Genomic DNA, 60948 nt, shown 5'->3' on the forward strand with positions numbered 1-60948 from the left:
AGTGGCAAGCTTGGGTTTTCAGCTACATGGGAAGAGAGCTTTAGGCAATCCAGTCTCCTGCATGGCCACACCTGAATTTACAAACACACTTTGTTCATACTCAGCTTTTCTCATTTTTAGATATGCACATAAAATATATTGTATGTCACTAGCAACTGCATCATATGAGGTCCTTTTTGGTGGCATGCACTGGTTCACCTCTACTTTTACAACAGAGCCCACCAGCTCCCATCCCATGATGTAGAGTAACTTCCATCGGGGTTCCATTGTAAAAGTAGAGATGAGCCAGTACATGCCCTGCGATGCCAACACTTCCCGTGTTGAATAAAAGTCAGCAGGAGGAAGCTGGATGGCCAATGCTTCCCTCCATGAGATGGGGACTCGGGTAAGTCGGGTGATGTGGGATGTGTTCAACAGGTCCCACACGCATACATACACACACACATCCTGATGCGTGGAGATTCTGGCGGCCCATCTGATGAGGTCATTGATGGCAGTTTAGTGTAGTGGTTAGAGTGCTCTCTGTGCATCACTGATATGAAGCTTCCATTTCTTCACTTGGCTGTGAAGTCCATTGGGTAACCTTACACCAGTTCTTACTGCTGAGTCTACCTGCTTCCTAGAGCTGCTGTAAAGTAAAAATATAGGAAAGAATCCCGAACTCTTGAGATATGGAGAAGTGAGGTGTAACCCAAAGTCATATATGTCAGCCTGGCTTCACAGGTGAGGCAGGGAAATCTGAAGATTTCTCCTATACTTACAGTCTGACAGGTAAATAAAGAGACATGTTACATTCTTGAGTACAACTGTGATTTGTAGTTTGGTGAGGTACCATTGCTCTTTGGCAGAGAAGGATAAAGACTGTTTAGAACTATAACTCCCGTTATTCCATCGTATTGAGCCATGACAAAGTGGTATCAAGCAGCATTAATTTTACAATATAGATGCATCTCTTGTTTGTGTGTGTGAAAAACATATATTTCTATGTTAGCATATGGTGAGCTCTTTGAATGCAGGTGCTAATATAACTCTCTTCCTTTCTCCCTCTTTTTCACAAACACAACACTGTGGCCATGGAGAAGAGTTGTAACATCACAAGCTCAATCATCTTGATGCACCCAGGTGACAGATGAAAAAGCATTGTGGTATAGTGGTTTGAGTGCTGGACCGGGAAGCAGGGGATTTAAGTTGACATCTCTGCTCTGCAAGGAAGGTCAGTGGGTGACTTTGTATCAGCTGCTCTTTCTCAGCATAACTCGCTTCGCAGGGCTTTTGTGAAGGAGCTGCCAACAGCACTGGAATATCTGAGTCATGGCCAAATATGTGCATGATGCAGAACCTCTCAGCAAAGCATGACACAGGGAAAGTCAGAAAGAAAAACAATGGAGATAATTTCATGCCTTTCTGTCTATTGATAAATATCTTAGATTCTGGATTCTTCTGGGTTAATACTGGCAGCGGTATCTTCCAGTGGGAAATTTGTCTGTAAGACAGAACCCCCAATTTCTGAATAAATTGGCATCTGTTCTGTACAGATTTGATCTACGCCACCCTTTTTTGTTTCTGGTTTTGTTATTCTTCTACATTATTATCATTCCCCAGATGCTCCAGCTGAGATAAGGCGCATCTCGTACAAAAGGGGATGCTCAGCTCACCCTGTTAAGGACAGCCCTTGCTTCAAAGGCTCACGTCACAAGTAACCAGGGTGATGAGAAGAGGATTATCCTCTCTCAAACACAGCGAGAAGCCAAGGTGCACTGGACCAAGTGGATATGTTTGCTTATGCCATGAAACATCCAAATGAAAATATTGGCTTTTGCCATGAAACTACCATATTTACTCAAATCTAATCCTCACCCTTTTTGGCTAAATGTCCTTGCTAAAATTGGGGGGCACATTAAATTCCTGTCATACAGCAATCTTATGACCTTGTCACACAGCCATCGAAGATACTCCACTTTGTAGAGGGCTGTGGGCAATCCAGCATTCCATGCCCCGCATCTCTTGGTTTCAGCTGAGGATGATCAGATGGGGGGTGGGGGGAAGCATGAGCATACATGGAGCGCATGGCTTCCCTCCATGGATTCCAATGACAACATAAGAGCCCTCCCATGTTGACATGGTGGTAATATGCACCAGCTCCGCCCTCCTTCACTCATGGAGCCCTGCCAGCATCATTTGATGGAAGTCAAAGGGCTCTGTGGGAGACCTGGGCTAAACCAGCCATGCCGTCAATTTTAGCCCATTGAAGAGGTCCTTAGTGCTGAGCCAAAGCAAAAGGGAAGGTGCTTCAAGAGCTGCACCTGGAGCTCCTCTTTGGGTAGTGTTATCTCTAATTAAATGGTTAAGACTCGATGCTATGTGATCCTGTTATTTGGAGTTTGGTGAGGCATCAGCCTTCTTTGGCAGAGAAGGCTCAAGACCTTGTAAACCTACACCCCCCATGATTCCATAGCATTGAACCATGGCAGCTGAAATGGATTCATTCTGCAGCACAGATGCACATTTTTGTTTCTGTTGAGGTGCACATTAGTTTCAATGGCACACTAGACTTGAGTAAATATGGGTATATCTCCCAAAATTTGCCTAGTCAACATACCTTCCCTCTCTCTGCCTCTGAGGGGGAAAACACCAAATCTAAATTAGAGTAATATCTTTATATTATCATGTCATCTAAAAGGTGACATAAAAGTACGCAAGTGTTTCCTTTTCCTACAGCCCTTCTTCAGGGAAGATGGTGAACTAAGTCATTTGAATTGATGTAAGGAGAGAATAGCTGGCTTATTCTGAAGTCATGGGTCTAAAATGATGGATTGAAATGATGGGCTCTTTTAGATACTGTTGGATTACAACTCCATTAGAGAGATGGTGAGGAATGCTTGGAGTCCAACATTATCTGGAATACTGCATGTTTTCCACACTGGTCTCAATTCAGTGTCCCTAGTGTTGTGGTCCCAGTGCAACAGAGCCCACTTTCCCTCCATCTGTCAACCTTAAAGCTGTCCAGATACTGACTCCAAATATATTCCCACCCCTTCAGCGCTACTTTGTGTGTACCAGGGGAGCCCCTTCTTATTTCTAGGGTGCCCTCCCTATTTTTGTTGGATTCTTTTTTTCTGAGAGTTGAAATCCTGCACAAGGACCTTCCATAGAATCTGTATTTTGCAAAACTCTAAATATGGACCACAAGAAGAGGCCACAGGCAAATTAGACTCTGTTTTGGTTGTTTCTGGTTGTACTCGGGATTCCCTTGGGGGGCCCTGAGATCAAGAAACCAATAAAAGATGGACCATTTCCCAATTTTGTTATATAAATCTATCTCCATCCTAGGTCAAAACACACAAAATCCTTTCTTAGGTGGCAAAAAGAATAGGAAAAATGAGATAAGGTTAATACAATTGGTCTAAAGTTGGTTAACACAGTTGGCCACATGTTTTGCAACCATGGATTCAATCAAGTATCACTTTAAAATATCTGGGCAGAAGGGGGACTCCAAAAACCAAACCTTGAGATTTCCATTTTATATAAGAGATGCCGTTTTGCAAAATCAGTATATATAATGGGACATCCATGAATTTCGGTATCCACAGAGTATCCTGGAACCAAACCCTAGTGGATACCAAGAGCTCAGTGTTCTAACAGAACTGAAGATATATTTAAAGTACACTTCAATACGCATTTACCTGGGAATGATTCCTCTTGAACCCAGTGGGGATTAGTTCTGTGTAGCCAGGAATAGGATTGTGAAGTTACAGGGGAGGTCTACAGTTTAATCCAGATAATCCAAACACTGAATGAAGCCTCTGAAATATCCAAAGTTACCTGCACCTCATGCTGGCAAAACAAGAGTGGCTATTTGTTGTTGTGGTTCCCTTCTATTTTCATCTTTTTTTTCTTTCTTTTCTTTTTCATTTTACAATCCTCTCATTACAAGCAACAGGATTTATACTGGTTCCAGGGCCAACACAAATTTCATCCCATGTTGGAATTAAGGTCGCAGAGTACACTGAATCCATACCTGCAAAATAATTCACTCTAACTTCAATCCCAATCCTGTTTAAATACACAATGTTCTTCCCATTTGAAGTGAAAGACCTCAAAGGGGTTTAATGTGATTTTTGAAAACCTTTTTATTCTATAGTTTATTGGGGGAAATGGGCTTATTGAAAATGTATCATGTGCCTCAAATTGAGATTGGATAGAATTGGGAGTTAGATGCTTGGAGGACAGAACAGGTTGGTAGAAAGTGTGCTCTCACCAGGTTTTTTTTTTTTTTTTTTTTTGTTTAATGTTTGTATGTAGATTTCCATATATCTGAAGATAGAATAGCTCCAACTGTGGCTATTTAAAAGCTATTTCTCCCCGTGTTATTTATGAGGTGACAGCCCTTCAGAGGTTTGTGCAAACCAGTGCCAAGGAAGCTATCTATTCCCACAGATTTCTCTGGACCATCAGATCCTGAAAGCAAAGAAGTTAAGCCATGCAGAATATTCTGTGGAACGGAAGGTTGAAGGTCATACGTCTCTGACAGCAAACATCTCTCTCAAGCCTATGAAGAAGTGAACCTGCCTATTCTGTGGGTTCTTAACATGCACCTAGAACTATAGGATTCCAGGAATGGTCTCCTTGCACTTTGGTGGCCAAGTGTGGCCCATCAAATGTTATTGCATTGCAAATCCAATCAGCACTAGAACCACCATAAAACAATGGTGAAGGTTGATGGGAGCTGCAACCTAACAACATATGGAGGGTTGTATTTTGTCCACCACTACCTTATAATGTGGTCTATAAAAGGGCCACAAATTTTAAAGTCTGCTTTAGGAGAGTTATGGGGGTTTTTTTTCTGGGATCCAGAACTGTACCAACTGTGTGGCTCACGTGCTGTCCTATCCTGTATGGCATGGATCCCATACTGGGAAAAAGGCAAGAGAAAAATAAAATAAATACATTCAAAAAACACAGAGATATGCATACAGGTTTATTTCTTGAGCTCCTAAACACACTTTTCCATGTACAGGCAGTCCCCAAGTTCCAGACATCCAACTTTCAAACATCATGATTCATAATTAAGAACAGGGGTGAGACAGCAGGAAGAGAGAGATCTACACCTCAGAAGGGAAATTCACTCCTGGAAGAGTTATCCTGGGGAAAGGGGGTCTCCACTGAAGCTTCCTCACCAGTTATTGCTTCCACAACAATCCACATTTTCAAAATGCAACTATCACAAGTACAGAAAGTGTGGTGAAATCTTTTGAACAGGGCACAGACGGCAAAACAAATCCCACAGGGGTTTTAACCCTTTCCTATGCAATCCAAAGCTAAAACAAAATATATTTTTGGCTGTACTTACACTTAAAAATGTACCTCTTCTGACTTATAAGCAAATTCAACTTAAAAATAAACCTACAGAACCTATCTTGTTTGTAACTTGGGGACTGCCTCTATAAGGATTTGTATTTTAAATTATTATTATTATTATTATTATTATTATTATTATTATCTAATAAATCAGAAAAAAAAATCAAGATGCCCAGAAAATCTTCTCAAATTATGACATGTATATACTTGTGAATAACTTTGCAGATCTCAGTGTGACCTAAGTCAGCATGTCTGGGTATAGGCATCAATGGGGGTCTGGTCTGAAGAAATGTTCAGTGGTAGGAACAAGGTCATGATTTTCCACCTACATTAGCTTGGGCTTGTATGGCCCCTCTTTTTGCTCCTCTTCCAAGAAGCTCAATTTCTGAGTCAAGGGAAGCGAGGAGGAGAAGATGTGGTGCTCAGCTCTTTTGTGTCTCGCGAGAGACCCTAGAGCTTTCTTTCACCTTGGGGCAGCCTTCCCTTTGTGGCCATCCTCCTGCCCTGGTTTGATTTTAATGTGCCCTGATAGAAATGGCTGAATCCTTCTCATGTTTATATCATGATTATTAACTGAGTCACAGCTGGGGTGCTGTTAATTAAATGTATTTCTTAATTAACAAGATCACAGAGAAAGCACGCCAGCCAGATTTGGTTTTCAATCACTGTAGACAAAGGCAGCTGCTCCCAGGGTGGGGTGGGGTGGGGTGCGGAGTGGAAATGCAGAGGCCCTGCCACTGGAAATGCCAGGCTGGCCCAACTGGCACAAGCACCACTGAGTGGCTCTCTCAAAAGTTCAGCACAACAGTGTTCTTACACCCAACTCAGCACACATTGATAGGACTATGGGTTAACACTCTCCTGGCTATGCTGTTTAGGATAACAGTATCTTGGGTTTACCTCCACTGGATTTATGCTGCCTGCTTTTGGAGCTTTCCGTAAGGTGAACTTTTCAAGCATGAAATGTGCTTCTTAGGTAACAGTAAAGGTTTTCCCCTAACATTAAGTTCAGTCGTGTCCGACTCTGGGGATTGGTGCTCATCTCCATTTCTAAGCCAAAGAGCCAGTGTTGTCCATAGACACCTCCAAGGTCATGTGGCCAACATGACTGCATGGAGTGCCATTACCTTCCCATCGGAGCGGTACCTATTGATCTACTCATATTTGCATGTTTTTGAACATGCTTCTTATACCACCCAAATAAGACAGGATTGTAATGGTGCAACAGATTATCTATTCATGCCCCACAATTAAGGTACTATATACATTTTAACTGCCTTGGCAACATCCAGTATCATCCTGGGGTTTATAGTTGGTGAACACTAGAGCTCTTTGAAACATCTATGGAAGTTGTGATGCCACCACAGAAAAGGTCAATACCTGCCTCACCCTAGAATATAGAAACAATGTGAAGGATTTTAGAAAACAAACTTAACATTTCAGCAAATTTAAGGATTTCACATATTTGTTCTTGGAAAGTCTTCCACTGATTTCCAAGTCTCTTTATTTGCTTCTCAAGAGAACGTCTCCCCACACCCTTCCCAGACTGCATCAAAGCAGAGCTCCGGAAATAATTCACCATGGAGACAGCCAGGTAAGAAGGTACCAGCTGTGGCCCAAGCCAACCCCAAGGGTGACTTCCCTGAAGCAGATTGCTGCCTCCTTGGTGCTTAAGACTATTGCAAGCAGACAACCCTCCCCCACCATTTTAAGTTTTGCAAGACAATGAGATTACGGCTGCAGCTGTGGGTGCAGCTCATTCCTCAGTACGTGCTATTCTGGTGCCATTTTGGCATTAAACCCCATACAAAGTGGGAGACAATAGACAAGAAGAAAGGAAAGGCTCTGAAGTGGCTGGTTGGGTTTTTTTCTCATTGCTGTGCATCTTCACTACTTCCTCCTCCTGATATTAAAACTGGAGTAAGCGACACGCATGCCAACCCCAGCGCCTGGGGCTGTCACTGTAATATTCATGTTGCGTGCAGTGCCCAGACTAACCCTTCCCATCTGTTGACATGAGGGAAGGGATTAGCACAGTCCGGAGTTTAGAGGGTATTTCCCTTTTGCCTGATTGCCTCAGTGGGAGATGCTTGTCATTTTTACAGGCAGAGCTGCCACGGCAGAGTGGGATTAGCCGGTTTTGCCGCTCGGCTCTAATTTGATTCTGTTAGTTCCCTGGCCATGGTAGCTGGCATGATATGCTGGAGCGTCTCCACTGGCAGCCGGCATCACAGCAAGCCCCCGCCTTTGAATTCTTCCTCACTGCCCAGCTCTGCGTTCACCAGTATTTGAAGCAAGACATCTTCTCCACAGTCTTCTACTCTTCTCCAAGAAGAACCGACACATCCCCACCCTCTGTTCACACAGGCCTGCTATCAGCACTTGTTACCAGTCAACCAAAACTAGAGAAGAGAACTGAGTACTACCTTATTTAGATGCCTCTTGTGATTCTGGGTAATGGAATTCTGATTTAGGACAGACAAGAAGCACCTTTTCAAACATCAGCCAAGGAAGCAACTGTTACCCATTCCTCCTACTGGCTTGTGTGTGTGTGTGTTCCTTCAATCTGCTTGTTGTCCTATGGCAACACTATCAATTTCAAAGGGTTTTCTTAAGCAAAGAATGCACAGAGATGCTTTTGCCATTTTTTCTTATGAATATAATCTCCAGTTCTTGGTATTTGTAGTTGGTCTCCCACCCAAGTACTAACCTGAGTCTCACCTTGCTTAGCTTCCAAGAGGAGAGGGGATCTGGTGCTTTTGAAGTATTTAGGCCTACTGGTCCAGTGTGATGCTTCTACTGACTGCAGCAACTTTCTGACTGAAAGAGCTTGTCCAGATCTCTCTAAAGCAGTAGTTCTTAACCTGTGGGCTGCGGACCACCAGTGGGCCACAAGGACAAAAATCTGGTCCACAAGCCTCCTTCCCCTTTATTTATTTATTTATTTATTTATTTATTTATGCTCCTTTTACACTGCCTGCCACTCCTTTCCTATCGCTGACCATGGTATATGTTCTGTATCAGAAACTAGAGCTGATGTGGTCTATCCATTGCAAATTTCTAAATTAGCAACCCAAATTGAATATAAAAGCTGATTCTTTTGGTACTAATATTGGAGAGTGGTTCCTGGCCAAAGTGGTCCCTGGTCAAGTGATCCCTGGTCAAAAAAAGATTGGGAATCACTGGTCTAAAGAATAGTATCCCCCAAGTATAGCTCCTTGTTTTTTGCCAATCTTCCAGTCGTGGTTGACTCTATATCCATATATTACATTATGGGGGGGATGTTTATACATAGAATCAGTGGAATTTACGTAAGTGCTAATTTGCTAAATTGCTTGATTATAATTCCTAATTCATGTTAGCATACCTAACAGTTTGCAGTGCTGAAAGTGGTGGCTCAACTGTATCTGGAAAACTGAAGTGATTTCAGCCATGGGGACTTTAAGAATGAGGGTGAATCCACACCATAGAATTAATGCAGTTTTACACCACTTTAACTGGCACTGTTTGGCAGATAGGGCTGTTTTCAGTGGCACACTCTCGTTCCACTGTAGTTTAACCACAGAGCCCACTGGATCTCATCCCATGACCTACAGCTATTTCTGGCAGGACTCCATGGCTAAACTACAGTGGAACCAGCATATGCTGCCATGGCAGCAATGCTAGAAACTTTCCATATTGCACCAGAAACAATGAGGGGGAAGCCAGGTGGCAAACGCCGTGGGATTGTGTTTTTGGTAAGTTGGATGACGCGGGTTGTAGGACGACGGGTTCCCCATGGCCCCCAATGAGCACTGCCAGATTTGTCACAATCTTGGTGATTCCAGTAGCCAATATGATGAGGTACCTTGTAACATTACAATTCATAGGATTCCATAGTCTTGATCCATGGCAGCTGAGCTGCATTAATTCTACAGTGTAGATGCAGCCTGAGTCAGCTTTTTGTTGTCGTTGGTCCTTTTTTTTTTTTTTTTTTTGGCAGTTTCTCCCTGCCTTTTGCAATTGAAGAAAGCTCTAAACACAGGGAGAAAATATTGCTGCAAATACTGAGATCCAGAAATCTTAAAAGCTTGCATGCAATTTTGTTCTTTTTTAATTTAAGTGCTTGAGATATTGCCTTTATACAGAGTTGTGATCATTTTGAATGTTCTTTTGCTCCCCAGTATCCATAAAAGGTAGGGGGTGAAGCAAAGGGTGAAACAGACCAAGCCCCATGGTCATCCAAACAACCTGTCTGCTGGGAAGAACCCCATGCAGGAGCCAGACCTTGATTCAGAAGATTGCCTCTGAAGACTGGCTCCCTGTCTGAGCATTTCCCCCTCTCCTGCTTCTGTTCTCTGATTCAAGGCTGATGAGTTTTGTCTGGTTCTCTCATTTTAGCTCAAAACCACATTAGTGGGGGCTATTTCTTTCCAACGTGTGCAGTGTTTTCCTTCCACTATTGCTCATTCTTCCCAGCTCTCCCCCTGCTCCTTCTCCTCCTACGCAGTTTTCCCTGTAAGTACTGCTAATGTGAAAGCAGACTGCAGCAATGCTGGGATTTCTCCCCAAACTTGGCAGTCTAATCATGTCCTACCTAAACAGTGGCAGGAGTGAGTCACGTTCTAGCCACAGCAGTGACTCACGCTTCAGGATCCCAGAGAGTAACAAGCACATTTCAGAGATTCCTGGATGAAAGCAAGCATGCGCGCACACAAGCACACGCTACTGCATCTAGAAATCACCCTGCTGCCTTCTTATTTACCTTAGAAATCATATGGATTAGTTTTCTTTCCACATGAGCATCTTGCCTTCATAATATGGAACACGAAGGTCAGATCTTCTGTTGATACTGACATTCCTTTATCCTACTTTGGGAGTCGTGTGGAGTGGAGGTTAGAGGTCTCTTTTGGGAGTGGCTGTCTTTGGCAAGGGTGCAGCAGACACAACAAAGCTCCCAGTCAGTATCAGTCGTGTGGCTGAGTGCAAATTGGTTGGCAGCTCAGCTTAGAGAGGCCTCACATGTGTACCCATTGATGCCTTTTAGGAGTGGCTTATGGCAACCCTGCTACCCAAAGCATTGCTGTATCTGAACTTCCTTTTATAAAATCACATCAACTTCATGTGATGAAAAGACTATCTTTGGGCATGAACAGAGAGCCTGCCTTCTGAGTAAGCCCAACCACACTAAGGGGAGCACTGATATTTTGAAAGGATTTCACATTGAAGAGGGGGCAAACTTGTTTTCTGCTTCTCTAGAGATTTAGACACAGAGCAATGGATTCAAATGGCAGGGAACAAGATTCCTTCTAGACATTAGGAAGAACTTCCTAGCAGTAAGTGCTATTTGGCAGTTGAATATACTGCCTCGATGCATGGTGGAGCCTCCTTCTCTAGAAGTTTTAAAGTATCTTTTGGAGTCCTTTGAATGTATTTTCCTTCATGGCAGGGGGTTGGACTGGATGGCCTTTGTGGTCTCTTCCAACTCTATGCTTCTAGACATTTTGGTAATTATGCAGACTATTTTAATAGTACAACAGCATGCCAGAAAAGATTCATACATACGTCTCTTATCCAAACTTACCAACCCACCCCCTCCACTTTTATATACACCATTCCTTCCTCAACATAGTGATTGCCTGTCATATAGAAATAAAGGGGGGATTGGGGTGGCAGAGAAGGTAAACATAAAAGTTTTCCCTTGACGTTAAGTCTAGTTGAATCCAACTCTAGGGGGTGGTGCTCATCTCTATTTCTATGCCAAAGAGCTGCCGTTGTCCATAGACACCTCCTAGGCCATGTGGACAGCATGACTGCATGGAGCGCTGTTACCTTCCTGCAGAAGCGGTACTGGTTGATCTACTCACATTTGTATTTTTTTAACTGTTAGGTTGGCATAAGCTGGGCCTAACAGCAGGAGCTCATCCCATCCCATGGACTCGAACCGCCAATCTATAGCTGGAATCACTAAAATGACACCATCAACAGGGATTTGCAGAGGACAGCCCCATGCCCTCCAACTGTCCTAATTTGACAGGGACAATCCTGATTAATCCTCTATCGTTCTTATTGTTCTTTTTCAACAGTTTTGAAAATATTCCAGTTTCTCTTGTGTCTCTAGCATGCCTAAATGGCTGCAAACTAAGTTCAAAGTGCAAAAAAATTGTTTGCACTCAACTCATTCAGGGAGAGGAAAAAAGAGGGTCGAATCATGTGCCTCCCAGTTGGTTTAGGCAAAAATAAAGTGCTCCAACCTCTCCTAGCTTGTGTGTTCTTCTTCATTGATATCTTTAGTCAGGTTTACCATAACATGATGCTGCTTGGCCACCCAAGTCCTGATTTTCATGTATGAAACATTAGGATGGTAGTAGGGGGGTATGCATCTACTACCACTCCACTACCTGTAGTCAAAAAGATATGAAGGGTCAAACATTTTTTTCAAACTAAAGTGGATGGCACAGAATGGTAATCTGCCTGGTGTCACCAGAATGTCTTGCTTCAAACTAACATACTACAGAGACAGTGTACAAAAGGGAAGTGGGTAAATGAAGGCACCATCTCCGAGCCTCAAATCTGGCACCGACTACTGAGTACCCCAGACAGAGTTAAGCATTATAAAAACATGTGCTGCTAGAGCTAATCAGAGAGCTGTCTCTGAGGCTGGTATCTTGACCCCCCAGAGCTGGGGCAGGTGGAACAGAAGGCGAAATGGCACCAAGTGTACGTTCATTATTTACAAGGCACAGCATGAGAAGCAGACCATGAGCAAAAAGCTCCCCTGGGCAACACAATTGTTGGAAGCAGTGAGCACATTTTGCTGCCTTTGCAGTTTACCCTTTGTCTGCACTTTGCTGGCGCCCTCGCCATCCCTCAGTGTTGCTTCTCCTTCCCCAGGAAGGCCGCTGAGCTAATAAAGTAGGGAAAGAGTGGTTTGTGAAATGAGGTGGCCAGTCAGTGGGGAAGATGGAGCCAGTGCTGATTTGCTCCTGTGTGGATTTCTTATCTCTAAGCTTCTTTCCTCCTGTGTCCTTTTTTAGAGCTTCTTCCGAGCATTGAAAGCAGCTGCTCCTCAGGTCTGATTTCACTGAATGCTCACCTGGCAAAAGGAGTTAAGAAAGGCCCCCTCCATCCTCAATATTGTACTACTATCCCAGATGTCTTGTCGAAGTAAAAAAAATTCTTCCGAGAACAGATGATCGAACACATAGAAAGAAGAAAGGTTATATTAATGGGAGATTTCAAGTATTCTGCTATATGTTGAAAGTCAGATATGGTCCAACATATTCCCCATTTATCTTGCATACAATTCCTTCATCCAGAAGGTAGAAGAGACAACAAGGGGATCAACTATTTTAGTTTAGATCCTAATCAACAGTGATGATCTTGTCAGTGGGGTTGAAGTTGCTGGTTCCTTAGGAGAGAACGATTGTGTTCTCCAGGAGTTTGTATTTCAACATGTACAGAAATGGAACAATGGTGAAATCACCAAAGAGGCATTAAAATGAATAGCCAGCATCTGTAAGGAGAAAGAAAAGCTAAAGCTCAGAATGAACTTTGTTGGTAATGTTCATAGCAAAAGGAAGAACAAGGAAATGGTAGGGACAATGCATGAATAAGATTGCAATATAATAAAAGGGAACCAAGAAAAGGCAGAAATACTCAACAGTTTCTTTGCTTCTGTCTTCTCCCCAAAGAAAATTGATGATCAACTTGGGCTAGATGATGCAGTAGGGGGAATCCAGCACATACGAGGTAAAGAGGCAGTACATCAATACCTGGCCATTCTAAATTAATTCTCTTAAGGCCAGATGAAATACAACCAAGAATATTACAAGAGCTGGCAGAGAAGTAATTTCAGAATTCCTGGAGAACAGTAGAAGTCCCCGCAGACTGGAAAAAGGAAAATATTGTCCCTATATTTAAAAGGGGAACAGGGGGAGAGGATCCAAGCAATTACTGCCCATTAAATCTGACATCAGTACCTGGAAAGATTCTTCAGCAGATCATTAAACAGATATTCTGTAAGTACTTAGAAAGGAATGCTGTGATCACTAGTTCTTCCACTGACATGGAGCCAAACATGTATTTCCAAGATTTTACTACGCAATTTCTCATTTGTTCAATAGACTTCCTTAGATCTGATATGCACCTGGTGTACATCTGGTCAACACAATCTGTACTGTTCTGCAAATCTGTTTCATATCCTTTTGTACGGTATAGAGAGCAAATGTGTTATTGAAAACAGAAGTCCAAACTTTTTGTCTATAAATACCGAACAAGTTCCAGGCCTATTTTTCACGATACATATCCATTTCTACTCTGTTAGAACATAAGGACATATCAGCTTCCTTCTTGGGGTAGTATCACTGTTGTATTTGAGAAGTGGGTCTCATGTTCCTGGAAAATCTGGAAATCCTGAATAATTGGAGAGTTATGTTTGTTTGACAATGAAAATAAAACAATTTTAAAATTATAATATTTTAAAATGAGGAAAGTTTGAAAGGAAAATAAATGCATTAATAGATAAATATGAGATTAATATTTCATAATTTAATGGTTGGTGGTGGTGGATAAATATGAAGTTAATATTTCATAAGTATACACACAGCACAACTGCAGTAAGAAATTTCCACCACTTACACACATACACAATGAATGCAACTTCTATATTTTCCATTGCTCAATGCCATAATTTTGTTTCCCCAAGTACCAGGCAGTTCAAGGAACAAACTTCTCTAACCTCATCATACTTCTGAGGAAACAGTGTTAAGACACATATAAATTAAACATACAACAAAGTATTAGGCATTGAGTACCTCCAACCAGCCAGTCAATTAGCCATGCCCCTTTCCAGGATACTCCATTTTATTCCTTCTGCATGCCTTACTCATAACCAGATACCCAGAAATGTTTTCAAGGCAAAGTTGCTAAACACTGTTGGCAAGGTTGCTGTTGATTTTGCATACTTGCAAGGGGAGAACAAATCAGTTTTCCCATGTATTATCATTCCAGCATCCTGAAATAACTCTTTTAAATACAAAATGTACGTAGATTTCTCCTTCTTGTGTTTGGTGCAGTTTAGTCCCAAGTAAGTGTGCTGCAAATTAAGATTAAAGTGCAAAAGTAATTAATATTCAATTAACCTAACAGGAGGGAGAGGGCAGGAGCAGGCAGAATCTTGCTCTTCCCTGTAGACTCAGGCAAAAACCAACCGCTGAAGACTCTCCTAGCCTATTCATTAACAATATTTTGATTGCACCCTGATCTCTTGGCCACATTGGTGAAGTGTTGGAGGGCATGCAACAGGAACACTGAGAATTGAGTCCCAGGGTAATTGTATGTAAGAATGAAATGAGGAAGTCCTATTATGCAACTTCAGGGCAGAGCTCAGTGTACATATAAATAAATGTCCGGGAACTTGACTGTTCCTGTCTTTTTAGTAGATTAATGAATGACAGTTAGGCCTTCCTGCCTTGCACCATGGGCAGTGTTGGTACAGAGGTGAGGTCTCCCATCCCACTAAGACTCTGCCTTCCTTGGCAACGGCATGCAAGCTTTGGCAGCAGTTCACATATTCCCCTATAGAGGCTGGCTGAATTAAGCTGTCAATCTCCCTGGTAGCAATGCACCTCACATGAATGGAAGACTCCATTACAACCAAGGCTGGCAAGAGTTGGGCATTATAATGATTCCAGGGCAAACTCACTAGCTGCCTTTGGTGCGGTGGGTTGTGGTGCGCTTGAACATGAATGACCGGGATCTTTGATACATTAGGGACAAAACTTGAGCAGAGCCCCATTCAGTTCACTAACACAAAAGGCCTTGGAGCCCCATTGGGTTTCCAGAGAAAATCCCCTCCGCTCGTCTCCATAGCACACTGCCAAGTGGTGACGTTATTGCAGGAAGAGAGGGGTCAAGAGAAAGCATCTCCTTCTGAATAGGATCCAAGCTTTCTTGTGTGCTACAATGGCCCAGAGAGCTGAAACAAGATAGAATGGCCACACAATGCCAGCTGGGAGTTAGAGAATCAAAATCAGTGTATTTGTTCGGAACCAGTAGCATGAAATAACATTTTAGAATGATGTGCTAAGTCTCTCCTCTCTTCTTTCTCCATCTCCCATCTTGTTTCCCCATGGGTCTACCTCCAAAATCTCCCTGAAAAATATCTTGCATTTTAAAGCCATCAATAGGCCAGAATTATCCCTATCTGTAGCCCAGCAACTAGGGGGATTTTTTTATTTTTGTTTTGGCTACAAAGTCCCAAAATTCTCCCTGATCATGCTCGTTGCAGGATTTGCCCAGTTGGGTGTAAAATGGTGCACTCTGTAACGTGAATTTTTGCTTGTTATATATGACAGGGAGCTCACAACTGCTTTTAAGTTGTAAGGTGATCCACATTGGCAGAGATAGGTATTAGTTGTGTCTACCTGCATGGACTTATAAGTGGAAGTTAAATTACTTTTGCCATCCATTATCATTGAAACATTCTTAAATATCAAGACTCTTACTAGCACAGTGTGTATGTAGGTGTTCCCTCCATGTGTTCCGCATGGTTTACTCCTGAGGAAGAGCACATAGGACAGATTGGTGGTAGCCTTTATTATTTCAGGACTGCTCAATGACAATAGCTTTCTTAATGTTTTGTACTGCTTATTAATTTAGTACGTTTCTATTTAATAATTACTCAGAAGGTGTCCAGATCATTTCAGGGGCTCAGCCCCTTTAACCTACTGTATTTTCTGGCATATAAGACTACTTTTTAGCCCAGCAGGAAAATCTTCTCAAAAGCTGGGGGTCATCTTATACACTGGGTGGCGTCTTATATGGTGGGTGCTGAAACCTCCGAGCCAGACGGAGACTCTGTGGTCGCCGCATATAGTGGGGGCAGCTCAAAAACAGCCACAGCTGCATCCCTGCCATATGTGGTTACTGTATGAAAGCAACAAGTGTGGCGCTGTACAAGAATGGTAGAAGAAAATCCACTCACCAGGATTTGTGGAAAGAAGTGACTTAACGCTGTCCCAATGATGGGGTGAGGGGGTGCCACATCAGGAAAGTGTAAGTGAAGGGCAGAGCAAGCTGCAGGTGTCCGGAGTGCCCAGGGTATGAAAAAAGAGATAGAGCAGCGCTGTGCCCAGAAAAACACGCCTCTTCCACCTCTCTGGCCCACCCTTGTATCCTATTGCCATATCTCCTTCTCTGCCTCTCAGATCTCGCTCCTGAGGACTGCAGTGAAGCGGCACAGGCGGGCATGTGCGAGACCTGAGAGGCAGAGAAGGAGCTACAGCAATAGGAAAATTACCATATTGAAATCAAATCTGATGGTTTTTTTTACAAAAAAATTATTTGATGTGCATTGGAAGAGGTGTAGTCTTATATGGTGAGTATATCCCAAACTTATACACCCAGTCATCTTATACACTGGAAAATATGGGTAGTTTCAGTAGGTTTAAGGCCCTTTCCACTACCTCTGCTATTCCAGGGTCTGTGACATCTGTAGTCTTTTCATCTCCACATAAGTTGTCTTTATATTTTCCTATCTTGTTTTTTTCCCCTTCAGCACTCTGTGGAGCCGAGTCTGTTTGTGGAAAACAAATAAAACAATAAAATTGCTATGAAAATGCCAATGATCCATAAAGCACCATAAAAATCAGCACATTAAAATTCCATCTTGCAATGCTTCTTAAGCTACCTGAAAGGGAAAGAAAGACTAAGCATTGTTGCCATTCTCAAGAAACCTCTAAGTGACTGAGCAAGGTAAGCCTCATGCTGGAGGGAATTCCTCAAATCTAGCAACAGCTAGAGCAGTAAGCCTTAGTGGGAAATGTAGCATCCTTTTATTTCTGAGTTTTAAAATCTTGCTTCTTTAGACCACAAGTCCTACTGTTCCCCACTGACTACAGGTTATAAGAGTTGTAATAATTGATAGCTGATGGTTTCCATATCAGAAGGGAAGGCAGATTGTTCTTAGTCCTAGTCCAAACTTTAAAGAAACTGTCCAAGGTGCTGAGCGCATTTGGGGAATGGGATTCTTAACCTCAGATAGCTCCTTCGAAGTTTGGACTAAAACCTAGCACATATTTGCCACCCAAGTGACATGGAAGTTACCAGCTGCCATGAATTGTGTTCCAAAGAAGTAACTAAACTCATTCTTGACTGGAAACTGTAGTCCAAAAAAGTATATTTTTCCCTCTAAGATTTGCTACATTCCCTTTGCATCCTGCCACCCCATCCCAACTGTAAGAGGCCTGTAAAAATACCTCACTGATGTTGCAAAATGTTTCACCATGTCCAACATACTAAACAACTGCCAGGAGCAATGGCCTTATAGGTATGTGGATAAAGGGTAACGGAGAAGGCAATCAAGGCAATAAGGAAACTAGGTGATGGACCCATGAAGTGGGTACTTCCCCATGGTAGGTTAGAGTGTCATTTATATATAATATGCTTGGCAGTCTTCCAAGTCTTGGAGGAAGGACAAAGTGAAGCTGTCAGTTTATGGAGGAAACTAAGCATAAGTACTATCTTGAGTAAGAAGGAAATTGGAGAAAATGTAAAGGTCACTAGCTGTCCTTTCCAGTAAGTGCTCGTGATCTTGGCCATGAAAGGAGAAGAAGAACATTTTCTCAAGCAATCAAAGTGACTAGTAAAGTGGCTGCATGGAAGGAATGCACCTATGTTATGCCCAACCAATGCTCTAAATGTAAAGCTGTCTTGGTGTTATATGTTATATGCTGCACCATGGAGTGTCATCTTGAGTCTCTTCAGAGAGATGGTGGTGGGATATAAATAAATTTATTATTTGTTGTTATTATTGGTCCAGCTGTGTGTGTGCCATACTACAATCAAATATATCATGCACTTGACACAGACTTTAATATTTGCATGAATGTTTATAGTTTAATTCACATTCATTTGACTTGAGGAAAGGCCAAGAACTATGACCACAATAAATTCCACATCCCACTGATCAATGGAAATCCCATTGAAGCTGCAACCCTGTTCCAACCTGGAAGCTAATCCCATTGCATTCAGTGAGGTTTGTTATTGAGAAGGCATGTATAGGGTTCCACTGGCAGCTCACTACTGAGCCTCCCACCAAGTACATTGCCCTATATGTTATAATTAGAGTCTAAGAAAGTTTGCAGCATTCTCTAGCCATTGACTGCACTTCTTTGGCAGTTTGGTGAGTTGTAGTCTTAAAAGGTTACAGTCAGCAATCCACATTTGCAGGATTAACTTTTGCAGATTTGAATACACAGACCAACAAAAAAAGTTTTCCTTGGTGTCTTGGTTTCTCGGCCTGTTTCTGGGTTAGTTGGGAAGCTGAATCAGAAAATTGCATTGGATAATCCAAATCATCCCGAGATATAGTTATCATGGTTTTCTATGGGTGAGCAGATGGCAACTGGTATATGGCATATGTTCTATATCTCAAAAATTAGAGCTGATGTGGGAAAACTGGTGTAATTTTTGGAATCAGTAGGTCAAATATACCTGGAAACACATCTAACATTTGAAACATTAAAATGTGCATTGGTGAGTATTAATAAAGTTCTGTCTGGAATCTCTTGGTGCTCCAGTGTGTTTCTATGAACAGCCCCCAATGGAAGTTAACTATAGAGCAGTGGTTCCCAACTTTTGGTTCTCCAGATTCTTTGGATGTTACCTCCCACAATGCCTAACAGCTGGTAAAATGCCTGGTATTTCTGAGAGTTGAAGTCCAAAACACCTGGAAGACCAAAGGCTGGAAACCATTGCTAAAGAGTCATGCTAGAGGACCTAGAGATTCCTAGAGAGGTGTTCTGTCAAATAAAAAGATATCACTTTTGCGACTTTTCGCTGTGAAGAACTGACTGTACTTTCAAAGCCTCTGAATATGTGGTTAATGTCACAGAGGTTTTTTAAAAAAAAAAAAAATCAGGAACTGGGGCTGGGTGGAAGAAGAGAGCCAGGATGCTCAACCTGTCAATATTTTGCATCCAAAATGTGTTTAGTAGTGTGGGTTGTACAGATGATGATAATTGTTTAAGACAGAATTCTGTTAGTTGTAGTAGTCTAGTTCTATACATCAAGAAAAACAAATTATTTTTGTTCTGTTTCAGTGAGGGGAGTTATTGTATTTGCTTTTTGTAACTCCGTTTTTTGCTGTATTTGTTTCTCTTTGTTTGTATGTTTGTATTTCTGCCCTCTTGAAAAAAATAATGTTTAAGAATATTTTGCATCTGGTACTCATTTGTATTTTTATTTGCTTGTACATTACAGTAGTGCATCTTTCCCAAATAAGGCGCGCCATTGCCCCCAATCCTTCCCTAGATAGATCTAAGACTGCATCAGCCCTCCTGCCAAATTTGACCCATTTCTTTGCCTCTTCCTTTAAATGCCTTGTACGTGGCTTGTTCTCTCATCCCTTTCATTAAAAAAGCAACCACACTGAAGCTATGTATAGATCACAGCATCCTCTCCCCTAAAAAAGGAAGAGAAGAAACCAACAAACCTCTCTTCCAATTTAAACCTCCCTTCCTCCCTCTCTTTCTTTCTTTGCCTCCCTTCCCTGTTGAAAGCACCCTTGAATAAGGCGTGCCTTGCAGCTCCCTGCTTGTGGATGGGGCTGGCATCCCTCTAGGTCTGCTGGAATGAGCTGCAGCCAGCCAGCAGCAGCACCTGATAATGCAGCAGCAAAAGCAGCAGCAGCGGCGGAGGCAAAGGGGAGAGGGAGGAGGAGGAGGAGGCAGGGAACATTCTTCCTGTCCTTGGATGAACTCCTCTGCTGGCTCGCTCATTAGAGATGCTGCCATGCGGCTGCCGCCTCCTTGGGAAGCTTCTTGCACACAGGGATATTTTTAGTGTCTGCTTTATACTCCGAGCAGGAACTTCTGCATTACTCTTGCTGTGTAAAACAGGCTGTCAAAGGAGCTGCCAAGGCAACTAGCTGCAGTTCGGCCAGTTTCCTCCAGCTGGGACTCAAAAGACATGTACCGCAGTCAGGGCTGGGAGTCATGGGGTGGTGGCATATCACCCATCTTGCTAGCATTCCCTCATCCGCCCACGCCATGGGGATTTCTCAAGCCCACGCACAGGCAGCAAGGCTTCTCCAACACTCACCACACAGAGGATGGAGAAGCAGCCTTGGCAGAGAAAGGTGGGCAAGGAGAGGCTGGAAACCTAAACAGTGTGGATGGGAGAGGTGGAGAGAGAGAAAGAGATGGCGAGATAGCACCACTCCACAGCCAAAGACAGAGGGAGCTGGCACCTCTACTGCACCATCATAATTGATGACTTTCTGGTGGTATTGTGCTTGATATCGGCTCCATCGGCTCAGCTGCTTTTATATTTGCTGGCAAGGCTGTACAAACCCCCAAAGTCCCATCTTGGCATCTCTTTGCCCTCATGCTCCCCAGCAGTATAGCTACAAACCATGAGTGCAAGCCAGAGGAGGGGGGGACTTGGGGGGCTTCAGTCCCACTCCCCACCCCCGAAATTTTCATGGTGGTCCGCGAGAAGGCCTTACTGGTACATTTTTTAAACTGTTATGTTTATTCATATCATGATCTGATCGCCATGCTCAATATATCCCATATGCATGGGAGTATTGGGGTAACAATATAAAAGGTTTGCTAAGGTAGACCCTCTTTCACTCATACTCAGCCCCCCCCCCCCCCCCCCAAATCAAATTCAGCTCCCTCTGAAGCAAAATCCTGGCTATGGGCCTGGCTGAGGCATTTCTGTTTCTGGAAAGCAAAAGGTGGAATTATTAAGAAGCTGTACTCAGCATCATCTCCCACTCCTCCCTGAAAGCATACACTGTTAGAGCAAGCTCTGGTTGTATAAAACTGGATGTGACATTTTCGGCACTCTGAATAAAGATAGACAGAGTCCGGGTATGTTTTGGCCCTGGGGGATTATGGGAGCGATGGTCAAAAAAAGTCTGGTATGGGACCAAAAGAAGAACTGTGACTTCTTTCCCCAATTTATCAGCATACCTTTCAATATTTCATTGAAGCAAACCAGGACACATGTGATCAAGCAACATTAGAGTGTGGACAAGATGGCAAAAGTTATTAATGAGGGAACACACACAAGCTAGCTGAGGCTGCAGCACTTCGCCTTTTTCCGATACTACTAGGAAGAACAAGGTTCAACCTTCTCTTCTTCGTTCTGCTGAATTTAGTGAATTAATACAAACTGCTTTTGCATTTTGAACTCAGTTTGCAGCAACTGAAGTAGGCTGAGAACAAAGGGGAAGTGGAAAGAGGAGAGAGAAAGTGAGATATTTTAAAGCACCTGAAAAAGTTGGATGCGAGAGGAATATTTGGGATTGTTCCTGTAATATCAGAAGAGGTAGAGGTTATTCTCTCTGGATTTTTTTCAGGAGTAATTCTGACTTCTTTATTTTTTAAAAAAACATGCAAGCAAGGGGCAAAAGCAGCAATAGGGATTACAAGGCAATGTGTTTTTTACCCCTGATCAAGAGGACTATGTGACTAGTTGCTTCTGGTAATGGGAGAGTGGAGAGATCTGCTTATTAACCAGGAAGACTTTTCCACTGAAGGTTCTGAATCGCAGGAAGGTTCTCGGAATTTATTTGAGACATTGACCAATAGGTAATCTTGCTAGCATACAAGCATTATGTGTCTGTTTCTTGAGACGGAAGGCATCTGCAGGAGCAATAGGGATGTTGATATATGGTACTTTTACATAGCTATACAAGTGTGCTTTTTTCATGTCAGGAGTGACTGGAGAAACTGCAAGTCACTTCTGGTGTGAGATAATTGTCCATCTGCAAGGACGTTGCCCAGGGGACAGCTGGATGTTTTGATGTTTTACCATCCTTGTGGGAGGCTTCTCTCATATCCCTTAATGGGGAGAGCTGACTGAGGGAGCTCATCCACACAGTCCCCAGATTTGAATTTCCAACCTGTCAGTCTTCAGTCCTGCCAGCAGAAGGGTTTAACCCATTGCACTACCAGGATCTCCTACAAGTTTGCTAATCTATAATGATGACGAAAAATCACAACCAACCATTCCTATCAGTACAGGGTAGTAGTTAGAACAGGCATCCTCAAACTACGGCCCTCCAACTGTTTGGGCCTTCAACTCCCAGAATTCCTTACAATTGAACAAGCTTGTTAGGGCTTCTGGAAGTTAGAGGCCCAAACATTTGGAGGGCCGCAGTTTGAGGATGCCTGTGTTAGAATTTCCTATTTAGATCCAGGAGCCACAAATTCAAATCTCCATTCCACCATGAAGGCTAACTGCATGTGCAGACTTGGGCCACTCTCTCCCTCACATGCTTACCTCAGAGGGTTATTGTGACAGTAAACTAGGGTAGGTAGAGAAGCATGTGTTTTGTATTGAGCAAATTTTGGACAGAGAAAGCATGAACAGAGGATATAATATAGCAATTGCTTTATTAGAAAGAAAAAGCAACTATATGACATGTTTAATTGCATGTTACCAGTGCACTGTAATAGAAAAAGAGGCCAATTTGCAGTTGTTGCCAGAGATCTTTCACACAGTGAAACTCAGGTAGCTATTAAGAAAGCTGGGGCAGAAGTGATGTAATGCCATTCACATCAAGGATTATATTGTCAAAGGTTTTCATGACTGGAATAACTGGGCTGTTATAGGTTTTTCAGGCTGTATGGCCATGTTCTAGATGCATTCTCTCCTGGCGTTTCACCTGCAATAGATGCAGGCAAAATGTCAGGAGAGAATGCTTCTAGAATATGGCCATACAGCCCAAAAAACCTACAACAACACATCAAGGATTCATAACATTTCAAACTCCTCCTTTCAACAAAAGTCATCTCATAGAATATAAATCACATGTTTCACACAGAAGCATGTAATGTGAAAACATTCCATGCAAGATCTTCTAAGGTCCTTTTCTAGTACACATTGTCTTAAGTTTTCTCACCAGACCCCCTTTTGGATTGATGCTATGTGATGGCATACAGTTGTTCCCATGGGCATTATGTGAAACAAAATGCCAGCTGTCCAACACCAGAGAAGTATCAACTTCAACAGGAAGAAGGCTGCTGTGAAACTGGATGGCAGAAGAAAAAGACGGACAGCTGTGGTGACCCCACCTCAATTCAATCTACAGAACTTTTGATTCAGCATCAAGTACTGGCTGGCAGAAAGGACATAAATTGCTTACCATGGATGTCAGATCGTTTTGAGAAAAGGATGGACTGGGCCTGTAGAGCAAACCATTGTAATCAGATTCAATGTTTATGACCATGCAGACTGGAGTCCCTGAGTGGTTCATATAGCCAGCTAGAACAGGCATGGGCAAACTTTGGCCCTCTAGGTGTTTTGGACTGCAACTCCCACAATTCCTTACAGCCTTCTGGCTGTTAGGAATTGTGGGAGTTGAAGTCCAAAACACCTGGAGGGCCAAAGTTTGCCCATGCCTGAGCTAGAATATCATCACCTAGGCTTTATTGAACTTGCTGGTTGTGCCCATCAAAAAACTCCCATATTTATAACAGGGAGTTGCTTAAGAGAATTGACATAACATTCACCAGTGAACCCTCATTTTACTTGCTGCCAGCTGGGATATATACAGAGAGAAGTTGCTTCCCCTTCTTTGCTTAAAAACTTATGTTCGTGAGCCTAGGGTCTCTTTGTGCCCAGTCTTTTCCTGGAGGCTGCCAACAACAACACAGGTTCTGGTTCTCAAAACCTGGACTGAGGATTTGCAATAAGTGTTTCTTCTGTTTACAGCAGTAATTGCTCCCTGGGTTACTGTGATGGAAGGAAGAAATGCTCACTAATCTGGAGCACTACTGTAGCCCAAGGGCTTGCCCCATATCCCAGAGGTACTGAAACAAACAGAATAGCACCACCGCCTGGTGTGAGGAAATAGCAAGAGAAAGACAAATATTATATCACTATATGAAATGCAGATGTAGGTACTGAAAAAAATGTAACAAAAATGGCATATGCATGAATAATACAAAGCAGATATATAGAAAGGAACATGGATGTATTAGGAGTATACAGAATTGCAAAGGAGCTGGGCATGTTTAGCCTGAAGAAGATAAGGCTGAGAGGAGATATGAGAGCCATGTATAAATATGTGAGAGGAAGTCACAGGGAGGGGCGGAGCAAGCTTGTTTTCTGCTTCCTTGGAGACTAGGACGCGGAACAATGGCTTCAAACTACAAGAGAGGAGATTCCATCTGAACATGAGGAAAAACTTCCTGACTGTGAGAGCCGTTCAGCAGTGGAACTCTCTGCCCCGGAGTGTGGTGGAGGCTCCTTCTTTGGAAGCTTTTAAACAGAGACTGGATGGCCATCTGTCAGGGGTGATTTGAATGTAATATTCCTGCTTCTTGGCAGGGGGTTGGACTGGATGGCCCATGAGGTCTCTTCCAACTCTTTGATTCTATGATTCTATGAAGTTCTTCAGATATGTAGGGATTTGGGAGCCACAGTTCAGATCTCATACAGATTCACTCTTTTAGGACCAAAGCCTGTACTAGTCATCTCATCACTGAATTTGATCCACAAAGGCCTCCATTGCCTCAGCAGAGTCATATAAAACACTAACAGAGTATTTGCGTTATGTAACCCCTAAATTGAGTATCGCTGTAGCAAAACTTATGTGATTTGGTGCTAAAGGCACACACTGACACCCCTTACACAATTGCAATTCATAATGTGACATATTTTGATACATGTCCTTGCATTGGGCCTCTCTCTCTCAATCCCGTTGCATCAAGAACAAAGGTTCATTATGGGATGGCATACACTCTACCTGACATGCATCTGTACCTGTTCCACCTTCACTTCTATCTCAAGGCCCTTTCAGACAGGCTTTAATTCTGGGAGGAACTGGGTTATATAAATCCAGTTCCTCATGGGATTAAAGCCCCACACCCTCCCACAATGCTGAGATTTCCCTCAGGGTGTGGCTACATGCCCTTCCAGGTCAACTAAGGGGGCAACCAATCCAGCCACCCTCCAGCCCCCCATTTCCCCCCAAAAAAACTTATCCGAGGGGTCTGCTGGCAGCCTAGGCCCCTCCAGATGCATGAAAATGGCATGTTAGGAGGTGAAGGGGGGTAAATTATTTCCTCCCCCCCCCCCCCCCCCACATACACACACCTGAATGTCATTTTTGCACATCATAAGAGCTCTCCAGAGGGCCTGCACTATTGATTTGGAGGGGTAAGTGGGGCTGGGAAGGGAGAGTGGGGGAGCCATTTTGCTCCTTCGGGCTTCAGAAGCCTGAAGAATCGGGATCGCTGTAGGGATTGAACCCTGGGATTGAGGAAGCAGTCTCGGTAGTCAATCCCTACAGGGCCATCACCTGTAAAAATTCAGACTTTAGCTTAAGGTCTGGATCTTTCCAAATGTCAACTTAATCTGGAGCAAACTGAGATATCCCAATTGTCTCTAGATTAATTCAGTTTTACCTTATGAATCATTTGGACACTTTGTGTAAAACCAAGAGAGGTCCTGCATTTTGGGCCTGCCTGGAAGGGCCCTTGGTTATTTGGATAAAACTGTTGTGCTATATCCCAGAAAAGCACTCTGCATGTGTAATGTACCTAACAGGATCATGGCCATGCCCTTTTTGTTTTCAGTCTAGGAGAATCCTCAGGTGTTAAAAAGGCTCTTCTGAACAAACATTTGCAGATTTAACACAGGCAGATAGCAATGTATAAAAAGATATAAAAGGCTTTTGAGACTGACTGGGAAGATGGAATTTCCAGCATAACCTTTTGTGGACACAGTTCTCTTCACTAGTTACATCAGTCCATGCAAACATGATAGATTTTCCCCATTTGTGGACAGAATGTCCACATGATAAGTTTGTTGCTTGTTCTGATGTGGCAATTTTATGTGGATGTTGCACAGCTCACCATAGGTATATTGACAGTTTGGATCGAAATGGAAGTGAGGACTCTGTCAATTCAACTCAGCACAGTTTGTTCTGATAACCCCTTTCCTTTCTTGGATTAGGTCTACCTTTTCTGGCAATGTTGTAATAACTATGATTGGAAACCAAGGGTATATCTATTGAGATGTGGGGTGGGGAGTGAAAGCATTGCTCTGCAAAATGAGTCAAATGTCACCTCTAAATGAAATTTTCTTTCAGCTCACGGATTTCTAGTATTGCACTAACTGAAAACTGCCATCAAACATTCAAAAAGACAGTTAAGGCACTGAAAGAAAAACGCTGGCAAAGTTACCAAGGGGATGTAAACACAACAAATAGAAGCATTCTAGGTGTGAATGATTTTCAGTGTTTGGCTGTCTGCAATGCTAGAAACATGTGAACTAAGGGAACAGTTTCATGGGGACCAAAACTCTTATAGGGTGGGCAACTGCCTCTATTGAGCAACACCCCTGCTGGGAATGTTAAGAGAGCTATTATTATTCCCGCAGTGGCTGTTCTTTTTACAGTGACAGTGTGGAAATCCTCCCAAGCAGTGTTGGTTTGAAGTGGAAACGAAAGATCAAGGTCATCTGCTTGCAGAAGTGGCAAGGCAACCTGCTGACTCCCTCCCACCCTGGATTTATCAATGGAGGAGGCTGGCCCCACTTCCCCATTCTGAACGTGCCTCACAAGGCAGGTTTCACAATATGTTTTGGTCACATTTACAAGAAAAGGGCAGGGAGGGGTGAAGAGGGAAGGAGAGGAGGGTTTCCAGTAAATTGCCTCTAGTGCTTCTTCATTCTTAAGAATAGGAAGTTGTTGGACTTCTCCTTGGGGATTTCAGTTTCTGCTTTACAAGGGAAGAGGCTTTTCATCTGTTATGGTTGCTTAATGTCAGCTCCTCCTGGTAGCTGCCAACTATTTATGCTTCTCTCTCCACTGAGACTATTGCTTTAGGTTTTTGTGACTTCTAGGGGTCATGGCCTCCCCTCAGATTCCCGAGAAGGAGAAAGGAATTTCTTCTCTTTGAAAAAAACAAAACACTGGGAGTGGGGGTGCTTATTCCTGAGAATTATCTTCTTTACCAATCTGGTCTTGATATCTTTGAAGGCAAACAGAACTTGTTCACCTCAGAGAGTAATGCCCTGAAAGCACTATGATTAACTATGGCTACATCTTCGGGAATCCTGGGATTTGCAGTTCAACAAAAGTACTTAGAATTTTCACCCAAATAGCCCATTATCTATCAATTTCAGTATTTAATGGCAGTTTATGTGGCATCAATAGGAATCCATAGCACTGAGGCATGACAATTAAAGTAATATTAAACTGCATCTATTCTACAGTGCATATGCACCCATAGTTGAATAAGGCTGGAAGCAGTTGAAACAAAACAATTACTTTGTTATAATTATTTAGTGTAAAAGGGCCCTTAGCATCCTCAGTTTCCAAACAAACAGCATTTGCTATTGGTTTTCCTTTCTAGGGAGGAACCTGTTTTCCCTGCTTGTACAAAACCCAGGGCTTGTAAACATTCCTTTCTGGGACTGTAATTCTCAGGATCCCCCAACTGCATTTCCCAAACTCTCACTGAACCCACCTGAAGCTGTATGCAGCTTCAGGTGGGCAAAACCAAAAGATGCACAGTTAACCTCCCTTCTACCTCCAGCTGCCCCCAGTTGCAAAAGTCAGAGTTCATGCCTCGTTCTCACAGGGGCAAGTTGCAGCATCTGCTGAACAGCCTGGCAGCGTGAGGCTGAGTGTTCTTGGAAGCAATGACTTGGAGTTCAGTGAGAGATCAAGATGACTCAAGAGCCTTGCCCTAGATGCATCATACATTCCTGCCCTTTCACCTAGTACTCACTCTACTTCTCAGTTCTAACATCCCATGACAAAACATGGTTGGGAATTCCCCAGCCCCAAGTAATAAATATATACATATCAGAATTCAGAAGTTTGTTTGTTTTCCTAACCAGACCTTCATCAGAATTACTGTACCAACATGAATCCTAAACAGCGCTTTGGAAGTTATTATTATGGGCAGCAATTATTAGAATACCCTAGAAGTAGGGTCACATCGGCTTGAAGATTCTGGAAATTGGTGTCAACCCCCCCCTGCCTCCCCCCCCAAAGTTCTGTTCTTAAAGTTAATGAGATTATGTTCCATAGACCTCTTCTATAGTCTTTATTCCAAGGATGGAGAACATGTGGGCTGGCATCTTGTTAGTGAATTATATTGGTATAGGCTGGATTTTGCAGTGACCAAAATCCCTCCCCAAACCCAAACTGGAAGTAAGGAAAATGGAATTGCAGCAATTGAGTTCAAGGCAAAACAGTAGGTTGCATTCAAAAAACTCTTCAGGGAGGAGTGGAGGAGTGGACTTTGGTCCCTTCCAATAGGTTCAGGCAAAAGTGAACAGCTGCAGCCTGCCTTAGAACTTTCTCCCACACTGACTTGAGACCATCTTCTCTCTGTTTCCCTGTGTTACCACCACAGAGTTCCACAGAGGCCATCACATGACACAAGGCCACTTCTGGTGGGACTCCAGGGGAGTCTGTGGCGGCAGCGCAGGGAAACAGAGGGAAGACTCCCAACTGTAGAAGCCGTAGAGAAGGCAGGGAAAGGCACAGAAAAGACGGGAGGGAATGGGGTAAGAAGGTTCCCTCCACTTTTCTGCTACTCATGGAAAGAGATCCTCAGCTTATCTATTTTAACCAATGAATAACATTCGTAATATTAAGCATACTCTATTGTTGCTTGGCCATATGTATCCTGGTTTTCACTTGTGAACTTATGGGGGGTATGAAAATGCTCCAATTCCATTGCCTCCTCCCTGAGCAATTGTGTTTTAAATTCAGCATCACAAATGTCCAAAAGGGAATTTATTTATTCAGTTTCGATCCAAATTCAAATCCTATTTATATCTGTTTTAATCCTTGCCCTGTCTCATGCTGCAGTTTGAATGCTCCTACTGCTTCCCATCTCTGGGAAATGGTGGGAATGTGGGTGTAAGCTCTCTCTGTGAAAGGACCAAGGCAGAGACATCTCCAGCTCATCCCCTGTTTGGGTATCAGCCAGCACGTCAACGACTTAAATCAAGACATAGTTTTCTTAGATCTACAGAGACACTCGCTGGAACACCCCAGCAAGCGAGAGTCCAAAAGTGGCAGGCCCAAACCCAGCACCTCAATTCATGGGTGATACCAGATGAGAGACTCCCCCCTGGGCACTCAGAAGACTGGGCGACTTGGAAGGCGCTGAACAGATTGCGCTCTGGCACCACGAGATGCAGAGCCAATCTTAAGAAATGGGGCTACAGGGTGGAATCCTCGGCATGCGAGTGCGGAGAAGAACAGACCACTGACCACCTGCTGCAATGCACCCTGAGCCCTGCAACATGCACGATGGAGGACCTTCTTGCGGCAACCCCAGAAGCACTCCAAGTGGCCAGATACTGGTCAAAGGACATTTAACCAAATACCAAATTTACAAAATCTGTGTGGGGTTTTTTTTTCTCTTTTTTTCCCTTTTTCTTTTTAATCTCTGTGTTTGTTTTGCTCTGTTAGAATTGTAATACAATGGTTGCTGATGACACGATAAATAAATAAATAAATAGCTCTCTCTGTGTCTTTAAGGTTTATTAATTTTTATTATTTTTTAATATCATAAGACATTCCACAAATACTTCTGTATTCATCTCCTCTTTCCAATTTGACAATAAGGCTTCTGTGTAAGACAGCTTGTGGTGAGGAATCAGACTATAATATGAGGACTCAGGATGGTAATAAAAATAGAAGCAGAGTGACCTTTGACTGGGAAGCAATTGCTCAAGTTTATTACCCTGAGGAAAGCAGGAAGTCTGTTATTAGGATCAGAGGCCTCTTGGTGACTCGGATAATGACAGCTTGGTTATGACATGGCCTTGTTTTGTTCTTCTCTGAAATGCAGGATGGTGCTCAGCAATAAGAACCATTAGAAAGATGCTCCAAGCTTGGAGCTTGGGGATGTGTGTCTTTCCACAGTAGTCATTTTTTTAATGAGCAGAGCAGAATTTAGAAAGTTATTGTTGGATAATATATCCTGGAACACCCCACATACCTCCCCCTCCCCCACACACACACCCTACTAAAATTGACTTTTGCTAATTTAGCAGGATAAGACTAAGAACGTCATCACATTGATGAGAGGCAGTGGGGGGATTTGCCACACAATGTGGTGAATCTGTGGGACAGTGGGAGGAAACCATTGCCTTGTGTCCCACATCACCTGCTGCACCTCTTACTTCATCCCACAGAAGGATCACCACACAGCTTTCCTCCATTCTTCTTTATGGAGCACAGGAAGCCTCCCATGTTCCCAGGAGAGCCTCCTAGCATGCTGCCAGGACACTTCCTCTACAGAACCCTGCTGGAAGTTGGCTTACATTGTGTGATAGCGTTCAGTGGGCTCTAAGGAAGAAGTATCCTGGCAGTGTGCTAGGACACTCATTTTCCTCCATGTGATGAAATCGTAGAAGAAGTTGAAACAAAGTAACAGAGTTTGAAGGAAGTTTACAGCAATGAAGATGTAAAGTAAGGCACATCCTGCTGTTGTGAACTTCCCCTATCCTGTAGCCATGCTGCTAGGGGATTATGAGAGTTATAATCATGGTAACTTCTCCAAACCTAGTTTAGGAAGCACTCAATCTCTGTAGCAAAGTTTTGCAGCCACTTGGAAATGTTATCTTTCAGGCTCGCAAATAATCCCAACTAGCTTTACCAGTGGAGGCATCACACGTTTTACAAATTTAATTGGGCATAACTAGAAGTCATTGAAGCAAAGTAATAAATAGTCTGAAGTGTCTTCTCAGTCTAGAAGATGCATAGTAGGGTAGCCTTTTCAATAGAGTCAATGCTTCCACGCTGCAAATTCTGTCAGAGAGTTCTAGTTCTGCCCAGATTGCAAACCTGAGGATTCCATAGGATGCAGTTATAGCAATGACATCTCTGTGCTAGGCTTCTGCAATGTGAAAGAGAGCCAGCAAATGTTTCACAAGTTAAATGGTTTCCATCCATGCCCTTAAATCACAAAATACCCCCTTCTTCTAAATTACTAACTTCATAAAGCACTGTCCAAGAAACAATTTTTCTTCAAAGTACCAAAGGCAAAGGCTTGGTTTGAGAATCTTATATTATTTACTGGTAATTGGATTAAATATATTCAACAGATAATACCAAAATGCACATGCCCAAGCAACCATACTTTCACCTGTGGCTCTCATGCAAAGGTGAAGGGAATCACTTGTGTGTGGTCTCAGCAGGAGATTATCTCCCAATGCCTCAACATGCAAGCAGATCTAGCAGTGATAAAACATTGAAACAGAGAAAGAGAAGCCATGCTTAAGATGGATTTCAGACCCCACTAACAATGCTCTGATTGTCTATATTTAAGGTAAAGGAACTAGAAAACCACCTCTAAGTATTCCTTACCTTAAAAAACTGTGAACTTCATGTGGTCACCATGTTGAAAGACAACTTGAAGGCGTGCACACACACACACACACACACACACACACACACATCCTTTGACTATATCTGAGAATTAATTCATTTCAGAGCACATGAATGAGAAAAACCAGAAGACGAACATTACTGGGCAAAATCAGAGGTGGGCAACTGGTGTTCTTCTAAACATGATTAGGCAGCAATTCCCATCAGCCCTGTCATGCTGAACTTTTACCCTCTCTACTGGATTACTTGGGTATCTTTCTCAAATCCTTGGTGCAATGTCGGCAGCCACAGGGTGCATTTACACTGCAGAATTAATACAGCTTGGCACCACTTTAACTGCCATGGCTCAAGGCTATGAGACTGTAAACATTGGCCCAAGAATTTGAGGAAGAGGTCAAAAAAAGGGAAACAGGAGAAAACATAAGCCTCCTTTGCTAGGTTCTCTTTATTTTGGGTCTTATACTGCTCTCTGGTGTGCAAGTTTTGAATTACAGAACTATATCACTAGAATGGGAACTGGAAAAGGAGTAAAACCTAATGGTAACTAGCACTATGTGTGGTACTGCATGTTTTCTTTTAAAAATATTGTTGTATTTTAATGCTGCCAATGTGCCGTTTGAAATAGTGGTGAAAAATTAAAACAATGACAGTAATAAAAAAAGGTGTGCCAAATAGTTATAGGATTGTGCAATCACTGCATCACTGTAATGCCAGAAATACAGCTTAATGGTGTAATGTTTGAAAATGACCGTTTCCACTACCTTGGTAGCCACCTCTCTACGAAAGTCAACATCAACACTGAAATACAACAGCGTCTGAGCGCTGAGAGTGCAGTTTTTTTCCGAATGAAGGAGTGTTTGAGGACCGGGACATTCATAGGAATACCAAAATTCTTGTTTATAAAGTTATTATCCTCCCAACCCTGTTATATGCTTGCATGTGGATCATCTACAAATGTCATTCTCAACTTCTGGATTGATTCCATCAGTGTTGCTTTTGAGAAATCCTGCAAATCTCTTGGGAAGACAGGCAGGCAAATGTCAGAGTTCTGGAAGAAGCAAAGACCACCAGCACTGAAGCTATAATCCTCCACCATCAACTTCGCTGAACTGGACACATTATCCAAATGCCCAATCACCATCTCCCAAAGCAGTTTTTTCTACTCTCAATTCAAGAATAGAAAACGGAATGTTGGTGGACAGGAAAAGAGATTTAAATATGAGCTTAAAGCTAACTTTAAAAACTGTGGCTTAGACACCAAGAACTGGGAAACCTGGCCATCAAACGTTTTAACTGGAGGTCAGCTGTTACCAATGGTGCTGTGGAATTCAAAGAGGCATGAATGGAGGGTGAAAGGGAGAAATGTGTCAGGAGGAAGGCGCATCAAACCAACCCTTGTTGGGACCACCTTCCTCCTGGAAACTGATGTCTTCAGTGGGAATAGGTCTCTATAGTCACCTACAGACCCACCACCAAATCTTTACACTTGGAAGGCATTAATATTCAGCCATGAGTGATAGCCTATGATGATGATGATGATGATGCATCACTGCATGTCTCAAAAGATGAAAGACTCATGATTTTTTAAAAACCCTGGATTTTCTGCAGTTACTCAAGAAATTAAAAACAGAAGGGAAACATTAAAATTCAAATTGATAGTGCCATTGTGTAAATACACTGCAGTAAATGTGTGGATGACACATACCAATTTCACAGTCAATACAGCTATGTGCAATGCATCACATAGGCTGATATGTTGTCATCACACACAAAAATCACAAAGCAATTCAAACAATTCTTGTGAAAGGACTCCGATATGCCTGGTTCTCATTATTATTGCTGTTACAAGTTGAGTATCCTAAATCTGAAATTCCAGAATCAACACTTATATTTTGCCTTTCCTCCATTGAATTTGGTTCTCTTCCTCCCCATATTATCTTCATAGCAAATCTGTGACGCAGGTCAGGCTGAGAGACTATGGCCCCATTGACACTGCCACTGAATGCAGTTATATGGTTAGTCTAGGTTCACATACTGCAGTTCAGTGTGGTTAATCTGTATGAGTCTACACTTACCATACAATGGTGACATTGTAGCTGAAGCCCATGACTGACTTATAGCAGCCCAGCCACTGCATCGGTTGACTCTCCATTTCTTAGTTCAGTTTGGGGCAAGCACCGATTTTTCGGTGCTTGATCCTTTCTGCTGTAAAAAGCATTAATCACATCTGCATTTAGAGAACTGTATTAGTTATAATACTATTGAGCAACAGACAGAAGTGTTCTGTGATCAAACGGGCACCAACATTTCATTGGATGCTTGGAAATTTGGGGATAGTGGATATGTGTTAAATTTAATATATAAATCTATTTTTTTCAGTTAAAAATTGTATTGGAACTTTTATTGTGAGTATATTTGCAATAATCATACATATTTGGACCCATGGAACCCAGAAAGATGAAGCTGGATCTACACTGCCATTTAATCTAGCTTCTGAATCAAAATCTGGATTGTATGAGTCTACTCTGCCATATAATACAGTTTAAAGCAGGCAACCTGAATTAAAAAACTAGATTATATGGCAGTGTAAATGAGGCCTGAGAATGTGGAAGGATTTTTTTCTATTGCTAGTTTATAAAGGAAAGGATTGAGAGAATGAGTTGCATGCAAATGGGTTTGGAAGGTGGCTGCTTCTAACTACATCTACTGCAGACATTGTTTTATTTCTTTCCATAGGTACTAGTTACTCAACACTGTCATCTGTTAACTCCTGGTAATAATGAAAGCTAAATTTATGAAGAGTTTTAAGATCTACATGATATTTCTATCTACATCATGTTTTCAACACAATAAGAGAGAGAAAAGATTAATGAAAGGGGGGAAAGACTCACAAATGAAGTTGAAAAAAGAATAAACCATATGCTTTCCCAAAATACCCTCATGTACTTCTCTCAGGTCTCACCTAGGACCCTTCCAAATGACACCTCAGGTAAAACTGAATTAATCCAGAGAAAACTGGGATATCCCAGTTTTATCTGGGTTAATTCAAAATCTGGAAAGATCCTGACCTTAAGCTAAGGTCCAGATCTTTTCAGGTGAGAGTCCTGTGGAGATCACCTTCTCTCATACAATCCACCCTGCACACTTAGGTATGCTGGGGGGGGGGGGTGTCTGCTCCAGCCTTCCAGAACCGAACTGACACCCCTAGAGTGTGGAATGGCCTGCCAGAAGAACTTCGACAGCTAAATGAGCTGTCGGAATTTAAATACCTTATAAAGACCTATCTCTTCCAACAGGCCTACCCAAATCAGTTGAAAACTCACAAACAGGATTGGGTTTCTAGAGAAATTCAGAGATATCTAAAGCGCTATCTACAGTGCCATACAAAATCCATACTATCTGCTTTGAACTAGATTATATTAGTCTGCACTGCCATATATTCCTGTTCAAAGCAGATAATCTGAATATTTTATGGCAGTGAAAATTCGGCCTAAGAAAGAGAACTATGGCTTCACAAAGGACAAAGATAACATGGATCCCAAGCAAAGTTATTTTATTGCTGTGAAAGAAGTTTAAATTTTACTGTCCTTTATCTCAGGGCCAAGGCAACAATAGAAACAACATCTGACAATGTAGCTCTATGGCTCTGATATTGGCTCTTTTCTTCTTTTGTATTTTTTTAAAAAAATATTTTGTTTAACAAAGAAGTCAGTGGAGCTTCAAAAGCTTGCTGGATATATTTTGTGCATTTGGTTGGCCCACAAAGTTATCACTCTTTTGTGGGTTTTGTTGTTGAGCGCTTGACACTGATAGCCCTCTTCTGCTGCTTTTCTGTTTTGGCTCCATATAGTTCTCATAGCATATGGTAAATCTAACTTCCATGAATGTGTTGGAACCTTTTAAAAAGCCATCTAAACTGGTGGTCATCACAGGAACTGGTATATACAGATATCTCTCTTGGCTCATCAGATAGCTTGGCCCTATGTTGGATGAGCAAATAAATCCCTCACCAACATTATAATAATGTTGGGCATATGCTTGCCAATTGCCATAACTTTTCCTCACTGAATTCCACTAGCAAACCCACAAAGTAATGGGAATTTTCCCAGGATCATTGTAGGTACCACTTACTCCTTTCATGAAAAGAGCATCTGGATTCTGCAGCACAAGAGGTTGATTTTACTAATCAAAATAGTGGGAATCTTTGTACATACAGGAAGTGCTGTTGGTATTATTATACAGGATATGTCTGAGTGTATATGTGAATGGGTAAACAAGTATATCAGCAAATATAGGTCTCAACAACAAAGCACCATGATTTGATTAATGCATTTGATCCAACTTCCACATGATAAGCTCAAAAGCAAACTAGAGAACTCGGCACTAGGGCAAATACACTATGACATGCAAAAATGACTGAACAGTTATACAGATTGAGTATCCTTTTTCCAAAATGCTTGAGACCAGAAATACTTTGGAATACTTGTATTTGCATATACGATACATACATAATGTGATATCCTGGAGATGGGACTCAAGTCTAAATGCAGGATTCATTTTTGTTTCATATATATCTTCTACACATAGACTGAAGTTAATTGTATGCCATTATGTAAAATAATTTTTGTGCATGAAACAAAGATAGCCAAGGTTTCATTATCTCAGTCACTCATATGGACAATTTCAGATTTTGGAATATTTTGGGTTTTAGAATTCTACATAAGGAATGCTCAACCTGTAACTGGAAAATATTATTACAGGAAAAAATCCAACAATGTTTTACTTGTACACATGTGCTTCAGTGATTCACAGTAGGCATTTATTTCACAACAAGGCTCTGATTATTCCATTTCATCAAATGAGTCTTCCTCTTCTTCGCCGCAGGCAGAGTGCGCTATGGCTTTCATCCACCGCTGTTTCAAGTCCTCTGTCTCTGCAGCCAATGTATACACCTGTTTGGACTGCACCAACTGGAACATGTGACGGGCATCACTTGGAGGCAACTCTTTGACTTGGTAGCCCAGAAGGGGGATGGAGGTGTGCGCTTTGACATCCTGAAAGGTTGGAGGGAAGGAGTATAAGAGATTCAGACACAGGATTCCTCTCCATTGGTGCCTCACAACTGGCTTCATAAAACTCAAACCCATGTTTAGAAATAGTGTTGCCAACCAGGTCTAACTTAACTCTCTTTTCAAATTTTTAGTTATTTTTACAGTTATAACAGTATGTTTCGATTTAATTGCCATGACTGCATCCGGTGGATCCTAGGGTTTGTAGGTTTGTGAGGCCCAAAAGAATTCTCTGAGAATTCTGAAGGCCCCTCACAGAACATCTGATCCCAAGAGGAAGAAGGAATGTTGCCATAGCCATTAAAATTGAATAAAATGCCATAATTCAGTGGTTCCTCCCAGACTCCCTGTAATGACAGAGTGGATTTTAGGGATGTGTGAGTGGGATTTTGGTGTGTATATAGAATTTTAATGCAAGAATTATTATTCTCCTTCAAAGCAAGGAGCAGATCCCTGCTGCACCTTGTTTTCCCCAAAGACTCCTTCCATCACAAAAAGGGTTTTTAGGAACTAGTGTCAACTGTTTGGCCATGTCAGATTTATTTTGGCATTTGGTCCCAGAATCCCTGGACCTTCTTCTTTCCTGATCTAAGTATTTTGAGAATCCATTCTAAAAAGTTTTAAAATCAAATTAAGCTAAAACATACCTGAGGTGCAGCATAAATATACAACACAAGAGGGTCATCTCGTGCGATCACAAACCAGCCCTTCTTGCTCCCTTTTCCATTCTTGTCCAGAAGCTGAAGGAAACTGCACATCAGACTCTGTCCTGATATTTCTGCAGATCCTTTCTGCCAATGAAACAAAACAACCAAATTGTTCTGTTAATGCTCCTTAGCTTAGCAACTTCCTCAATATGACTTATATAAATCTGTATCTAGTCCTATAGCATCCAGCCAAACAGACAGGAGCAGCATAAAAGTCATAGTCCCTCTCTAGCTTGAGGAGGTTTTTCTGTGATGCAACTGTAGAGTGACATTGTAATTCCATGAGGTTTAAGATAGGTTGATTATTGTTCTCCTATGATTAGATCTAATTGTTACACAAGAACCTGCCCTTTGTTAAGTAAAATTATTCATCCAACCATAACTGGCAGTGGCTGTCCAGGGCTTCAGACAGAATTCTTTCCTAGCCTTGCCTGGCTACCTATTCTGCCTTCATTAGACCACATCTGGAATACCGTGTCCAATTCTGGGCACCACAACTGAAGAGAGATATTGACAAGCTGGAATATGTCCAGAGGAGGATGACTAAAATGATCAAGGGTCTGGAGAACAAGCCCTATGAGGAGCAGCTTAAAGAGCTGGGCATGTTTAGCCTGCAGAAGAGAAGACTAAGATGAGACATGATGGTCATGTGTAAATACATGAGATGAAGTCATAGGGAGGAGGAAGAAAACTTGTTTTCTGCTGCCCTGGAGACTAGGACATGGAGCAATGGTTTCAAACTATAAGAAAGGAGATTCCACCTGAACATTAGGAAGAACTTCCTGACTGTGAGAGCAGTGGAACTCTCTGCCCCGGAGTGTGATAGAGGCTCCTTCTTTGGAGGCTTTTGAACAGAAGCTGGATGGCCATCTGTTGGGGGTGCTTTGAATGTGATTTTCCTGCTTCTTGGCAGGGGGTTGGACTGGATGGCTCACAAGGTCTCTTCCAACTCTACAATTCTGAGTCTATCTCCTATCGAGCTCTGACCTTACTTAGCTTTAGAGATTCAAGGAAATCAAGTGAGGTCAGAGTGGTATGATGATTGTTAGTTCCAATCGAGGTAGGCCTTCTGACTCAGTCAAATGTAAATAAGTACACCCAATTTCCATTGATTTAACAGATCTACAATATTCTAGTTGAGACTACATATGGGCTGCCGGCCTTAATCTTCAGTACCATGAACAGAGCCCTTTCTCCTTTCCAGAGCTCAAGTCAAGCAATCATCCACCAACCATGCTCCATAAACATTTCTTGCAAGAACATTCAAATTGTAGGTGCACATTTAAATTGCACATTCAAATTGTAGGTGCTTATTAAAAAAAACACCAGGTACGTTCCAGAGTTCCATTGTTTCTTATGATTCTCTAATGTATTTCATACTTTTTATATATCTCCATCATACTTTGCTATTCACAGAATAACATTTGTTGTCTGTTGAACTTGACTGCCAGATAAACAGCTCTTAGTATTAGAGTAAAGAAGCAGCAATAAGGAAATCCCAGAGCAGACCCACAAGGGTCATGTTATGACTAAAGCATAAACATTGGGGGGGGGGGGGCAGGGGGAAGACTAGGGCAATTTCCTGACTGAGAAGAAGGAAAAAACATTATGGCTTGGCTTTTTCTCTCACCTCCAAAATCCCTTTGTGCTTCCCACATGGCTTATCATGCAGCAAATGTCCCGTCAGAAAGGTGTAGCATTCCACACAGACACGTTTGGGTCCATTCTTGTCATACTGCAACTCAATCTTGTAATTGGAACAGCGGCCACACACCACCTGCCTCCAAGTAGGGAACCAAAGGATAGCTCCAAGAGAAGATAAAAACACATCCCCTGCTCCCATATGCTGTTAATAAGACCATAGGTCATTACTGGCAAAGATTAGGTGTTTGGAGCTCTGCACTTGGGAGAGCTCAAGAGGCTATGGAAGCCATATATCGCCTTTAGCAAAGCTGGAGGGACACTGGAAGAGTTGGGCCAATATCTCCACTGCCCAAGTATATATGGATCATCATTGTGACCAATTCTCAGAAGTAACTTTTCAGATCACTGTAACTCTCTATGCAACTTCCATTACCATCTTATCCAAAAGAATTACTCACATAGCCACAGGCCCGGCAGTGATGCCTTCTGCGTGTGATAGCATTGAACGGGTCCTTGCAACGCATGCACATGGTTACCAGCTTGTCTCTTACCCACTGAGGAGCCCTATTGCCCAGTTCCTCAGGCTGGTATTTCTGGGAGAGAAGAGAACCCGAATCAAACTAACTTTGTCGTGGACTCTCTGGCAATTCCTGGAGTTAAACATTGAATATTTCATAACAAATGTAATTTTGAAGCCTCTCTCCAGCTTCTGACCTGTACTGTCCAGCCTCTTGGCACAAACCTAGAAGCCCTTATTTTTCTGCAGATCCCACCCCCATTTCTTTAACATCATGTCATCACAGTATTTTTAGTTCTCAGCATGATCTGTCAGTCTGTTAAGTTATAAGTTCTGAAAGAACTATACACGGCATTCAATTAGAAAACAAATAAAAAGAGCTTCAAGGGTGAAGTTAGGCACAGGTAAGAGAACTGCTGCAGGGTGTCAGGAGGATTACATTCAAGTCTTGAGTCTCTGCTTCTGGCCTTTGGATGGCTGCCTTGAAGGACTCATTCCTTTTCTCCTTCTTGTCAATGGCAGACTGAAATGCCTAGAAATGGAGGGGAGGAGTGAAATGGAAAAGAAGCTTAGATTCAAGTTATGAGTGAAAGCCACATCGTCCTCAATCACATACAAAGCCTATAGGGCAAGAAAGGATTTTAAGTGTAAAAGGAGTAGTCCACCAGGAAGTTATTCCAGAAGCATCTGATGAAATGATTTGCAGCTCCACTGAAGTTTGTGCCAAATAATCTTTAAGTGAGCAGTTCACAGCCATAGGTCTTCAAGAAGTTTTAGACTTCACCTCCCAGGAACCACAGCTTGTTTGGCCAAAGACCAGGGAGCTTGGTAGCTAAAGCCTGGAATATCTGGAGCACCAAAGAATGAGGAATTCTGCTTTAAGCTATGTCTAGACATTTTCTTGTTGCTTTTAACAAGATACAAGGTTTAGACTAGTGCAGATACCTATGTGGTCTACAGAATATTTTGAAAGAGAACTAACGAAACCATTGAGGATGCTTTTGTTCAGCAGGGCTCCATCCAGTCTTCAAAAGATTATAGCAAAAGTTACCTTTATCCAGGCATCCATCTCATCCTGGGATCTGCAACAGAAGTAAAACCACCTGTTGGAGAATGTTACTTCTATGTTTCTTGGCTAGAATTTTTAAAAAATACTGTTCAGTTACCTGGCTTGTAATTCTAGAGTTCGCTGTTTTCCAGACACAAGGAAAGCATGAGGAAACTCCACATCATTTAGTTCTCGAACCTAAAAGTTCACAGAAGGAAAAGCATTAGCATTCATGGTAGAGAACAAATCTTAGATGCCCCACAGATATCATATTCGAAAGATGTCATTTGACTTTGTGAGCCCATTGCAGAAATGCAAGTCATTGTGCTTTGGACTGAGATGCAGTCTTCTCCCTAGGAGTGAACTTAACTGAAATTGTTTCTTCCTATTAGGAGTCTCAAAGACTGTACAGTGCAAAGATGAACTGGTCTTTCAGACAGTCAAGAAGCTCATAACCTTCACCATCACTGCTAGCCTGCCTTCTTCTCTGGGACAGTTTTTAAAGTTTAAACGATAACAAAAACATTGAGAACATTTTGGAAATGATATTTCTTCTGGTTTTGATACTCTAGTTTTATATTATAATGCTGCTGGAGAAAGGTTACTATTCTTGTTTCTTTTGCCACTCTTGTATTGTAATTTTATTTATTTGAAGTAATGTTTTATTTGTATTTGGTTATGCTGTTAAAAGGGGAGTAAATGTGCTATCACTGAGTAAAAATAAGAATGAACAAACAAATGAACACTGGAAGAAAGGATGCAGAAAACATTTGAGCAGATATACATGAAGAATTTTGGGTTTTTAAAAAAGATTTCACCATAGAATGACATGGATCTCCCCTTCTCTAAGCCTTTTCCTTATAGGTACAGAAACCTTCAGAGTTCTTGCCAACATGAGGACAGAACCTACTGTTTCTTTAAACAGATCCCCAGAATATGTTCATGGACAGAATATGTTATACATGGAGGAAGTGTACAGGCATTTCCTCTCATATTCAAGGAGTTAAAGACCAGGCCACTAACTGTGAAAATGGCCAAAAAGCAGAACCCAGTATTTTTTAGCTTGCAAATGCAAAATATACAGACACACACACTGAGAGAACTGTGTTTTGAGAGAGAAAGAAAAATAAGCAGGGGTCAAATGAGCAGACAGGGTAGAACAGTGGTTCCCAACCTTTTTTTGTCCAGGGACCACTATGACCAGGGACCACTCTCCAACATTAGTACAAAAAGGGTTACAAATTATTATTATTATTATTATTATTATTATTATTATTATTATTATTATCATCTCCCCGATGGGACTCAGGGCGGCTTACATGAGTCCAAGCCCAACAACACAATACAATAAATGAAATCAAAAAACACACAATAACATGATAAATTACATGAAACATAAAAAATTACAGCAGACAATATAAAATTAAAAACAATCATAACACAGTAAATGTGACAGTGACAGTGAGCGGGCCACATGTACAGGATAAAATACTAAAGCTAAAAACTAAAAACACGGAGTGAGATAGGGATGGAGCACATTATTAGTGAAGGAGAAACTCTTTGGAAGTGAGGTCAAAAAGGGTCTTCGTACAGGGGAGGAGGAGGTATACTCTAAGGGCAAACGTTGAGGGGTAGCAGCAATATCAGATTGTATGGTTAATCACCAAAAGCGCAACGGAAGAGCCAGGTTTTGAGATTTTTCTTAAAACTTTCTAAATCAATTTTTGGTCAACTTTAGATTCGGTTTGGTTATTTGGGGTGCTGATTGAGAAAATGGCATTGGATAGCCCACATCAGCATATTTAATAATCTAGAGCCAACGATCTTATTTTGGGTCTCACGGCCCACCACAGCCCACGGGTTGGGATCCACTAGGGTAGAAAGAGCAGGATGTAGATATAATTTTTATTTATCAAAACAGCAAAAACACTGAAAAAGGCCATGGATAAGCAAAGATGCCTGTATATATTTTCTCTACAACCACTACCTTCCTGCCTTCTGCCTTTCCGATATGAGCCAGAGGAGTTTAGGTGCCTCTCTATCATAGATGTCTTCTTGGGATAGTTCTTTCCAATTGCAATCCTATGTACTTTGGCACGAGGAGGAATCTGCACTAAATGCAGAGTCTTACTTCTGATTAGATATACAGAACTGAACTGCCAGTGAAGATAACAATAAAATGTTCTGACCTTCATTCCCTCCACATCAATCCGGCTTCGCACCTGAAACTCCGCACCCACTTGAATGACTTTGGGCACACAGTAAAGCAGCAGGTTATTAAACTTGAAGGAAGCAAAACAACAAAAACAACATATCATCAACATAGTTGGAGGGTGAAAAGAAAGCAGCAACATCAAAACTAACCAGCCCATAATATAGCTGCCTGCTCTAGTGAACATCTTCCTCTTGAGACATAAATATCTGAACCACTCTGAAGCAAGAACAGAAAAGAAATAGAGATGGTGCAAAATCTGCTGGTCCCAGACATTCCCAATTCTCAAGGGGCAACATCCTCATCACGCCAGACTTTGTTTTATCAACAAAATATGTGGCTGGGAGAAAGGGAATCACTGTCCTCAACATTTATATACATATATGGGAAACTTTTTAAAAGAAGTGGATGATGAGGAAATAGATGCAAATAAAAGAAAAGAGGAACATTTTGGGATAAACAAAGATGTTTATTTTTTTTTCCTAACACACTTTGTTGGGGAAAAAATGTGCATTGTTTTGTCTATAATTTTCTCTCACTAGTCTGCTAGCATGAAAAATAAGCTCCAGAAAGAGCATCTTGGAGATGGCAAAGTGGACAAGTAAGCTTGACAATCTGATATACAGATTACCTTCGATCTCCATATCCCTAGAAAGAACATAGTGTTACCATCAACAGTTCAACCCAGCCAGTACATCTCTCTGTATTGCAACATTAAGAACATAGGTAGAGCAGGAGTAGACAGTTGTACAGGCTTAAGGGCCATTTTTTCCCAAGTGTCTGCAACCCTTCCCACGGCATGTTAGAATAACTCTTTTGCATTGTTTTTAGTTGAGGGTGACAAAGAGTTGTGAGGCACATGGTTTGGAAGCAAGAAACCCATCTAAAAATTTTCCTGGTTTTTAAAAAGGAGAGTACTAGGCTTGTTCACAGATCTGTTTTAGCCATTTTCTTTCGGCCAATCCGGCTTCATTGGATCTGCTAGATGGCCATAATAGCAAGGTGTGATGATGGCCACCAATTTGTGAGGAGTTTGCAAAGGGGCCACCACTTTGTAAGGGTCTTTTAATTTGATAGTGTAGCTAATAGCTAGTGATATTGACTTGGTCTTTCTTTAATGTGTAGCGTGACTTAACCTGGAAAGGAATTGTAACAAAGACAGGGTTTTAGGAAAAACAGTAACAAGTTTATTGAAATGTAGAAGGAGTGTGATGGTTTCAATGTTTCTTACTCTTAGAGGCACATATTTTCACAGGTTACATTTATAACGTTCCTTAAACAACTCTGGAAAGGACTCTTCCTTCCACTAAACAGGTTTCAAACTTATTTCTCTTTAAACTGTGTTTTTTTCCCTTAATAGATTACTTCAGTTACAAGCTTATTCTTTCACTGGGTTTCTCTCACCCTTTTTCTCATACACTAACTATTAATGTAAATAAATCAACTCGACTTATTTAAACTACTCAGGCTAAAAGCCAAAACCTTCCCGATTCTCACTGCTATAGAAATCAGCCACTCCTACAATTCACAGACTGTAGACTAACCCAAAAAACTCTCACCAAGAACAGGTATTTCTCTGTTGTGGTGTTGTGCCGGAAAGAGATTTTCTGAATGGGTCCCTCTTTAATCAGCTCATTTGAAGGGTCAACGATGTCATCTTCCAGCCCCAGCCTGTGATACACCTCCCAAAGGTTCTGAAGTCGTTCCTGCAAAAGCACCAAAATAAAGGTATACAAGGAGGAAAATAACAGCTCAGCTACAAAACTCTCTCACTGAAATTGAATGAAAAGGATCAGGCACTTAGAAGGGATAAGATGCACTCACCATTTCTGCAATGGCAGCATTAGAGTGTTTGGCTGCTGTGAAAATCAACTCCAGAGCTTCTAGAAAAAAACCAGAGAATGCTCTTTAACACAGCCAGTAGCCACAAATTGTGTTACAATTCCAATAAAACATCTGGTTTGTAAAGGAAAAGTCTTGTACAATGTTAAGGGCCTTATGCAACGGATGCCTAAGCTGCACTATAGTATCCCTACCAACCACCCAAAATTGGCATTAAAGCAGAACTGAACTTTTCCACTGGAAATCCTAGCAAAACAGTAGCAAGAAAGGAGGTCATTAATTGATTTGTTGTGTTAATTAAACAAACACATTTCCAAACAGTCTCCCAAGGAAGAACAATAGAATAGAGACAAGGGTGCTAATATCCTGCTCTATTTGCAATTTATTTATCCCATGCAATAAAGCTCTGTTTAACTGAACATTGAAAAAAACAGAACTCTTCAAAATGCATTATCATCAGCATTGAAGAACTCCCCAGTATACTCCTCTCCAGTGGAATAGGAGCAAAAATGCATCTTGGAGTGTTCTGTGCTGTCGCTATACGCTTCAGATTGTTTCCGAATTATGGTGACCCTTGTGAATTTTTCTAGATAAGATTAGTTCAGAGCCTCTGAGGCTGAGAGAATGTCATTTATCCAAGTCACCCAGTGGGTTTCCATGGCTGAGCAAGAGTCAAACTCTGGCCTCTCAGTATCCTAGTCCAAACTACCACACCATGACTGCTCTTAGAGTCTTTCATACATCTGGTATATAGGTGTTATTATTCTGTGTAAACTGTCTTAAAAACAGATCTTCATACTGTGCAATTCATGAACTTTTGGTAAAACATTACATTGAAATTATTTCATTCATTTCAAAATAAAATATTTAATTATAGGTTTGTCTCCTAATTTTCAATTTTTCTACTGGAAAAAGTTCCTATTTCTTCCTGTTTTATCTTCCACACAAGCTGTCAGATCTCTAAACCCTACAACAGAGACTTGTCACTCTACTGCCAACATTTTGCAGGGAGACTATAGCAATTAAACAAATCAAAAAGGAGGTTGAATGTCCAAGCATGGAAGGAGAATTTTAGTCCAACAGCATTGAAATGCACTTTTAGCTAGCCTTAAAGCACTTCAGTCAGCCCTGTGTGGGCCCCTTTAGCTTGAGAATTTATCCTTTTTTATGCCCATCCCAAAACATTTAAGCTTCTTACTCTGTGCATCCTCTTGGTCCGGTGATTCCAGAGGCAGCTTTCGAATATAATCCTTCAGAAGGAGTTCGTATCTGGGGATTCTCTGTATAGGTTCCAGCATGTGGTGCTGTAAGGTTAAGTTCGCACAGATCTCCTCTTTCTGGTTAGGGCCATGCAAATCAGAAATAAAACAAAAAAACCATGGCAATGAACACTTTATGTATGTAAGCAGAGACCTACAACTACACTACAGAAGGGAAGAATATGGGCAATTATTTCTTCCTGACTTTAAAAACAGATTTCCCTATAATTAGAAAGTCCTATCAGGAAGAATATCAGACAAGCAAGATGATGGGGTTTTTTTTTTTTTTTTTGTAGTTTTCTCCTAGTATTTGAATGTCTTGAAGTGTTAAAATTCTTCTAAGAAATGGATTTTCTGCAGACTCCTTCCTACAAAGGAGATGGGTTGTCTGCTTAGAAAATGGGGTTTTGTGCAAAAGACATGTTTTTCTCCACAAAACTTCAGGGCATTTGTATATATCAATGCTGTAAATAAAAATTTGTTTAAAATTACTGTAATTGTACATTCTTGTATACAAGGATAACTATTCAATAATTTATATCTTTAAATTATGCTCCTACAATATGGTGGCTAGTTTCAGCACTTAGCAACCCAACATGATTCTAAACCAAGTATTGGTGATATAACAAATAGAGATATACAAGTTATTCCAAAGATGGCTTTCAGCATCAGATTCTGGAGCAGAAAAGAAGAATCAGCGTCGGTTGGTGAGGCATGCAAGGTAGGCAGAAGCAATCTCGCAAGACCAGGTGGTAAGAACCCACCAAGAGGCATATAAAGAACAGTAGGATCAGATAGCAAAAACAATTGGTTTAAGACAGAAATAGAGGACATCAACCCTAAGGCCAAACAAAACTGGTGAAGAAAGTAGAAAGCAGAATAAGGAATAGGGTGTCCTTTTTTTGCCTATGTCACCAAAATCCCTGTGTTGCATATATACACATAGACTCAGGGTCCTGGATGGGATCCCTGAAGGAGGCCAAGCTTAGTAAAAAGGTTCCTGGTCATGTTACCTGAATGTGTGAGATGAGTTCCTGGAACGGCAAGGACTTTTCAGACCATGTGGTGATCAGCTCCACTGCCTTGTCAAAGTTCTTCACATATTCACTATACATCTTCAGAAAAGGAGCAACTTTCAGGATGATGTCCCCAATCCTGGGATTTGTATCCCTGTAATCATAATGCCAAATAACAGGTATGCCACTGGCACCTCTGATGAGGACTGCTGAACTAGAGTGGGTAAAGAATTGGGGAAGTTGTCTAATCTGTCTCTTTCACTATCTTTAGCAATGACCAACCATCATTAGGATTGTTTTTTGGCATCTTTAAGCATCTTTTTTGGATGCAGCTCAGCTTCTGGTAACCCATCGCTCATATTTGAAGAATATAGTAAGTGCAAACATTTCCACAGTTGGCTTCTTGACATTTTCAGCCTTCTTATACAATAGCGAAATGTCCTTAAATTGGGTTTCAGTTCTACTACAAGCCATGGATGGAAAGATTTGGAGAACAAGATTCTGTGGGACAAATTACCTGACTTGTGTCGCCTGCTTTGTTTTCCTCAAGAAAAACTCTATCATCACCAGTGTTAAAATAAATTCAGTTAACTTCTGAAAATAGCATTACATACTGGGGAATACCATCTGCTCTTTTTTCCTCAGACAGCAAAAAGACTTAGGCAGGAAAATTAAGAACAAGCCAGTTTGTTTATTTTTTTAATCTGCTTCTCTGCATTATATCAGAGTTTGTAGCAAACTAAAACATAACAAACAAACTCAGGTTGAGATCTCTTGTTTTGTATTTTGTTCCCAGATTTAAACTTCAATGCCTACAATGGACTTTTATTTCAAAACCTCTCATTTCCCTGCCCACAAATGCCGTGAACAGAGCGGTAAAAAGCCTGGCTTCCATAACTCACCAATTCTCTATACGTTTCTGTAGCTCTGGCAGGAAAAACTTGGCGTGGAAGTTGTAAATGGATGAGATATTAGAGAATATCATTTTTACCACCTCTTCTGGGAATGCTTTTGTATTTCTGGCTTCCTTCAGCAGCTCTGCTAAAAACACCTGCAAGAGAACATTTACAGCCAGTAAAGAAATGTAAATGTATTCATTTATTTATTTATTTATCATTCAAAGTATTTGGGATTCATTTGCCAGCCAAAAAGACTCCTAGAAAGACTTACCCGTATATTCCAGCATATAAGATGACTGGGCGTATAAGACGACCCCCAACTTTTCCAGTTAAAATATAGAGTTTGGTATATACTCACCATATAAGACTACCCCACTTCCAACACATACCAAATAAAATTTTTAAAAGCATCAGATTTGATTTCAATATGGTAATTTCCCTATTACTGTACCTCCTTCTCTGCCTCTCAGATCTCACACATGCGCACCTGCACCGCTTCACTGCAGTCTTCAGGAGCGAGATCTGAGAGGCAGAGGAGGAGGTACAGTAATAGGATACAAGGGCGGGCAAGACAGGTAAAAGAGGTGTGTTTTTCTGGGTCCAGAGCCACTCTATCTCTTTTTTCCATACCGCAGGCGCCTGCAGCTTGCTCCACCCTTCCCTTAAGCCTTCCAGGTGAGGCACCCCTTCAACTTACCATTGGGACTGCATTAAGTCCATGAATCCTGATGAATGGATTTTCTTCTTCCGTACTTGTACAGCATCACCCTTAATACTTTCATACAGTCACTGCATATGGCAGGGATGCGGCCACTGCCATTTTTGAGCTCCCTCCACAATATGCAGCAACCACAGATTCTCCAATCTGGATTGGAAGTTTCAGCACCCACTCTATAAGACGACTCCTGGCATATAAGACTACTCCCGCATATAAGACGACTCTCATGCATAAGGCTACTCCAGCATATAAGGCGACTCCCGTGTATAAGACTACTCCTGCGTATAAGACGATTCCCGCGTATAAGACCCCTGACTTTTGAGAAGATTTTATTGGGTTAAAAAGTAGTCTTATACGTCAGAATATACAGTACATAAGATTGCTAAAAACAAGATAGTTCCTGTATGCAGATATGCATCCAAAGGGAAAAAAGGAGCAGAGAGAGAATTGGAAAACTACATCTCAGAGTTTAATGCTTGAAGTACACTAATTCCTATAACAGCTAAACAGCTCAGGAAGAGGAGGAAGCAAACAGGGCTACAGTTCACACTGAACCCCCCCCCCCCCTTACCCAAATCTAATAAGTTTCAATTACAAATTTGGGTGGAAATTATCCACTATCCCTGTCTTTTTTTATATAGCTCCTTGGGTCATATGTGTTCCAAAGTAGCAGGCTGTATTTAAAGGGTAGGAAGACTTCAAAGAGATGATCCAGGGTGAGTGAGAGTTGTAGGTTTATCATAGAAAGAATACTTTCAGAATCGAAGGCACAAATATTATTATCATAATCACCATTTACTGTCCATGGTAGTCAGGGTCACAAGATCTCCACAGACATAGAAACACTCTGTTTTAAGCTGACAAAATGCTCCTCTAGGAATGTCTGCATCCTCCAGTGTGATCTTAGGTCCTCCAGCACAACTCTATGAAAAACTTCTTAGGTTGACTATAGAGTCACACTGGAGGTCCTAGAGATACCTACAGAGAACATATTAATCAGATCAACAAATAATGAAATCCACAAAAGTTAAACTATCAAATGTGGAGGGCCAAAACCAGAAAATGCAAGTTATTCTGCCAAACAACCTGGTCCAGAAGATGAAGGCGGTTGACATACGCTCGCTCAGTGTCCAGAAGCTCCAAAGCAATTTTTTTCTCTTCTGGTTCTTCTGTTCTCTGCATTAATAGAAATGGTGATCATCATGTGAATGCATTGACAGTGGATAGGAACCCAACTGACTGTTGTACATAAAACAAACCGGTGAAATCAATGACCTTAAGATGGTCGTGACCACCTTAAATCTCATTGACTTTAGTGGGTCTACTCTAAGTATGATTTAGTTCAAATACAATGGGTGAATCTCAGATTAACAGGTCTGTGTTAGTAATTAAAATTAATTTAGTACATTCGGTCTGTAACGTGTATGTCCTTTCTTTTTAAATGATTTTTAAAATATTTTACCTTGTCATCCTGTGCACACCCAGGCAATGTATAACTATTTAACCACAATTAGAAGTACACTAAAACTGAGAAGTGAAATAGGGACAAGATTCATATATATATTTAATAATTTACTGGGTAACTCTAAAGTATATAAATGCAAAACATACAACATAACCAAAATATGATATATCAACAATAGGCCATCAGCTAAAAATCAAAATGGCAGTCATCATAAATCATTACATGTTGGTTGAAATATAATGTAAATCTAAATTACAACAGAACTGGCATTTCTTTATTTTGTGTGAGAAACTACTGGAGAGAGTTGGTGCCACTACATAAAAGATCATTCTAGCTGAATATCTACAATCAACATATGGCACAACCAGAAGATACTGTAATGATTATGACTACTGCATCTGGAAAATCTCAGATTTCAGCTGTTTATGGCCTTATATATTAATATAAAGATGAATAGATTAAACCTGATCAGGTAGGTACCAAAGTGATAGCCAGTGCATTTGTTTTGCCTATGGTGTCACAGACATGTCACCTCAATTTTATTCTGCATTAGCTGTAGCTTCTGAAACACACATAAGACCAGCTTCCCATGGATAAATAGATTAAATACGCATATAGATGTAGATAGCTAGATAGATGATGCATAAGACTGCAGAGTAAAGCACAAATCTGTATATTCATACCTAAAGGGACAGCAATGACAATGTGTTAGGAAGCCAGAATGATATGACCTGATTGAGTAAGTCAATGTAATATAAAACAGTGATACAAGTTCTTACCACTTCTGTATTGGTAGTAGGACTGCATCCTCCACTGTATAATAGATCAGTTTTCACAATTCCCCAATTGATTGTTGAATTACTTAATAACACTTTTTTTCCCCATAAATCAAAGCATGTTCATAACTCATATTTAAGCAAGGTGTCCAACAAAACTTATGCTGTGTTGTCAATCAAAATTGTAGATCTTTTTCTAAGACTTTATTAGCCTAATTGACAATCAGATCTTAATCAATAACACTTTGACATCCTTGGACTGTAAAAAAAAAAAAAAAAAAACAGCAACCAGCACCAAGAACAGGTATTTTCAGTGGTTCCAGTCTGAATGGAGTTCACATAACATAAAGGTTCACCAAGCACAGTTTAAGCCCAGCTTAGAAGTATTCCTTTTTTGGACTATAACTCTCAAAATCCTCAAGCTGTCCTGGGATTTTAGTACTAATGTTCAAAAGAGTAACTTTTCCAAGCTGTCCGTTTGAAATATTTAGTGTAGGAAGTATTTTTTATGTCAACTTTCTCAATAATACCCTGACAGTTACCTGCTTTCTTCTGCTTCCATCACCAATGCTGGACTCAGAGTCTGTGTCCTGTTGAATCCTCCAGTTGTCTGAAATGATCTTGCCTCGAAAAGAGTTGAGACATTTGACAGTGAGGCCTCTGGGACTCTGTGGCACATCTTCCTTTGGTTCGGTGCTACAGAGCACCTGGCTGGGCTGCATAAGTGTAGGTTTGCTGACCTCACTCATGGCTCTTCTATCTGTCTCAGGTGGAAGCATGCAGGGTACCCCACAATTTGATGCTCCCAATTGGGTTGTTGGCTGCGGAGGGATGTGTTTTTTATCAGGGCTCTGACAAAGCCTAGTCACAAAAAGGAAATACTATTCTAGATATTCCAAATTACCCTATTTAGCTCACTTCTGCAAAATACAGTGTACAGCCATGCAAGTCTTTTTGCAAGATGCAAGGCAAAAGCAAAAGTAGTATCAGTCAAGGAAGCCACCGCCCTGAATCTGCAAGGCCTCAGCTGAGCCATATACGATAGAGCGATTTGATGGTCTCTCTGGCCCCATCTACACTGCTATATCGTGCAGTTTCATAATGCAGTTTAACTGCATTGAACTGCATTATATGAGTCTACACTGCCATATAATGCAGTTCAGTGCAGTGAAACCATGTTGTGAAACTGCCTTATATGGCAGTGTTGATGGAGCCTCATTTATAGAGTTGTCCTAAGTCCAAATTGACTTGGCAGCAGTTAACAATAATGTTATTTTCACACCTGTCCATGCCTACACTTGACTGTACATATCCAAGGATAAAGTAAATCTGTTTAAGGCAGAATTATAATATAACAATTTGAACTGTAGTTTAAAATGACATGAAGGAAATGTCAAGGAAATTACTCTATAGCTGAAAAGTGAGCACACAAAATAAAGGATGGGATTTCTGTATCTTTTCTAGTTGTTCTGAAGGGGTAATTTCAGCAAACTACAACTACTGAATTTTTTCTTTTATGTAGAAACTTGCCATTCCCTGCCACGCGCTGCTTTGGTCCAGTCTGTGTATATGTGTTTTGTGTTTATGTATATATTTGTGTATATGTGTGTTTGTGTATATATATGTTGTTTTGCGCATGTGTTGTAATGTAATTTATGTTTTTGGCTTTTAAAGTCTCTTCTGTGTTTTTATGAGTAATGGTCACTTGACCTGATAGGTGCATTGTGTCCAAATTTGGTGTCAATTCGTCCAGTGGTTTTTGAGTTATGCTAATCACACTAACGAATATTACATTTTTATTTATACAGATTGTCTTCATATGATGGCCACTGTTATGTCATAACAAGCATCATTGAAGAAAACACATTCCCTCTTATACCATGTAAGAAAAGAGATGCCTTTAAAGATGATGCTTATTAAGTGGCAATTGTAAGTCTTCCATGCAAGCCTTTATTTTAATTTTATTTATTTCGAGTATTTCTACCCTGCCCTTCTCAACCCCCGAAGGGGGACTCAGGGAGGCTTCCAACCGGCATACGTTGATGCCTACAATTTACACAGTAAAATACATCGTAACAATAAATTATAAAAGTTAAAACATTACATTAATACAATAAAAATACAATAAAAAGCCAGCCTGGTGGCCATTGTTTTGCCAAGTCATTTCATGGAGAGAGATAAGGCTTCACTTCCCTGCTTGGTCATGGAAACCCATTGAGTGGCTTTGAGAAAGTCACACACCCTTAGTGCCAGAATAACTCATGATAGGGTCACCATGAAAGCGCACAATAACCACAATGGTACCAATAATAAAAAACTATTTCAAGGCAAATTAAAATTCCATTTTCAGTTATTGTTATCCTAGTTATTCTAAATGTAGAACAATTCACTCTTAGGTCTGTCTGCTCGGAAGTAAACCCCACTGAACTCAATGACTCTTCCTTTCACTTACAGATTATTACTGTAGGAATGTAATATATATCAATAAATCTCACCAACAGAAATAGAGAGGGTTTCTTTCCTTTAAGACTCAACTTAAAACACTCATATGCTCCCAAGTATACATTGAGAAAGACAAATAATGTTTACGGCACAAACTAAGTGGAATGTAAGGGAACTGATATATTATTCTACCTCAGTCTTTTAAACTGTGTTAATGCTAATTATTTAAAGTTAATGTCACTGTCATTTTACCTTATTGTACAATGTTGATTATTGGTTTTGCTATATTTTTAGTTTTTTGTCTGTATATGCATTGAATGTTTGCCTGTTGTTATGTTGGAAGCCACTCTGAGTCCCCTCAGGGAGATAGGGCGGCATACAAATAAAGTAGTGTTGTTGTTGTTGTTGTACTTTATATAAACATAGTGGCTACACAGAAAAACCTTGCATCCATATGTCTTGGGAACATTAGACCTGCATGCCACCTGATGAGGTGCTGAGAAACATGAGCTGCCTTTCCTCTCTTCCATGGACTGTAAGGTCATCTGTCTGAGTAACCAGGAAACAAAAGCTACCCTGTGTGTACTCAGCTGTAACTGGGCATAGAAAGGATTTCATGCATATTTGGTTTCCAAGTTGATTGTTTCTACTAACATCTTTTTTGTTTATTTTTGTTTCAGAATCAGCCTTCCTAGCATGCCCTAACTTCCTCATCTATTCAAAAGTCAGATTTTACTTCCTCTTACTAAGCAGAATTTCACCTCCCCAAAATAAACCACAGTTCAGTGAATGTAACAACATCTTTGCCTTAACAGAACAAGACTTTTCTAGACCTACCAGACTTTTAACAATATATATATTCAGCCCACCTGATAAACATAACATGTTGGAGTACTAACCACTCAGAAACTATTCACAGGGAAGTGGAAAAGAAACAAATCAGATGCATGAACATATAGCCTAATCAAGAATAACAATATAATAGTCAACATCTTATAATACGTATTGGGTACACCAATCACTCCCACCCAAATAACATTTAATATAGTAGCCTTTTGCTACCTGAAGATGAACAAAATGGCACCATTCAGTTCCATGTGTGTAAGCCAGACAAAGTGGCAATTGAACACTGGCAATGAAAAAATATCTTGCACCCCATCTAAGAGCAATAGGTAGAGGAAGAGGATGAAGAATCTGCTACCAGTCTCTGCCAGCAAATTAGTTGGAGGGTTGCCAGGTTCCAGTGCACTCATTAAGATCTTTCCTGTTCTTCTCTTATACAGGAGTTTGGAGGGGTGAAAGGGGAAATTCTTCCTACCCTGCCGCCATCTCCTTGTGTGTCATTTTCCCATGCCATGAGGACATGAGAAGTTATGGCGGCGATTGACATTTTAAAGTAATTTGGGGGGAGGGGAATCAGGGGCGGGAGGGGATGGGCAACCCACCCCCCCCCCCCCACACACACACACATACACACAAACCTGTGGGAATGGCTGTGGGGATTCACCCCAGGAAGCTTTGGATCTAGTGATGTATTTAGTTAATTTGGATGCATTGTTTAGATGTTTCCAGTATTATTTATTTATTTACCGTATTTGTATACCACACTTCTCAGCCTGGAGGCGACTCAGTAAAAACCAAGACATGTTTCACATTTTGGGACTTTCTGAATGGGCCCATAGCCCCCCCCCCCTCCTTTTAATGCAGTAACTTCCACATGTTAGGTGCTGGAAGTGCTCTAGGATTTGTCTCCCTTCCTGGAGACCTGGGGTACATTCACACTACAGAATTGAGAGACTATGAATGGATCCCAGGCCTCCAGGAAGGGAGACAAATCCTAGGGCACTTCCAGAGAGTGCCAAAATGTGCGTTTTAAAAGATGCAAAAAGAAAAAAAATCCTAGGACCTGACAGCAGGTCTATCCCAGTCCTGGGATATCATCCCCTGCCATCCTCACACCTTCTTTTGAAGAGGCACACACAAGCAGATTTCTTATCTCTCTCTTCACTCAATTGTTAATTCAAGATCTGTGGAATATTATAAAGTTTAAAAGTTTAAAAGAAAGAGTTTCAGAGAGTTCTAATTGCTTTCCACTTGTGTTTCCCTTGAGCTACCTCAGTTTTTCTCCACCTGTGGGTCCCCAGATGGTAAACTGGCTGGGATTTCTGGGAATTGTAGGCCAAAACACCCGCAGCACCACAAGTTGAAAACCACTGAGCTATCTGTTTGTCCACAGCTCCATTGTTTGACAGATCAAATCAGCTGTTTTAGGGCTTTTAAAAATCACACGTGCTCTGGAGCAGTCCACACAGGGGGAAGGGAGGGAAAGCATTATTTTGCATGACTGCAGCCATGCAAAGGTGTGCATTTTTCAGTGAAATCAGGTTTTCAGTGTACTTTTTAAAAACATTTTTTCAGCAGTTCACCCGATTCTGTCTGCACTTTGGCCCTGGTCTCCCCCCCCCCCACCCCGGGCCTGGAAGCCACCTTCCCCACCAGCACTGCTTCTGTGCCCTCAGGTCCCCAGCCCACACTCTTCAGGACCCCTGCTGCCACCACTGCCAAGCTGATCTATGCAGAGAGCCCCACCGGTGCCCGCATATTCTGCCCCACTGGGCCCATCCCACACACTTCTTCTGCCACCACTGCCAACAGGGCCCCTGCCCTTCTTTGCTGCCCCACTTTTAGCACCCCCGCTTCCAGCAGTGGCACTCTGGTAGCATGCACTTCCGGCAGCCACACTTCTGGTGCTTTGGGAGAGCAACCAGCCAACCAGTGCCTTCTTCCCTGCTGCTGAAGAGGAGAGGGTGAAGGAGGAGGGAAACACAGAGCCCCTGATTGTGCTTCACGGAGCCCTAAGGGCTCCAGGGAGCACACTTTGAAAGTCTGATGATATAGATGATAGCTGTCAACTGTATAAATAGAAGTCATGGTATGTCCCATTGTACAAAGGGACACACCATACATGTATGGTACAAAGAGGATCCTGCCTTATTTTGAGTTGGATTCTTAGGCTGGATCTACACTGTCATATAATCCAGATTACCTGCTTTGAACTGGATTATATGAGTCTACACTGCCAGATAATCCAGTTCAAAGCAGATAATCTGGATTGTATATGGCAGTGTATATAGGGCCTAAGTCTATCTAGCCCAATATTACTGAAACAGACTCACAAACACACACACACAGACATACCATACCTCAAATTCTCAAATACACCCACAAGGTTAACCCCAGATGTTCGTGGGTCTCTCTGTTTCTTCTCCATCAGGCCAAGTGTTCCTGAAGTCACATACATAAGAGGGACCACCAGAAAACACTGTACATTTGTAAGTGATCAGAAATCTTGTTGCATGAGCAATTTCCAATGAATACAAACAGAAGTGTTTGCTAATAATACTCAAATCACTGAGCCATTTAAAAATTGCTACTTTCTCTGTGGCATAGCTTTCTCTGCTCTTTGCAACTGCTGTGGTTTATTATAAATGGTAACATTATGAGGAAGTAGAGAAGGCAGAACCCTTAGCAGAAGCAAAATTTTCAGAGCTTTATAACCATTTTAGCCCTTTATTTTTGAGAGGAAAAAATCACTGGAGGCACCTTTTCACTTAATGCTGGTTCTGTCTTGGTTCATCATTCCCTCCAACATTTTTCACAAATGAAAACTGGAACATGTAAGACCATGGAACACCCCAGTATAGTCAATATGGCAAAAGTGATTATTTGTGAAGAAGAGATAAACTAGGAGCACAACAGTTTGCTTTTGCCTGAAACTAATGAAAAGGCAAGATAAATTTCCTTATCTCCTCTTCTTCCTGATGAATTAATTGAATGCAGACTGGGTTGTTGTAGGTTTTTCGGGCTATATGGCCATGTTCTAGAAGCATTCTCTCCTGATGTTTCACCTGCTTCTAGAACATGGCCACACAGCTCGAAAAACCTACAACAACCCAGTGATTCCAACCATGAAAGCCTTCGACAATACATTGAATGCAAACTACTTGCACATTTTCAGCTTGATTGCAGCAAATGAAGTAAGCTCATGAAAAGTTGGTGCCGGGGGTGAGGAGACCAAAACAAGAACAATGTGTTGTTGAAGGCTTTCATGGCCGGAATCACTGAGTTGCTGTAAGTTTTTCGAGCTGTATGGTCATGTTCCAGGAGCATTCTCTCCTGATGTTTCACCTCCATCGATAGCAGGCATCCTCAGAGGTTGTGAGGTTTGTCAGACTACACAGAGAAGCCACTGAAATTCACAAGCATGTGGACAATTTCAACAGAAAGGAAGAAACCATGAAAATGAACAAAATCTGGCTACCAGTATTAAAAAAAACTCTAAAATCATAAAAGTAAATAAAGACAGGGGAGTTCCAGACAAGAAACAACCAGGGACAGCTAATCACCTCTCAACAAAGGATGCCCCCAGGCAGTACGAAGCCACACCTTGAAAACTTCTAGGCTACTGGCTAATCAAGGTAGCAATTGAACCATTCACAAGACAAGAGTTCTTTCTCCGACCCTGGACATTCCATAGATATATAAACCCCATTTTCCTAGTTTCCAACAGACCTCACAACCTCTGAGCATGCCTGCCATAGATGCAGGTGAAACGTCAGGAGAGAATGCTTCTAGAACATGGCCATACAGCCCAAAGAAACTTACAGCAACCCAAAACAAGAACACTTTAAAAGCAGCTGAGAAAGCAGCACAGCAGAGGATAAATCATGACTGTTCCTGTCAAATCAGGAAAGCTAGAGTCTATGGTTCCTGCTTCACATAATTCTGCATATAATATTTCCCTTTGTAACCAGTGGCTACCAGTTTCTGTAGCCTTTATTTTAAAGGATGGAACTTGCAAAATAACATTTGGGTACAGCATTCCTTGTCCAAGAAAATGCTGTCCAGTTCATAGGGTCACCATAACTTAACAGGCAACTTAAAGGTACAAATACACACACACAAAACCATGAATTCCAGTTGCAATTCAACCTCTCTAAAGCTGATGTGAAGACAGGATATTTCCTTTTCTAGGGCAGAATTAACTTTTAGCTTGTGACAGAACAAACTATCTGCATTTGTAGAAAATTAGAAATACAATATAGGATTTTGTGGCTTTTATTTTGTATTCAACCTTCTGTTGGTTACATTGGAATGAGCTTTTTTTCTTCAGTGTTCTGTAGTTGACACAAAAAAACACTAGGGAGCACCATAAACCACTCAAGGGTGTGCAAAGCTGGTTTGGAATTATAGACACAAACAATTTACTTGGATGATTTATTGATTAACACTTAACTTGTCTTCTGTCAGGTCCTCCTGGTTAATGTCACCTTACAGGTTTTCGTCCTCTTTGCCTTCAGAAAAGAAAAAGTAGTAGCCGTTCACAGGAAACAACCAAAAATCAAGATGTTAAAGTTTGATCTATTGATACCGCATCTCCTCCCTCTATAAAGTAAGAAAAGGCAGGGTCATAGTCATTCAAATGCAATTCTTGTGTGTGGGATACCTGGAATATTTTCTCTTTTAAAATAGAAATAATTTCTTGTACTTGGAAAGTTTGGGAGCCCTGTATTAAACCTATCATGTCAGAACCCCGTTAATCTCAACTATAGTAGATCATTGAGCCAATTTACACTTCTTTTTCTTCCATCATTCTCACAAAAGCATTTATCGGGAAAGTGCGAGAGAAATTTATCAGTGGTTGCTTCGAATCTCTGGAACTCCCTTCCCCGAGGATCAGAGTGCTTCCTTCAGTACTATTTTTCTATTTGCAGGTGAAAACATTTTTATTGCAAACCAGACTACAAGGGTTTTTAAAAAATGTTGTGCTGTTTTGCTGTGTCTATTGTCACCTTTTAATGTGTATGTTTAAAATGATATTGAGTTTATAGATATCAGTTGAATTCTCTAGGAATTTCTCTCTTTATATAATTTAATTACCAGTAATGGTATTAGTGCTATCAATTTTACATTGATCATATCTTTGTGTTTTCACTTGTACATGCTGAATATTCCTAATCCAAAATATTTGTCCACAGGTGGGTTTTGAATTTTGGATTATTTTAGATTAAGAATACCTATATTGCATATGCATCTCTTATCAATGCTGAATGTAGCCATAACATCTAATGGGGTGGCCTTGTACACAATATTGTATTACAGCATTTCTAGCATAGCACAAATGACAATGCTCAGCAAACAATACAGACTGTTGGTGAGATGTCAACATGGAATTTATTAGGCTCTCTAAGGCTGGATCTACACAGCCATATAATCCAGTTTCCAAATTTATTCATAAATAAATATTAGATAGGAATACAAACACACACAGAGACAGGCATCTTCCTATCTATTATTTATTTATGAATATATTATTATTATTATTATTATTATTATTATTATTATTATTAGGAAGATAATAATGAGCCGGATTGCAGCTAAACGTCAAAAAAACCAAGATTATGGCAACAAGAATGATTGACAACTGGAAAATAGAGGGAGAAACCGTGGAGGCCGTGACAGACTTTGTATTTCTAGGTGCAAAGATTACTGCAGATGCAGACTGTGGCCAGGAAATCAGAAGACGCTTACTTCTTGGGAGGAGAGCAATGTCCAGTCTCGATAAAATAGTAAAGAGTAGAGACATCAGACTGGCAACAAAGATCCGCATAGTCAAAGCCATGGTATTCCCTGTAGTCACCTACGGATGTGAGAGCTGGACCTTAGGGAAGGCTGAGCGAAGGAAGATCGATGCTTTTGAGCTGTGGTGTTGGAGGAAAGTGCTGAGAGTGCCTTGGACTGCGAGAAGATCCAACCAGTCCATCCTCCAGGAAATAAAGCCCGACTGCTCACTGGAGGGAAAGATACTAGAAACAAAGTTGAAGTACTTTGGCCACATCATGAGGAGACAGGAAAGCCTAGAGAAGACAATTATGCTGGGGAAAGTGGAAGGCAAAAGGAAGAGGGGCCGACCAAGGGCAAGATGGATGGATGGCATCCTTGAAGGGACTGGACTGACCTTGAGGGAGCTGGGGGTGGTAACAGCCGAAAGGGAGCTCTGGCGTGGGCTGGTCCATGAGGTCACGAAGAGTCGGAGACAACTGAACGAATGAACAACAACAAATAATGAGTCCACACTGGCATATAATCAGTTCAAAGTAGATAATCTGGATTCAGGAACTAGATTATATGACAGTGTAGATAGGACCTAAAACAGATTGACATACATCTGAATCTTTAATTCTTATTTTACACCAACACTATTATCCCCATTTTACAACTCAGGCTGGATCTACACTGCCATATAATCCAGATTATCAAATCAGAATTGGATTATATGAGAGCCCTTCCAGACAAATGATACTGCCGAGAGGAATGACGACCTGGTAAGTTTTTTAAAGTTTTTAGGCTAGTTTTTGGGGGGTTGGGGGGAGGGGTGGGTCCCCACAGGCCCAATACCCCATTAGACCTGGGCCTTTCAGGAAAGCCTTGAATTAATGGGTTTCTAATTAATTCTACACAAAGCAGGGTTTACCTGTTTTTAATTCGCTTTTACCTGAGGCATCATTTCGACACCTCGGGTAAAAGCCCAACTGGTCCCATATTTTTGGG

General features: G+C 41.3%; 1 protein-coding gene across 2 annotated transcripts; it reads right to left on the reverse strand.

The window, feature by feature from the left end:
- Positions 1-35259: 35259 nt before the first annotated feature.
- FGD2 (FYVE, RhoGEF and PH domain containing 2) lies at positions 35260-56781 on the reverse strand. Of its 2 annotated transcripts, XM_060773163.2 has the most exons (16): positions 56541-56781; positions 51438-51756; positions 49741-49830; positions 47940-48088; positions 47035-47191; positions 45961-46099; positions 44745-44803; positions 44480-44626; positions 42898-42990; positions 40827-40906; positions 40712-40742; positions 40100-40192; positions 39602-39736; positions 39130-39276; positions 37440-37583; positions 35260-36777 (listed from the first exon to the last, which is right to left on the reverse strand). In XM_060773163.2, the coding sequence occupies exons 1-16, from the start codon at positions 56636-56638 to the stop codon at positions 36565-36567; spliced, it is 2094 nt and encodes a 697-aa protein (XP_060629146.2). In that variant the 5' UTR covers positions 56639-56781; the 3' UTR covers positions 35260-36564. The 2 variants fall into 2 exon arrangements, with proteins under 2 accessions (XP_060629146.2, XP_060629147.2); XM_060773164.2 differs by lacking the exon at positions 51438-51756.
- Between the last annotated feature and the right edge of the window lie 4167 nt (positions 56782-60948).

Source organism: Anolis sagrei, chromosome 4 (genome assembly GCF_037176765.1).
Source record: "Anolis sagrei isolate rAnoSag1 chromosome 4, rAnoSag1.mat, whole genome shotgun sequence".
In the NCBI taxonomy this organism is placed as follows: Eukaryota; Metazoa; Chordata; class Lepidosauria; order Squamata; family Dactyloidae; genus Anolis; species Anolis sagrei.

Bases quoted from the DNA above. Each gene is read 5' to 3' on its own strand.
- FGD2 (XM_060773163.2), bottom strand. From the start codon at position 56,638: ATGTATGTGACTTCAGGAACACTTGGCCTGATGGAGAAGAAACAGAGA. The intron at 40,193-40,711 runs GTAACTTTTGCT...CTCCATTTCTAG, and splicing joins AGATGGATGCCTGGATAAAG to GCATTTCAGTCTGCCATTGA. The intron at 36,778-37,439 runs GTATGTTTTAGC...CCAACCTTTCAG, and splicing joins ATATTTATGCTGCACCTCAG to GATGTCAAAGCGCACACCTC.